The sequence below is a fragment of the Panthera tigris genome, chromosome D2 (genome assembly GCF_018350195.1).
Source record: "Panthera tigris isolate Pti1 chromosome D2, P.tigris_Pti1_mat1.1, whole genome shotgun sequence".
Classification (NCBI taxonomy): Eukaryota; Metazoa; Chordata; class Mammalia; order Carnivora; family Felidae; genus Panthera; species Panthera tigris.
The window spans coordinates 20950703-21022791 of NC_056670.1; the positions used below are offsets into that span (position 1 = coordinate 20950703).

Consider the following 72089-nt stretch of genomic DNA (forward strand, 5'->3'; position numbering starts at 1 on the left):
TGCCTACCCCATTGGTAGAAAAAAAAGAAGGTTCTTGCTAATAATAAAGTTCTGGTTACATATGAAATGAATGTTCTAAAGGGACAGGAGTGGTGTCATGAATTTCTGGGTATAAATAGTGATGCAGAAGAGCTCTGTTCTGGACCCTGGCCCACAGTGTTTTCTTCTGTGAGGTCATGGGGTTGGATCGGATAATTTCCATATGCACAGTCACTTCCCCATCTCCATAAATAGACAGGATCTGGGCCTGGGCCTGAGACACTGGCTGGGTCACCTTGAGCATATTGCTTAGTGTGTTTGATTCCTTGGTTTCCTCATCTGTCTCATGGTGATGGTGACTCCCTCAGCAAAAACCTGCCCATGTAGACTGCCTTCTGAGCAATGTCATTTGCAGCAAGCCTCTGAGCAGACGTTTGCCAGTGGCTCTGACCAGTAGCATGTAGCTGTAGCCTGATTAAATTTAGTAACATATTGGGGAGAGAACAGGGTCACTGTGGTCAGCCACAGTGCATTTGTATGAGGATTGCCATGGGGGCAAATATTGTCTGTGCCCAACTATGCACTGTCTAGAGGCAGTTCCTTAGAGTGGCAAAGTTTGAATGAACCTGTCTTCTCATGATGCTGTTAAAAGCTCATACCACTGAGTGAGCCACCACAGCCTCATCCCAGGAACCTCAAACACCTTCCAATTAGTGGTATTTGGCTTCCTGTGACCTTACCTACAGGGAAAGGGATATGACCAGGTGAACTGGAAAGTCAGGTCCTCCTGGCTATTGTATTGCTCATATAAATCAAAATAATTGGCATTTTGGCTTCTATATTCATTCTTTTGGGAATTTTAGCATGAGTCAGAGGTAACAACTCAATTGTGACAACACTGAAGGGCCATCCCAGCTCCAGAGCTTCCCATAGGAGCTGAGGCTTCTGTTGCAACTAGCTTCGGGCCCCAACAAGCTCCAGAAGGACAGGAACCTTGTCTATCTTATACACAGTTACATATTTGGTGCCTGAGAGAGTGCCCAACACATACTAGGTGCTTGGTTAATGTATGATGGATGAATAAGAAATGAAGTACCTGGACTTCCCACAGGAGAGCCATACCTGAAATGTCCCAAGATAAAATACAGCTTTGTGCCATTTTTGATAGTCAAGCAGCCAGCCTCACCTGATGACATCCAATCTTTGACAGAGTCTGGAAGTTAAATAGGACAATATACAGTTGCGAAGTACCTGAAAGAATACCAGGTATATACAAGCCCTCAAGAATCATGTCTCTGAGGCCCCCATGTGCAGGGCATTATCCCACTGTATTGAAATTACAGGTGTTTTCAGTCAAGTTTCCTGATTAAAAAAAAAACAAAACTATGCAATGGAGTTTGCATGCAGCAAGTTTACTGGGGAGTATTTTCCAGAAAAACACCTGTAAGGAAGTAGGGGAAGTAGCATGGGACAGAGGGAAAAATTGAGATCCTACAGGAAGTTCTAGAGCTGGGATGGCGCTCTGGAGTTGTCCCCATTGAGTCAAAGAAGCCATTCATCAGCCAATGAGGCCAGAGTCACTGAAGTCTAGCTTTCCTAGAGGGGGTAGAATAATACCTTCACCTGAAGGCAGTTCCCAGAGCAGGACTCAGCTGTGAGCCCTCAGCAGCCAATCCCAGCCCATGGAGGACAGAGTACCCAGGTCCTGAAGGGCATCTGGGTGGCACACTACAGTATCTACTATAACAGCAAGCATACATGTATACCTTTTCCTCCCCTAGGACAATCTCATAGAGAGAACTGACCTTAAAGCACAAATACTAGAGTACCATGGGATCTATTTTTTGCTTTAAGAAATCATTGTGGGAACACCTGAGTAGCTCACTTGGTTGATCATCTGACTCTTGATTTCAGCTAAGGTCATGATCCCAGGGTTATGGGATCAAGCCCCACACTGGGCTCTGTGTTGAGTATGGAGCCTGCTTGAGATTCTCTTTCTCTCTCTCTCTCTCTCTCTCTCTCTCTCTCTCTCCCTCTGCTCATACCCTCTCTGTAAAATAAAAAAAGAAATTAAAAAAAAAGAAATCATTGTGAACAAAAGGACCACATTTGTCTTGCTTATCACCATTACCTCAATACCTGTGTATCTGCCACATGGTGTGTGCTAAATGAAAATTTGTTGAATGAATACATAAACTAACAAGCAAATATTTAAAAGTGAGTTCTGCATTTATACTTACTTCAATATCAGTTGGTCCTACTGAACTGTGAGCTTCTCAGGGTAAGAGACTTTCTTATTTATTCTTGTATTTCTGGAATTTAGGACAGCTCCTAGGAGTGATACACTGTTGCCTACCACACCACCACTATGCACACAAATTATTTGCAGAATAGTTTGACAACATGCCCACAACATATACCAGTGAGATTAGAATCCAATCTACCATATATGTTGTGTATCTACTATTTTACCATATGGGATTCACTTTAAGGGAGCAGAGGTTAAAAATAATTTCCATTTTTTTTAGAAACACTGGACATTTTGCATCTATTATTTCTAAACCTTCCAGCAATATAGTTCACCAATAACAAAATTGAAGCTCAGAGAATTTAACAAATAAAACTAAGTTTACTCACCTAGTAAGACAGTAGCTAGAGAATCTAGGAAGCCAAGCCTGCTCTGTTGGACTCCAGATACCATGCTTTCTCCTCTGTGCTGGGCTATTTTCTTGTTAACATCCATCCCTGATGTTCAGCTTACCAGGCCCCAGGTAGTTACAACAACCCTTGGTTCTCCACAGATTTCCTGGGGGTATGCTCCTTCTCCCAGAACTGTTCTAGCTGACTAAGCACTGAACTGCTGTCTCCTCCATCACTGAGTCCCAACCCTTCCTGAAGATTTCTCAAGGAGGGTGGAGTTGGGCAAGTTCCCCTAAGGCAAAGTCAAGAACCCACAAAGGAAGTTTACCTCTAGCTTCCTGATGAAGCCCAGCTGAAAGGAGGCTTCCTCTTGCCTAAAAGCAACCTGAAGCTTTTCAATTTTCTGGAAAGACTCGGATGCTTCACATCCTGAAACAGGTCTTCCTGAGATGTTTCATAGCTGTTGCGTCAATGGGTTGTAGGTTGAGGTAATAGGAGAATCTCTCTCTCTGTCTCTCTGTCTCTCTCTCTCTCTCTCTGGAACACCCACAGTTTTAGAACTCTCTCTCTCTCTGTGTGTCTCTCTCTGTCTCTGTCTCTGTCTCTCTCTCTCTCTCTCTCTCACACACGCACACACACACACACAAATGCACACAGTTTCTCTCAGGTTTCTCTGGGGCATCCGTTCCCAGTTCCATCAGAGCTGCCTCCTGGGGTTCCTTGATGCTTCTGCTGTCACCTTTCCTTGGTTCACACCACTTCCCAGGGCTTTGAGAACAAAGCCCAGGCCCAGCTCTTGTCCCTGCTTATGCCTCTCAGCTAGTGACTGCTAAAATGCCCCTTGGAAATTAGAACTGTTTCCAGTCTTGAGCAGAGGAAAGTCCCATATATTATCCCATTTTATCTGACAGTCTATAGTTCCGTCCAGGGACCTGAGCTCATCCTGACTCTGTTTCTCACTGGCAGTCTCAACTGTGCAGCTCAGTCTCAGTGCAGCCCTTGTTCATACTTGACCTTCAGGGAAAATTTCCTTCAGGAGGGGATCCTGCCCAGGAGTTCTCAAAATGGCACCCTCCCAGCAGCCATAGAGACTATATGAAAATGGACTTTTGAGCCTGGCCTGTCATCTTTTAGAGGTTGATATAGCCAGTCGCATCTGTTCTTTGTTGTTATGGTCCTAGAGTCATTTGAGCTACTAAAGCTGTAGGTGGTGAGGGGTTTTCAGATCTAAGCTGGAGGAAAAACAACTTGCCTTAGCACATTAGGCATTTTCCAGGAAGGAAAAACAGTCATGTCCCTGTGACTTTGTAGTTTTAATGTGACCTACAGCAGGACAGCACCTTGACCACAGTTAATTATTCTTTATTGAGAATATGCCATTTACCAATGTTTGTAGACTATCACTTAGAAAAAAACTATAAAAATTATATATTTTTTTTATTTTTGCAAGGAGAGAGAATAAAAGTAAATGACTCCTTAAAACAAGGAATCCATACAGTAAGAAGCAACTAATGTGACAGACCTACTAGGAACAGAATCCCAGAAGAACTGGAATCACACTCTCCCAAGAGTAAGTCTGAAGGATGTCCCGGGAAGGCAGAGGGATGTAAGGGCCCTGGGCCAAGGCCAATTAGCGCTCAGTAAACAAATGAGAGCACTTTGCTTTCTGCCTAATTTTAGGCCCGCCTTCCAAACAGCTCGGGTGATGAGTTCTTAAGGAAATAAATAAAAGTCCAAATTCCCATAGCAATTCAATTTACAAAGTGAGTTCTATTTGATTTGTGGAGGAACAGCTTGTGTTTTGTTTTGTGTCAGAGCCTCTGAATGGCAATTCCAGAAAAAATGTGCTGAGTCATGAATCCCTAAGGATAAAAGATTTTGACAAGAACATGCCTGGGGGAGGGTAATAGCCGTGACAGCTGTACAAGTTAGGGATAACAGAAAGCTCATTCTTCTTCTAAATAAGGCCCTTCAACACAAACATTTACCCCACACCTGTGCCCAGGAACACTTGACACGCCCTTCGGATACTGAGAGGGAGGTGTCACACACTAAGGAACAATGATAACAACAAAAATCATAAGAGTTAATATTTACTGAACAGGTGCCAGTAACGTGTATGGGGTTATCTTATTTAATTCCCATAACAGCCCTATGACATGTTTGACAAATGAGGAAACTAAGGCTTTGAGAGGCTAAATGACATGTTCACAATCACCTAGCCACAGGAACTGAGCTAGGATTTGAACCCAGAAACCATAACCTTAACAAGTGTATATACTGCATCTCTGAATATTATCCATGTATTCGTACATCTCCGATCACCTTTACTGATTGTGCAAAGGGGCATTTTATTTACCAGCATCCTTCAGCCACAACTGACAGCAGAGCAAAAGGTCCCAGGATTGTTATTAATGAAGGAGAAATTGTGTGGCACTGCTAATGTAAACTGTGTATTTTATGTGTTTAAAATAATACTCCTAAGTAAAAGAAAAAATGAGACATTCTTTCCTTCAAAACAGAGCTCTCCTTTATTTTCCAGAACGTCCTGAGTTAAGATAATCTTAGACTGATTGCTAGAAGTTGAGGCTATCTGAGACCAGAGGACTTTCCAGCCAGCACAACACAACTGACCTACCATGTGGTCATGACCTCCCAGTGCTGCAGCTGCAGGTTCTTGGAAATTGTTCCTCATGGGGCCTTTAAAAGTTGGTGGCTGAAACTTCTCTCTTGATGACATAGTCACCCTCGAGAAAATGAGTTCACCAACTGGCTCCTAGGAGGCTCATCAGAGAGAGAGAGAGAGAGAGAGTGAGGCATGAGGGCTGAAAGGAAGAAAGAGGGTCCCTAACAAAGTTTCTTTCCCCAACTCAGCTCCAGCTGCTTGGAGGGTCAAGAAATGTCTTTTGAGTCACAAAAGAAAGATTATGTCCTAATCAGTATAATTTCATTATTAAGGATGCTTTTAAAATGCTAATTCTTGGGGCACCTGACAGGCTCAGTGGGAAGAACCTGTGTCTCTTGATACTGGGATCATGAGTTCGGCCCCTTATGTAAATAAATAAATAAATAAATAAATAAATAAATAAATAAAGTTTAAAAAATGCTAATTCTTAGGAAATGGGCAAGCCTTGAATAATTATTCACATACACATGACTTCTCTATTCACTAAAGGATTGGCTCTATAGCAACACATCCTCCTGAGCCCCATTTCCCAGCCATGTTAGAAACCAAAGCATTCACTAGACACTTTCATTTTGCTTTTGGAAGTTGCTTATATATTTTGTCCATATCATGACAATTATGTTTTGTACCATACAATGAAGATTAGCATCCTCACCTCACAGAGCTATTATGAAGGATAAATAATATAATGTGCCTAAGAGCATAGTAAGAATTCCACCAATGATTGACAAGATCATCATTAAGATTTGCAGAGGAATCTGTCCCCTTTTTCCTCAAAAGGATTCTGTAGGATTGACATGTTAGCTTTTTGGGAGCCAATGGTCAAAATAGTTTAGCAAATTTGACTTTTGAATATGCTGAGGTCCAATCACCAATTCGGGGGTCTGAAGTGAACATGTGATCATTTTTTTTACATTCAAGTGAAATTCACTGTAATTCAGAGAAGGAGGACTCGTTAAGAGAAAAAGCAGCCAAACCAATGCAAAACAAACAAAAAAATATTTTATTGCAACTTAAAATTCATTCCCTAGACAATTGAAAATGCACACGCTGGATGGTATTAGTAGACATGGTGAAGATGCATTTGGACAATTATCAACGTTGATGAACATGGGGATGTCAGGAAAGTTACTCTTTCAGGTTATTGGACTTCCTGAATATAATGTTGGCAAAAAGGAACTTTCAACATAAAAACACTTAGTTTAGCTTTTTAAAATGTCACTTCTTATATTTATTAACCTTGACAGTGACTGAAGAATGAGGTACAGAAAACTTTCCAGAAGTCTGAGTATGGAGAAGTCCAAGGCACTTTGAAGCCCCATTATTGCATTATTAAGTAGGATTAACACAGTTATGAAATTCCCCCACACTCCAGGTTTATTGCATACAAAAGATCTATTTACGGACCTCACTGAGGTGTTGTGGGGCTTCATGCTTATAAAGTGCTTCAGGCGCCTTTGAAGAAAGGCAACATACAAGTATAAAATCATATATTTCAAAAGAAATGAAGAGACAATTTTGGCACAATAGGAAGAGTGCGTCCTATTTAAAGAACCACAGTTGGCTATTTATAAAAAACCCTCACCTCAATGGTTTATTGTTTTTTTGTTTTTTACTTAAGAGAATGAATGTTTTCTGTTGCCAGTCTTGTAACCCTCATTTTCGACCTGGCTGTGTCGTCAGAATTCCTTGAAGAGTTCGCTAAAAATACAGATGCTTGGCCCATAGCCAAACCTACAGAATTAAAATCTCTAAGAGTAGTACTCAGGCAACCATATTTTTAAAAGGATCTAGAGGATTCTGACACACAGCAAAATTCAAAAAATATTTCTTCAGAAAGATGCCCATTTATTAAACAGTGATTTTCTTTCAAAACATTTTTCTTAAGATTGAATACAGTTGGATCAGAGTATCAATTTCTTATTGCTTTTTTGTCTTCCCATGTCCCACACAGACTCGGAGTTCATCACACACACACGCACGCATGCGCGCGCACACACACACACATTTTAGTTCTGCCCTTGAATTAAAATCTGATAGTGGTAAAATCTCATAGTAGCAAATAAATGCTTCATCAAGAAGACACACAGGGACTTGCAATTCATCCCCACTGTGCCCAATGCAAATGGATGTTTCCCATTTGCCAGAACGGAATGGTTTACGCATTTCCAATTTGGAAACAGGTAAAATCAGCACTTCCTGGGAAACATCAGCTAAGTGGATGCTGACAGAGAAGAGTGAGTGTGCTTTTGGCAGCCAACCGTGAAGCAAGTCTGTGGTGAGTGCTCCAGTTTGGAGACTGCCTGCCTCTAGGCAAACACCTTAGGAATTGAAACGATTTAAGCGCAGTGGATACCAAACATGGGGTGCTGCCTTAAGGTAAATAAAATCAAATAGTGAAAACCAGTGACTGTAATTTAAAATATCTTTGAGGAAAAAAAAAAAAAGATCAGCTTGCTCCACTGCAATTCTTAACGCCATTTTAGTAACCACTTTCATCTCCTGACTGGCCTGAAGTCTTCAACATACTAGCTAGTCTAACATAGAGAAGAGAGTGATTTCGCCCCTGGTGGCCTTCACATATATCTCATCATGCTGCCTACATCAGGTTTAAAATAGAAGAGCTCCCTCTGGGTGCCTTTCAGTGGAACTAATGGATCCTACAGAGAAATTATATTTCTTTACACAGAGAAAGCCTTTCAGGGCTGGCCAAAATGTTTACAATGTCAGGAACTCACGAATAAGGGTAAAACAGAATAGTCCCACTTCTTGGAAAAAGAAAAAAAGGGGGGGGTTGGTAAATACAGGCGATAGAAGCTACATATACAGTACAAAGAGGATAGGATTTGTAACAAACAAAAAATTCATTCAGAGTCAGCCACAGTGAAATTTCGCTATGAGAAAACAGTCTGTAGTTCCTTCCAGTATCCTCTAAACATTAGAGGTAACTTTGTACAGAAAGGTTGTTGGAGCTGGCTTGGGCAGCAGCCTGCTGCATGTATGCCAGGAGGGTAAGGCGGCCAGAAGCAAGATAAAACCTCCCAGCAGGACACAGAAGCCACTGAAATAAAACGCAATGTCATAGGTCTGGGTCCAGTCATAAAACCAACCTGAAAAGAGAGAAAGAAAAAAGTGAATTTGATAGAAATAGTAAGACTTGGAAGCCATCCTCTAATTTTACCAATTTTATATACAGTAAGGATTAGGATAGATAAAACCCCATGTACTCTATAGCAGACTCTTAGGAGTTAGCAGAGGAGACTCTCCCAAATAATCTGGACAAGAATAAGCAGGCATTTTGAGTTTCTCCTGAACATAAAATGAACATAAATCCCTGAGCAAGTATACTGGCCTTTTTATCAAACTGATTATGAGTAAATCATTACCATCAGACATCTATGCAGATTTACTTTGTGCTAATCTGTGCTACTATTGTAATCTGGATTTCTATACCTGGAGATGTTACAAAGAAGAACAGTAAAAATGGGTTGCTTTAAGAAATATCTTACCAACAATTGGTGGTCCAAGGCTATTCCCAAGTCCAGCAAAGAACATTAATATCCCATAGGCATGGGCTAATTTTTCAATTCCCACAGTCTTTGTGGTCACATATGGGAAGATGGACCAGTTACCAGTAAGAAACCCTAGAATCCCAGAAAGTATCGCCAATGTGACATAACTTTTGGCAAATGGAATTGCACACAAGGCCAGGCCCATGATTATTAAGGTAGCTACGTAAAGATATAAGGTATTAATCCACTTGAAGTCAGCCAGTATCCCTAGAAGAAGTTTACCAACTGCTGTCATAATGCCAATAATGGAAATAAGAGGCATAATGAGTTCTTCTTCTTTCACATTTGAACTTCTTGCCACATCTTCCATAAGTAATGAAGGTGGAAATCCTCCAATGTCAAAAAGAAAGATAGCAATGAAAAGTGCTAAAAATACTTTGTTTTTAAAAAGAGCCACAGTCTCTCCACAGTAGTTTTTATATAATTGCCACTTCCTCTTGGCAAGCTGTTTGCAAAAATATGTCTGTTCTGCAACTTTCTTTTTGTACGTTTCAGTCTCTTTTGAATGTGCTATTGTTGTTGGGCTTTTATGAAGTAGGCTCTCCTGTTTCCGGCCACCACTGCCAGAGGTGCTCTTGCATGTTTCCTCAGCACTGTAGCTCTTTCCAAGAATGTTTGTGTTTTCTTCCAGGTCCTTCTCTTTTTCACTGTAAATGGAGTATCTATCTGGTGCACTTTCCAGAGCTGTTTTTTCAGGCAAAGGGCAATCAGAGGGCTGGAGGGGTCTCATCAGGCTGCCACAGGCTAATATATTTAAAGCTAAGGCACCCACAATCAGCAGGCATCCATCCAGCCCATAGAACTCAATCAGCAACCTCTGCAGAGCAGCATATATAAAAAGTCCAACACTTGAACCTAAAAAGAAATGGGAGATGTTCAATCTTAATCTCTTATAATTCAGGGTTCTCAGAACAACCATTATTGATATCAGCCAAAGAAGAATTGCAAAGGAAGGAGCATGGTTATATTCCAATTAACTTTTATTTATGGACATAGAAATTTTTATTTCACATAATTTTCAGATGCCCTGAAATATCCTTTTGATTTTTTTAACTGTACAAAAATGTAAAAATCATCCTTAGCTCATGAGCTCTCTAAAAACAGGCAGTAGACCAGATCTGACCCATGGACATTAGTTCACCAACCCCTGTTAACCATGGAACAAAATTGCTTCCCCAAAAACCTTTGTTTCATGCTCACGTTCCTTTTTTTTTTCCAGCAATGTCAGAATATTTCATGTGGGTTTTTTGTTATTTCTTTTCAATTTTTAAAAAATTCTACTGTGAGGTTTTTTTTTTTTTTTTTGCTTGTCATCTTTTTCACTGAAGGTGGATGCTATAGGCTGAATGTTCATGTCCTCCCAAATTCACAGGTTGAAATTCTAACCCCCAATATGATGGCATGAGGAAGTGGGGCCTTTGAGAGGCAATTAGGTCATGAGCCCACTGAGCACTCGTGAATGGGATTAGCACCCATATCAAATAGACCCCTGAGAGCTTCCTTTCCCCTTCCACCATGCACACATGCCACACAGCAAGAAAATGGCAGTCTGCAGCTTGGAAGAAGTCTGTCACCAGAACCGAAGCATGCTGGCATCCTGATATCAGACTTCCAGCCTCCAGAACTGAGAAATACATTTATGTTTTGTGGAAGTCACCTAGTCTATGGTATCTTGTTACAGCAACCCAGAAGGACTAAGTAGATCCACAATTGTCCTTAATTTTGCTTCACCTAGCTCCCTGTGAGTTGAAACTGAAAATTCCTTAATTCTGCCAGATCTTAACTGTCCAGAGTCGATCCATTTTTATTTCAGTGTGCCATGATCCAGTCTCTTATGCCCTCCTTTCTAGGCAGAGTGAAAGCATGTAGCATACAACTTCTGGCATCTTTGGCACACATACAAATTTGGACATTAAGGGAAACCCTAGTTCATAATGATAATATCTCATGCTTTTAGTACCCTGCTATGTGCCTTACATGTATGCTTCTTTAAGATTCCCAATAACTTGATGTGATGAGTACTATTATTATCCCCATTTTACAGTTCAGAAAACTGAGGCTTAACTCAATAGTTAACAGGACTGTTAGAAAGTCTGTCTATTTCCAGACAGCAAGTGAGTGACACAGGCAGGATTCAGACCTAGGTGGTCTGGCTCTGGCGTCTGTGCTTGTTGCTACATTACAATGCCTCTACAAAAATGTAGTGTAGGCAAGACCTATTGTCCTTCAAGCTCATGCCTACCTTCACACTAATGCCTACCTTCGCACTCCATCACACTCACACACCTGTGGGAGATCCTGTAAGGTTCTTTGAACTGCATTCCAACTGCTTTGGATTCTCTATCTCCTGTTTTTGCTATTTCTTCTTCAGTTCTGCCTTAGCCCAGCTGTGTCCTCAAGACTCTGGCCCCATCTCCTCTTAGATCATGATTCCTATTTCCCCCCTGCCAATACTTCCTTAAACCACCTTTGGGGGGCGCCTGGGTGGCGCAGTCGGTTAAGCGTCCGACTTCAGCCAGGTCACGATCTTGCGGTCCGTGAGTTCGAGCCCCGCGTCAGGCTCTGGGCTGATGGCTCGGAGCCTGGAGCCTGTTTCCGATTCTGTGTCTCCCTCTCTCTCTGCCCCTCCCCCGTTCATGCTCTGTCTCTCTCTGTCCCAAAAATAAATAAAAAACGTTGAAAAAAAAATTAAAAAAAAAAAAAAAACCACCTTTGGGAAATATCCAGCTCAACTTAATTCAATCTGGAATCACTTTGTTGCCACTAGATTGATCTCAGGAATAAACATTAGTTTGGCTCCTGCTGCCAGACAAATCATTGTATTTACTCCATTTACCTCAAAGTCTGACCTCCCAGGAACACCGGCTCATTAACAAGTAGCATATGTAAATGTGCCACTTTCACTAAACTTGGCAGCTCTATTTCCTAAGCAAACTGGTAAAATACTAGCCACAGAAAATTTTGATAAGTTCTCTAAGGAAAAGTTTGATAAGTTTGATAAGTTCTCTTAGGAAACAAATCCATCTGAAAAGTGAAATGACACTTTAAAACATTAGAGGAAGTCCAGAAGGCTTTTATATTTACATTTCCCTCAGTGATCATCTCTTGATTATTAAAGGAAGAACAAGAGTGAAGAGTCTGTAGTTTAGATATGCACATGGCCAGGGGAATGCATTCATAAATAAGTACTTTAGAAAAATTGTACATTCCACAGTAAATGGAGATGGCAAGATGCCAACAGCAGGCTTTTCAACAGAGCCCTGGAGTCTCCATTTTCCTGGCATTTCTCCTACCTTTCTCAGGGAGAAGGTGCCTTACATAAGTACAGGCTGCTTCTTTTACTGAAGCTCTCACCAACTTGTGACTCTCAATGTACGGGTCCCATAAGCTTTTCTTTCCTTTAGTATATTGGCCATTGAATGCCCCAGATTTTTTATGTATGCATCCTAGGGTTTTCTGGAAGCACTACTCTTATTTACTGTGGAAAATAAAATTTCCTTCTCAGGCTAGAGTAAAAAAATATGCTACCTAAGTGGTAGCTGGGAAGTGGTTGGTTAAACATATCTGTGTTCAGTAACTTTTAACTTTAATTAGAAAACTGAATAGTGACAATGCTGTACTTATTTTGAAAATGTACCTGTTGAAATTAGGCCAAGAGCAAGGCCTCGGTGGCTGTCAAAATACTGGCACGTAATGGTCACTGTTGCAGTATATAATAAACCACATCCGAGTCCTAAACATAAGAAGACATTACATAAATCAAGACAGATTATACTACTTCAATGCAAAAAAAAAAAAAAAAGAAAGAAAGAAAAAGAAAAAATAACATCTCCAGTAGGTTGTTCTGTTACTGATTGGCTATAACTCTTCAGAGTATGGACTCGTAGGTTCTTTGATGTCACTCGTACAGCTCCAATGGACATATCTGTGCAGGCTCAGTTTTCACTCCACACCCATAGGGTTGGAATCAAGTGAAAAAAAAGTCCAATTTCTGAAGCATGAATGAATAATGCAAATTTAAATCGCGACATTACAGGGAGATAGAGATAATGGTTAAGTCACCAAATAACACCAAATAGTAAAATTTAATCAAACTTTCCCATTCAGTCTCACTTCCAAGTTCTTGCCCTCAGTTCAGTGTCCTTCCTCCTCAAAGTGCTCTAAATAATTTTAGAAAGTTCCCTTCATTATTCCATGCTATTTTGTGAGAGCTTATAGCTTGCACACCCCCAGTCTGCAAAACAAAGGCCTCTGGGGTTCTCAGGTCATCGCATCACAGTAAAATATATATTTGTAAGTTTCCTCCTTCAGAGATGCAAACTACCTTATTTACAGTAAAATGTATTTGATTTAGTTTGAAATATGTTTGCAAAAAAAAGGAAGCAAATACACTAAAATATTAACAACTGTTAAATTTAAGTGGTGAGCATACAGTTGTTTGCTATACTATCCTCTACTTTTCTGTAGATTTGAAATTCTTTTATAACCCAAAAGAATACCTTACTAAATTTCCTTTTTTTTTTTTAATTTTTTAACATTTATTTATTTTTGAGAGACACAGAGAGATAGACCATGAGTAGGGGCGGAGCAGAGAGAGAGAGACAAAGAATCTGAAGCAGGCTCCATGATTTGAGCGGTCAGCACAGAGCCCGACGTGGGGCTAGAACTCAAGGACTGAGAGATCATGACCTGAGCCGAAGTTGGACGCTTAACCGACCGAGCCACCCAGGCGCCCCTAAATTTACCTTTCTTGAGACCCAAGGACTATATTCATCTCCAGATCTTCTCCAAGGCTTTTGTTTGTTAGCTTAATCTTTTCTTCCCTATTTAGCACCTATTAAAGCCAGTTGGTTTTTCATAAAATTTTCCTCTAGCTTCTAACTCATGACTTTTTGCCTTTCTTCTGCAATATCATCTGTTCTTGAGGATCATTCTATAAACAACACATAAACCATAGTCTAAAAACTGGATTTGAAACCACAGCCCATTAAATGAGTTAAGATCATTGTCATTGCCTTTCATTGGCACCTAAACTATGATTAGAAAGAATACATGGGCTTAACAAATATATTACATAAGTGTTTTAGTAAATTAATAATTTAAACAACCTAAGACTCTGAGGATTATGTGTGATTCCATAAAAAGTCTTCTTAAAGAAATGAGATAGACTAAAACAATTATATTTTAAGTAAAAAGATTTTTTTCTCCTTTAAAAAAAATTTTTTTTTAATTTTTTTTTCAACGTTTTTTATTTATTTTTGGGACAGAGAGAGACAGAGCATGAACGGGGGAGGGGCAGAGAGAGAGAGGGAGACACAGAATCGGAAACAGGCTCCAGGCTCTGAGCCATCAGCCCAGAACCTGACACGGGGCTCGAACTCACGGACCGCGAGATCGTGACCTGGCTGAAGTCGGACGCTTAACCGACTGCGCCACCCAGGCGCCCCTAAAAATTTTTTTTTTAATTTTAGAGAGAGAGAGAGCATGAACAGGGGAGAGGGGCAGAGTAAGAGAAAGAGAGAGAATTCTAAGCAAGCTCCATGCTCAGCATGGAACTCAACCCAGGGCTCAATCCCACAACTCTGGGATCATGACCTGAACCAAAATCAAGACTTGGATATTCAACTTACTGAGCCACTCAGGCACCCCTAAATAAAATGCCCTTCATGTTTGATTTAAGGGAAAAAATATTATCTCATGAACTAAAACATGAGTTGCACTGATTTATACAGTTGTCATTACTATTCATATATAGGACTCTTCAAGATATGAAACAAAACTGTTTCTGGGGCACCTGGGTGGCTCAGTTGGTTAAGTGTCCAATTTCAGCTCAGGTCACGATCTCATGGGTTCAAGCCCGGCATGGGGGACTGTGCTGACGACGCAGAGCCTGGAGCCTGCTTCAGATTCTGTGTCTCCCCCTCTCTCTGTTCCTCTTCATGCTCTTTCTCTCTCTCAAAAATAAATGAACATTAAAAAAATTTTTTTAAATGTTTCTTTATAATCAATTTTGAAACCAAAAAATGTCACCCTTGACTAAGACTGTATACCTCAGAAAGCCTTTGGAGGCAGAATGAATTTACTTTTCTGTGATTTGGTTGTCAGGACTCTGTAAAATGTTAGGAATGAGAGACAAAGGGGAAAAAGACATTTCTGATTACTAAATGTCAATGTCAGAAAAGTTGAAACAGCAACTTTTAAATTTTTAGCCTGAAACCAAAAAAAAAAAAAAAAAAGACATTTTAAAAAATTATTTCAAGGCCCTTCGTTTAATAGTTAATATTATTTCACTTGTTTTTTTTTTTAATGTAGCAGAAATTTGAAATGCTTTCTCCTTAAACTTTTCAAAAAGGTACTACATCTGCATCAGGACAACCTTAAACTGGAAGCTATTAGAGAGGGGTCCCTTGAATCCCCATGATCTCTCACAGAGTCTGTAAATTCAAAACTATTTTCATAATACACTAGTCCCCCACTTTTCTGCAGTTTTGCTTTCCATGGTTTCAGTTACCTGCAATCAACCACGGTCCAGAATGCTCAGATGATCCTCCTCCTGACATATCATCAGAAGGTCAGTAGTGGCCTAATGCTACGTCACATGCCTATGTCATCCATTTTGCTTCATCTTATCACTCAGGCATTCTACCATCTCACATCATCACAGAAGAAGGGTGAGTACAGCACAATAAGATATTTTGAAAGAGAGAGACTACTTTCACATAACTTTTATTGTAGTATGTTATTACTGTTCTATTTGATTATTTGTTATTGTTGCTGATTTATTATTGTGCCTAATTTATAAATTAAACTTTATAACAAGTGTGTACATATACATAGGGGGTGTACATATACATAGGGTTCACTATTATGAATGCTTTCAGACATTCATTGGTGGTCTTGAATGGTATCTCCTGTGGATAAGTATCCCATGGATACTAATATGTTCTCTGCTTTTTTCACTGTGTTTACAATTATGCTGATGGAGCAAAAGAGATGGTGATAAAACCAGAAGTGCCTTAGCACAAATCAAGGTATTGGTACCAAATTTTGGTATCAAATTATGCTACATAATCATACACTCATAATAAAAACAAACAAAAATATTTTAAAAATTCTTCATTTGGATTACAACAATTGCTGCAAGGAAAACCCTTTACACAATTATTTTAGTAGCCAGCTAAAAGAGCCCCCTTTTTATCTTGTGACCTTATTTTTATTTGAAAGAATATCTGACAGACAAACTAGGGTTACCCAGACTTGGGTATTTGGTAGACACTTTTTTGAAAACAAACTAAGAAGGGAGAAAACTGGCAGTAATTGTTAACAATAATAAAATCCAAAGTTTCCAGAAAAAGAATTTTTGAAAACTGATATCCATTACTATGATTTTGAAAGCTTTCCAATAAATAAAGATTTTCTGATGAGTCTGCTGGTGAAAGTAACAAAAGTGATTTTTTGATGTTGTATAATGAAATTTGCCAACATTTAGAATTCTTTCATAACTTAGTGAATCAGTATTTTTCAAATAACCAATTCATGATATTACAAAATTAGGTTTGAATGAAGATCCATTCAAAGTGCAGAATAAACAAATATAAGAGTATGAAAAGTATATTGATGTAGTACCAAGTTCCATATTACAATTAACTTTGGAAAATCATCACTCATCAAGTTTTTGTAAAGTATCGAAGAAGAATATCTACAATTACCTGAAAAGGCTATTAAAACTCCTTTCTTTTCCAACTACATCTTTATGTGTGACAAGATTTACTTCATACATTTCAATTAAAAAAAAAACAGATTGCAACAGATTGTGTACAGAGCAGATACGAGAATCCAGATGTCTTCTATGAAGCCAAACATTAAAGAGATTAGCAAAACTGTAAAATAATGCAACTCTTCTCACAAAAGTTTGTTTTCCTTTTGGAAAGTAGAGCTATTTTTCATAATAAGTACATTATTTATGTTAACATATATTAGGTTTGTTATTATCTTTAAATGAATTACTCAAATATTTTCAAATTTCTTAGCTTTTAATAGTTAAACTTAACAGAACAAATATCAGTAAGTATAATCCATATATTCAAAAGCTCCTCGGGGTCCTAAACAAAAGAGTGTAAAGGGTCCCAAGGCTGTAAAGTTGGAAACCACTATCTTAAAGCATCCCTTGACCAAGGGATTTGACCAATCATTTTTGACCATTTTTTTGACCAATCACTTTTTATCAAACACCTATCAGTGGAAAAAATTCTGACCATCAGCCTGCAGTATAAGCATAATGATTATTAAACTAAATACCTATATTACTAACAATTCAAAGCATAAACATTAGTATAATATTATTGTTTCCCTTTACTTAAATAAGTAAAAACTAAATATTTTTACATGTTCTAACATTTCCTTTCCACATCTTATGTTCCATTTCACACATCTCTGGGCAAGATCACAACTTCAGAGGCCACTATTCCCTCATCTCTGCCCATCAAACCAGGCAGAAGCTCTTTATCATACCAACTGCCTAAATTATCAACCTCCCTCCGTCTTTGCACCACCACTGCCTCAGTTCATCTCATGTTTTCTGAGCTGAACTCTGGCTTCCTGATCACTGTCTCAGCTTCCAGTACTTTTTCCAAAAATCTATCTTCTAAGCTGCTGCCATACAATTCTCATCACATCATGCTCCTACAGTAAAGTCCATATAAAAACATTTTGTCATCTGGCCTCTGTTGCATGCCAATCTTTGATGTATTTGCACCTATTCACATGACTTCCTCAGTCCTTAAACAAATACCTATAAAAATACTGTTATCAGGGCATCTGCGTGTTCAGTGAGTTAGTGTCCAACTCTTGGTTTTGGCTCAGGTCATGATCTCATGGTTCATGAGTTTGAGCCCTGCATCAGGCTCCGTGCTGACAGCACTGTTATCCATGGCACCTCACACCTCAGAGCATTTGAGCTCCCACAATGTCCCCCTCCCACCCACTCAACTCCCCTTCAAAACCCATTCCCATCTGACCACATCCTACCTGTCCTTCCAGACTCAGCTCAAGCATGAATTCCTGCATGAAGCCTGCTTCAGCACCCCTCTTCCCACAGGTATGTGGTATATCAGCACAGGATGTTGGTTTCATTTTATCAATGCATTTATTTTGCTGTGTTACGTGTTATAAATTTACACGTTTATTCCTCCAACTAAACAGCGAGCTCTGAGGGCAGGTGGCGTCTTATTCATCCAAGTATCCTGGTTCCAGGTCTGAGCCTGGCACAGAGTGAGTGTTCTTAAAAGTCTGTTGAATGAACCTCCCCACAGAAGTTATCCTACTGCCATTCCCCATAAATCTCATTTGAGTTCTTGCATTTTTCTCTTCCTGTCTATGTCTCTATTCATATAACAAACACAAACACACTTATATGTATGTATGCGTGTGTGTATATATATTTTTAATAATATCTTTATACCTACTCCCCACTTAAATGATGCTAATTTTTTTACTTTTTACTTTAGCCAGAAACTAAATCTTAGCTTTAAAAATATTAAAGATTTTTTAATTTCGTAATAATTTACGAAGATAACATCATTAGAAAGACAGAATTAGAATTATATGGTTTGAAAAAAGATACAACTAATTTACAAATTCTATGCATTATAGGAGGATGCTTTGGGTAAATCACACTAAACTTCCTCATTTTCTCATTTTTTCTCAATCTTTACCGATAAATCAAAAATGCGTAGATCAATTAAACTGGTAAGACAGTTATAAGGAGAAAATGTAACTGAAGTAAAACACTCTGCTATTAAAAAATGCTTCTAATTTAGAATACATAAAGCAAGCATCTCTAAAGAACTAGCATGTGAATAAAAGCATGCAAAGTGGAACTTTGATTTATTTTAGGAAGACAAGCATTAAAACATTTGAAATCGTATACATATTTTTAGATGTCTATGAATTCTTTTAAAATACCCTTTATTATATACATATATTTGTGTGTAAGTGAATAGATATCTATCAAGCTCCTACATCTGTATATGAAACTTCTCCCTGAATATTATTTTTAGGAAAAGGAAACATTTAGTAACAGTGCATCTTAGCATGGCAATCTTAAAAAGCAATATGTGTGAAGCTATAGAATCCAGATTCTGTGTGGGGTGGGGATAGGGTACTGCCCAGGACATTCCCGGTTTGGCCACTAAAAGTATCAGATCCTGGGAAACCTGTTAGCCCTGGGAAAACGAAGACAGTGGTCACTGTAGTGTGGGGACCTGTCTGTCAGTCATTTGGGAGAATTCCCCTTATGTATGTTTTAAAGCAAGTATTTGAATCACCTCTTAGAATAGTTGAGTCAATATGGTTTTTTAACCTAAACTTGGGTTAGGATAAGCAATTACATATAGTATTCCAGAAATATCTACTTCTAGAAATGAAATTGTGGGAAGGTAACTTAGGATGCCAAAAAAAGATAAGTAACTTTAGCATATCCAAATGCAGTTACTTTTATGTTTCTAGCTTCAAACATCTGCGTGGAGAGTTAAGAAGTGCAAGCAATTGGCTAGCTTTTTTAATAAACTGGCTCTGACTTTTGCATGCTTAGCATGAGTACTCATGAGTACTCTGAACATGACACTGACTAGTTAAGAGCACAGGCTTGGAAATCAGGCTTGGATTCAAATCCCAGCTCTATCAGTTACTGGCTAGATGACTTTGGGGATTAGAGAGTTTACTGAAAGTCTCTAATTCTTAGTTTCTTTATCTTTAAAACAATCTCACAAGACAATTGTAAAGATTAAGAGACATAAGTGTGCCTGGGTGGCTCAGTCGGCTAAACGTCCAAGTCTTGATTTTGGCTCAGGTCATGATCCCAAAGTCATTGGATCAAGCCCTGGGTCAGGCTCCATGCTGAGTGTGGAGTCTGCTTGGAATTCTCTCCCTCTCCCTCTCCCCCACTCACTCTCCCTCCCTCTCTCTCTCAGAAAAAAAAAAAAAAAAAAAAGATTAAGAGACATAAAAAATGTAAAAGATTTAGTATCTGTGCCTGGAATATAATAAGTACTAAAAAAAAATAACGATTATATTGATATATGTTTTCACTTTTCACCTGAGTATTATGACATTATGTCGATAATAGCTTCAGACTAATTAGAAAATCATAGTTCCTTATTACAATTGAACATCTATGAGAGAAAAAAGACTTTCTTTAATGATATAACCATTAAAAACAAAACAAAACAAAAAGGCTTATAAAACTCTAACTGCTAAAATGAATGCCAGGAAATGACCTTTATCTCATTTGCCATAATTGCAGTAGGAGAATCAGACTCTGCAAATGTGTTTTTTTTCCTCCCAGTCTCAATACACTGTGCAGATTCAGTCCATAGGCAGATATTACCATGAAAACAAAGTTAGAGAAAATTGAACTTTTCCAAAATCCAAAAGGGAATAGCAAGCAAACACTAACCAGGTAGCTAAAGAATAAAGTCTGAAGAAAAGAGAATGTAAGACATTGATCTTGAGTTGTGCTTTCCAGAAAAGCAAAAGGAAATTATTGGGGAGAAGCCTGAGCTCATTAAGCACTGATTTCCTGCTGGCCCCCCTGCACTCCAGCCTCCCACATCATACTTTCTTTTTCCTGATTTGGTAAAGTAGTTGAGAAAATAGAAGCCTGAATTACCAGGATTGGCAGTGTGGCTTACAGTCCCTTGAAAAAGGGGAAACTTCCATTTTATGTTAGCTACAAAAACTGAACAAGATAACATCGTATTTTCAAGATGATACTTTTTAAAATATCAATTAAGGGGTAAACAGAATTATGCCAATTAATAAACTTTAGTATTCTTTTTGATATTGTGTATTATAACTAAACATACTAAAAAGCTTTAATTTCTCTTTCTATCTTCCCAATCTGTTATACAAATATTGCTGATTCAATAAAGCTTCCTCATTAGCAAAAAACTGCTGCTGTGGTCTTGAACTAAGTGGTCAGCAAGGAATTTAAGGGAAGGGAAAAACATGTATGAAACACCTCTTTGTGCCTCTGTAGATACATTTGCTCATGAATGGGCATGATAGCTCTGTGAAGTCATATTAGTCCCATTTGATAAAAAATAAAAACAGAAGCTCAGAGAGAATAAATAATTTTCCAAGGTCACAAAACTAATAATAATGGTAATGCTAGCTAATATTATTGCATTACTTCATCAATGCACAAAATCCCAAGGTGGATGTCATTATTATATGTAGTTTTAAAAATGAGAAAACAGAGGGGCACCTGGGCGGCTCAGTGAGGTAAGCTATGGGCTCTTGATTTCAGCTCAGGTGATGATCTCACGGTTTGTGAGTTTGAGCCCAGCATCAGGCTCCACAATGAGAGCGCAGAGCCTGCTTGGGATTCTCTCTCTCTCCCTCTCTCCCCCTCCCCCACTCGCACTTTTTCTCTCTCTCTCAAAATAAATAAATAAACTTAAAAAAAAAGGGAAACAGAAGTTAAATAACTTGTCCCTCTGCATATTGTCTATCTTAAGACACCATCTAGTTCATTCTAGACAAATGAAAATGCTTAGTATACAATTCAGCACAGAAGTGGTGCTCAGTGAATGTTATCATCAGACTGAATCTTTCTTGCTATTTCTAAGAAATTCAATACTAAAGAGGAAAATGAGTTTAGACAGTAATAATTTCCTGTCACTTCCTTTTCAACTGGATACTCTAAAATGGTGACAGAATGGAAATATCATTGTTCACTATTATCTCACTTATTTATCCCACAGATATTGTGAGCCCTGTATTATAAGCCGAAAGGAAGATGAGAGAAGAAAGAAAGAAAGAAAGAAAGAAAGAAAGAAAGAAAGAAAGAAAGAAAGAAAAAGAAAGAAAGATGACGTCAACCATGTTAATAAGTATTAATTGTCTGCTGGCTAGGAGTAGCTCATGGGGCCCCAATAGATACCAGAGAGAGTGATTTTTTTATTAACTGAAATCCAACTCAACTCTTTTTACTTATTTTTTTTTTATTTTGCTTGACTTCATTTTGTCCTCACAAAACCTGTGTGAGGTAGGTTTCCCAGCCTGCTTTCATAGATGAAGGAACACCATTTGTGATCAAGTGTACTCAGGCTCATAGAATCTATGTCTTCTGACCGTAAGCCCAGCACTCTCTCTTTGAGCTCACAATTTCTTCTCAGCTGCAGGGATTCAGAACCTATGACCAAATCAGAGTCTTCAAGAGCTGAGTCTGTTTTCTGACCTACAATCCACTAAGTGAAGGAGAGGCTGGGATTCCAGGAGGAAGGACAAACACTATGACAAGTATATGGATAACAGTACCCTAAACATTTCCCCAAAGACAACTATGGCCACTTATTTAGGGAAAGTGGGATACCTTTAGAGCACTATTGGACACAGAACATGAGCTGGCATTATTAACTAAGGGCCTGAAGCATTTACATGCCCTTCCCTTAGAGTGGTCATATGGGGGCCAGGTAATATATAGGATCATGCCTCAGGTCTGGCTTACAATGGATCCACTGAGTCCATGGATGCATCCAAGTTCCTGATATTTCATTGGCTCACATATACATGGTGGTTGGTATAACTCCCTACATTGTTCCTTGGCCAGGGTGAGAGTTATCATAGTGGGGAAAGCCAAGTGGAAGGCCTGTAACACCACCACCATCACCACCACCACCACGAGCCAAAAGGGTAAGTCAGACCAATCTCAAATCCTATCTGATTAATTAAAGATCATGGATTCAGGAGGTCAGGAGTCATGGTTAGTTATCAAAAGGTTCCAACAACATAAATCAAATCAAAATTAACTTCACAAGTTGATAAAGCTCCCTCCATTGACACAGAAATTTTGAAACTTAGTTTTGGGAGTTAGTTAATATTGTCTTTTTTGTCTATACATCCTTATTCTTCCAACACAGTCAATTGTATATAAATCCTAGACATTGCAAGCCAAATTTTTCTTCCTAAAAATTCATTTTTATATATAGGTAATGCAAATGCTATATATCACTCACTGCTCATCAATTTTTAAGTCGGTAAAAATTTTGTATGTCTAGATTAACCTTGAAACCAGGTGAAGCAGTAAAATCTTATGCAATTTTAAACATGTAGTCCAGAGTTTGAACTAGATCATATCAATGGCATAATGATTCAATTTTCTATGTAAAAAGGGATTTGTCCTAAAGGGAATAATCCAATATTCATGCATAAACACAGATACCTACATTTTTATTTTTATGATTTTAGACAAGAATGCAAAATGATTATCAAATGAAAACTCTCAAGTTTACACCAGAGATTAATGTGTTTGTACCCACAGGTCCAAAACTGTATTAAGCACCACAGGGAATATAAAATATCAAACATACACTACATGCTCTCAAGGAACTAACATGGGGCTTGCTTATTTAGATTCAGGTCTCAGCAGTATTAGGGTATGTTGTTGCATTTAACAAGACACTTTAAGGGTTCTAAAAGCACCAAAAATAACTACAAAAATGCGAAAGAGGTTGGGATCTGACTCAGGTCAGGTCAGACTGCTCTGACTCAGGATCTGGTGTCAGACTAAGTGCATTCAACCCCAAATCTCCTTTGTAGCTTCAATCCTCTGAGCTTCACTTTCCCCCTCTGTAATATGGGTTCTTGTGAAGATTAAATAAGGTCAGATAAAGCATTTAGCATAGAACCAAGCACATGGTTAAGTATTCAGTGCATATTAGCCACTATTATTTCCATTAGGTATTATTCTGGAAATAGTCCCAAGCGAAAAAGAGGAATATTAATAGCCAACAAAATTAGGTTCTTCCAGACGCTAAGAAAAACTTGGAAAGCTGGAATCATCTGTTTCAAATTCCCCACCAACCGCCCCTAAGAATAGTCTGATCATGTCGAACACCAAACACAATTAGTACAACACATCACAAAGGCCACAAAGGCATCTACCCAGAGCCGTCGGTGCTGTCAGTCACCCTCTACTTTTCCTCTCGTGTAACCAGGATCACCATCAATTATCCCCACCACTCAGTTTTCTTCACCTGTGCCTTATCTTAAAAAAAAAAAATAATGATTGTGTGTTTTAAAATCTACTTTTTAATTCTGCTGTAATTTTGTGATGTGGGCCCTAGAAGCACAGGATGTTTAGAACACAAACAACCCAACAGAGCCCTGCTTAGCCAGCCAGAATGAAAAGGACCACTTCTTAAGTCAGAGAGAAGTGACATCAGCCTCAGACTCCCTCCTCTTTCTTTTCCTTTGTGTGCATTAGAGACCAGCACTGAAATGAAAACCCTTCTTATGCCTTGTCGGAGAACTCAGTGTGTGTTGATAAAACATGTTTATCCTTTCAAATATGTTGATTCGCTGGGCAGACATGTTACTAAGGCAATAATTTTTGGTGAAGTGGTCATTGAAAGCAAATTATTTTTTATCATTTTCACACCTTATATTAACTGAATAATAAACCTGACATTGATAAAATGATGTTTAACTCTTGAAGCTTAGAAGAATTATAGTGACCAGATTTCTTACCTACAACAATGCCATAGGAAAAAAACAGAAAGTAGATATTGGGGGCAAAACTGCTCAACATCAGGCCTCCAGCTACCATGAAGCCACTGAAGATTGTCACAGGTCTTGCTCCAAAAGAGGAGACACAGAGGCTGCAGACAGGACCTAAAATAATAAATGAAACCTTCACTTATTTAACAGTAACCTCCTTCCCACAGTCCTAGGATCCATCCCATCATAAATTTAAAATGATTCTTTCCATCATACAATAACAACACTAACAGTAAACATCTACTGTGTATTTACTATGTGCCAGACACTCTATGAGATACTTCATAGAAACAATCTCATTTCATTTTAATCTCCCTGCAGCCCTGAAAGGGCTATTAACCTCACTTTTTGATAAGGAAATCAAGGTTTCAGGATGGTAAGGCCATGTAGGTAAGAAACAGGCATTCTGGAGTCAGGCTTTATTCAAATTCAAGTTCTACCACTTGCTGGCAGTTCGATCTTAGGCAGCTTATCTGATGTCTCTGGGCTTCAGTTTCCTCATCTGCAGATTGGAATAATAATCATACCACCTTGTGGTGCTACAGGCAGGACAAATGAGAGCACAGGTGTCAAGCTGATCACAAGGCCTGGGACAAGGAAGTCTCTGATCGGGTCCAGCACCTCAGTGACAAGAGCAGCAACAGCAGCCACCAGAGTGGTAACAGAGAGAGAAGTAACAACCCAGGCAGTCTGACTCCTGAGCCCAGCGTCTTAACCACCATACTATTCTGAGGACTTTTCCTCCTGCATGTTCCATGCATATTTCCTCCCCAGCGCTCCTTCTCAGCACGGAGCCGGTCAGGTAATTGATGAGGAAAATAAACTTGATGACTGACTGACCACAACCAGTCGCCACCCTGTAGAGTGATGATGTGGGGGTGGGGTGGGACCAATGGAGGTGGGACCAATGGAGAAGCACCCTACCCATTCCAGCACGGGTCTGTCAGTACCACTGTCCTACATCCTACATGTAATCTGGAATTTGGGGGGTGAAGTGCACTGTTGAGTGGCAGGCTACAGTGACCACTACCTGGATCTGTTCTATGCATACGTGGGCAACTGCCCATGTAACGGGATTTAAGTCATAGTGAAATTCTCTTCCACTAGCAGTGTACCTACAAAGCATGTAACTACAAAGCATGCATATCAGAAACAAAAGGACATTGGGGATTATTCAGCACATTAGTCTCATTTACACGAAGGAAACTGAAGCTCACAGAGGTTGTCCATGCCCACGGTAGAAGGAAGAGCCCAGGTTTCAAAAGCAAAGAGAAACCCTAGTTAAGTTGACAACCTTAAGTTGACAACAACCTTTCAAGGTACAGATTATTATTCCCAATTTTTAAAAAGTATAATCACCAAGATGGCTAAAGGCAGACAACAGTGAGTGTTAGCAAGGATATGGAGCAATCAGAAGTCTCCTAAACTGCTGGTGTTTTCTCCTAAAGCTGAACACAGCACATGGTTCAGAAATTCTGCTTCCATGTATACACTCAATAGAAATACCTGTACCAAAAGTACATAAATGTTCGCAGCAGAACTACTCATGGTAGCCTAGAACCCCAGACGTTCATCAGCAATACAATGTGTAAGTGAATTCTGGTGTAGTCACACAGTGGACTATTGAGAATGAAGGATCTATTGCTACACATATAGAAGTGTCTCATAAACCTACGTGGAGTGAAAGACAACATGAGAAAGTATACATTACATAATTGCAATTATAAAAAGTAAAAAAACAGGCAAAATTAATCTATGATTAGAAGTCAGAATAATGGTTATCTTTAGTAATGGGTAGGGAGTTGTAACCAGAGGGAGCCCAGCCCAACTTCCTAGGTAGTGCCAATGTTCTGTTTCTTGATGTAAGTGTGCTTAGTACATGGGTATAATCTGGTTTGTGAAAAATTCATCAAGTAATACTCATGATATGTACACTTTTATGTATATATCTTTTTTAATGTTTCTTTTTGAGAGTGAGGGAATGAGCACACACATGCGTGAGTGGGGGTGGACAGGGGCGGGGTGGGGGGGAAGAGGATCCCAAAGTAGGGCTCAAACTCACGAACCATGAGATCATGTCCTGGAGCTGAAACCAGAAGCTCAACTGACTGAGCCACCCAGGCACTACTGTATATATCTTTTATTTAGATTTTAAAACATTTTAAGTAACCTCAAACTGAGAAATTAGTTAGTAAGTGATAGAACCAGGATCTAACCACCCAAGTCCAACATTCCTGCCAGGACCAGAGAAACTCTCAAGTGCATTCTTAAGACCAGGTTATGACCACTAAGATACTACATAGCTCTCAACATGCACAACTCTCCCACATTTCTCCCTGGTCATGAACTGGCCCCTGACATTTCAGGCCTTCTATGTGAGCCAATACAGAAGAGCAGGCTGATATATTTACACGATAAACAGAGGGGAATATTCTGTGCCAGTGTTTTAAAAGGAAAATAAATTTGAAAGACCAAACTTATCATCCAAATGTTGAGCTGCCTATATACCCAATTAGAAATACTTAGATACTTCAAAAATATAAGTGATTTTAAGGGCCAAATTTCATAAATGGATATCTGACATCATAAAGGCATGACCCTTCTGTGTTGTTTACCAAACTGCACTGACAGAGAATCAGCGTCAACAAATTTAACAGGCACAATAGAATTAAAACAGAGATTATTGCTGGCATACCTGAAAAGTTTCAAGTTTCACCCTCAAAGTAGGACTTTAAATTTATGCTCCTTAATGTATAATTATTCCACAAGGAGACGCAGAGTTTGGGAAGCTAGGGGTAGGGATGGAGGGTCATAATTTTCATAGCATGTACAATAACACTGTAACTATTACATGCTAAAAAGTACATAATTATTATCAATTACATGATAAGTTCATAAATTATTTTGTGTAATACACAATTCACAGAAAACAATCAAGCTTAAAGAAGAAATGAGCAGAAATTCTTTGACCAATAAAAACAGTAAATTGAAAACTCTTTTTAAAAAATTCTCTACTTTCATACTGCCATCTGCTGCTTACTTAGAGAAAAATATCTTGATGTCAGAGATTGAAAACAAAGAATTTTAGAGGAAAGAGGCCTTGGAGAGGGTCCAAACACCTCATTTTAAAAAGATAAAACTGGAAGTCAGAAAGATCCTACTATTTAACCAAACATTCATAGCCAATCAATGACAGGGCTAAGGCCAAAGTCAGCTTAGCATTCTTCCGAATAAGAACTATTTCAATTGATGCCTTAATTTTTTCCTAAAAATCAAAATATTAGTAAAGAACACCAATGTACTTTTGTTAATATGTTACAACTTAAGCAGTTTTATGAATTGATAGCAAATGAAAGTATAACATTCAAGCTCATCTTCATGTTTAAAAGTTTAGGGCAAATAATTTTTTTCCCATCCTCGGAACCAGAGTATTTCCAGATTGTATTTACATAGATTCAAACCACATTAGCCCCATATTTCATCAATAACAATTACGGCAAAGTATAACTGGAATTGACCATTAAGTCACATTCGTAAAACGTGACACATTCACATGTTTAGCTCTTTGTAATAACAGGCAAGTTTTCCAAGATGATAAACCATGGAGTACTGGACTAGTTTCAAGAGATAAATTCAATAAAAAGACTGCTCTCAGAGGAGATTTCATATAATGCTTCAGGTCTTATGCTTTGCAGAAGGGGCTTTTGGAACAAACATTAGTTAACTCATAATAAGCCAGTGATTCCACTTCTTGAAAGCTGTAAAATTTTAGAAAAAAAAAAAGCAGAGAGAAAGCTTCACCATCTGGTTGCCAGGTTTTTGTTTTAACAAGTAAGGTCATTCTTTGAATGTAACAACTCTACAATATCGCTGCCGTTTCATTAAAGAGCAAGAAGGAATATTTTAATAAGGAAGTAATGAGCAAGATATAATTTCAGAATAAAATGTAAGATAGTAAGAAGATAGTGGGAACTTTATACACACACACACACACACACACACACACACACACACACACACACAGTATCATTGCCTTTATATTAATTTCGCCTTCAGTGAAAACTTTTCTTGAAATTACAGTTGTAAGTATATTGGTGTTTGGGAGCCATTATTACTATTACTACATTCTGTTGAGAGATTAATATTGACTGGTTGGTTGAACTGAAAGTCCTCAGCTGAGTGTTAAGTAGCAAAGCTTGCAATAAGCACAGAAGAAAGCTCTAAGGATGGTTAGATGGCAATGTGGGGCACTAATTGCTGAACAGCTCTACCCTTTCCAGGTTATGGTATGCAGACCTCTTAAGAGATATTCTGTTCTCTTGCACGGGGGCCCTGGCAACATTTTTGGCACAATGGGGACACATTCACTCAAAAAATGTAAGAACCTGTGTGTTAGGGAATAACTCTACAAACCAAAAGAAGGAGCAAAGAAAGAAAGGAAGAATACGATTTTGAGAACTGCAACCTCTTAAATACAAAATGAAACAAAAATATGAAATAGTTTCTTAATAATCATCTGCACATCAGACTGATTGGGGTAATTTTCATCCAATGAAGGGAATAAAAAGGGAAATGAAAATGAACATTCTAACTGAAAAAGTGTTTTGTTATGATCATGGGTAAATTTAAAAAATGAGAAGAATGAGTTGTTACAAGGAAGTCAGAATGATCCACAAGTAAGTGATGAAATTGTTTCCTTGAGCCCTCAGGGTACTGTAGGAAGAAACAAGAGAACTAAATTGTTGCTGGCTCTTAAAATTAGCATGGAGGAAGAATATACTTCTTAAAATTTAGAAGTATGTTAGTAACGTTCTCTTTAGGTCTGCATTAATCAAACAAAAAACAAAATATTTGATCACTGTCATTCCTTCACTATTGACCAAGTGTCCAGTAAAGCAACACTCCACAATAGAAATACAAGGAGTTACACATGTGATCCACATATGGAATTCTAAACTCTCTAGTAGGCACATTAGAAGAATAAAACAGGTAAAATTAATTTCAGTGATACATTTTATCTGACTCAATAAGCCCAAACATTATCATTTCAATATCATTAATGAGATATTTTACATTCTTTTGTGAATGAATCCAGTATGAATTTGTTGCACTTCTAGCATGCCTGAACTTGAACTAGCCACACTTCAAGTGCTCAATAACCACATGTGACTGGTGGCTGTTGGTGGGACAGCATAGCACTAGAGTCTCACTCATATCATGGTAGAAGACAGAGGGCACACAATCCAATACCTAAATCGCAAGGCAAAATAAACACACAAGAGTTAAATTAAAACCCAAGGTCACGGGCAAGAGGCACCAAAAGAAAGGTTCAAATCATATGTTTTGAGATTTCAGAAAAGGGAGAGCACCATGGGTCAAGAAACTGCACCTTGACCTGATGGACCATAAAGGGTGGTTATATCAGTGAAAGGAATGGAAATACATTCTAAATGGAAACAGAAACATAATGTGGTTTTCCCCAATTTATAATTATTATAAGATAGCTTTGGGTAATTATTATAAGATAGCTTTGGGTAAGAAATGATGGAAGGGGCATGCCCCTTCATGCACTTATTTCCCCTAAAAAGTTTCAGAATCCCAAGAGTGGTAGGATGGCCAGGCCTACTGCACTGAAACCATAAATAGGCTGACAGTACAGTGAGAAATAAAATATAGCAGTAACCAGGTTGTATGCCTGCAGCACAGCAAGAATTTCCTAATAGAGCAGATGATGGGGCCCATGAGAGTCTTAACTCTCTACCCACAATGCATGGAGCCCAGCGAACCCTTGTAGATTCCTCACTCCTTGCTCTTGCTGAGACCAGAATTTTAAGTTCATCTCCCTACGGGAAGAGAAAGGCCACACCCACTCAGTCCTTGATCTCATGAATATTGACTAGCTTGCTTGTTGGTTGGTTTGGTGAGATATAGAGAGTAGGGAAAGCTTAACCAAAACCCAGAGTTATTCTCACCAATCCTGGAAAAGCCTACCACACTGGGAACTGGCCAATATGCAACAGAATCCTTGTAGGAGGCAGAAATTCAGTCCTACTTGCAGGAGTTAACAGGACTTGAGAGTAAAATTGTACAGATATCCTCAAATACAATTCTGCCAGCACTCACAACTCACCCAGCAAGCCCAACTGGCTATAGTGACCTACTCCATCAGCCTGGGGATAGATTTATTGACTCATTATCAATTTGAAGAACTTTGGAGGAATTAAGGAGAAGGGGGGCACTGTTAAGTCTGCTTATAGTACAAAAATATAGAACAAAAGGTCTGCTTGTTTCAGCAACTCTGTTATCTGAAAAAACAGCCCCACCTTTCTTGAATTTGAAGAATGACATCTAACTGTGCTTTAGCTCAGCTGAAAACAATGCAAGGCCACGACAGCCCGTGAGTTCACTTAAGTTCCATCCCTCCTGTATCAGTCACATTTCAACCAGAGAAACAGACCCAGAAGTTTTGTGTTAAAAGATTTATTGCAAGGAATTGGCTTCTGCGATTATGAGACCTGGCTAGGCAAGTATAAAACCCACAATGCAGCCTATCAGGAAGGGCAGGTTGAAACTCTCTGGCACAGGCTGACCATACAGCCAAAACATGGAATTTCTTCTGGGAAAGCTCAGTTCCGCTCTTACGGCATTTTAAAGGATTGAATCAAGTTCACCCAAATTGTCTAGGATAATCTCCCTTATTTAAAGTCAGTTGATTATGGACCTTGAGCACATCTATAAAATATCTTTACAGCAACACCTACACTAGTGTTTGACTAACTGGGGAACATAGCCTAGCCAGGTTGACACTGACCATCACATCTCCCAAAGCAATGCCTCCTTCTCCAGCCAGATATACTCTTCCAGAATGCAACCCTGTGGTGCAGGCGCCAGGCCTTTGCATGGTGCCTGTTCCCTGATGGTCTACCTTGCACAGCCCATCCTCCCATCTAGCCCACCTCACAACCTATCTCTATAAAACTCCAGACATTGCTTTCCCCTTGCCTTTGTGAAGTCTCAAATTATCAGTAAGTCTTCTTTCTGTCTCTTCCCTGAAACTAAAATCCCTTGTAAGCACAGATGATGTCTTCTGTGTTGGAATCCCAAGCACAAAGGACACTCTATGGATGTATGTAATGTTAACTTATATAATGATAGTGAGCTTGTATAACCCAAATTCCCAGCTTTATTCATCCCAAAGATCAGCTGTATAAGCAAATAATTCAGACAGAGGAAGAAGTATTTTCTCTTCAATTATTCCAGTTTCAAAGAGAAGGAATGAAGAATTAAGATTATGAAGACTATAAAGTGAACATATGCATGTCTTGCATTGTTTGCACGTTACTGTGAGCTACCATTCAAATCTCAGTTTGCCAGAGACCAGGGGTGTGCCTTTAAATTCGAGATGCTTAGGCACAATCTCAGTAAAGTTCTAGTTTTCCCTCCAGCCCATCCCCCTAGAAGTATCTTTGTCTTTCATTCTGAAAGGTCTCATTTTTTTGTGGATTCCACAGTTTGGTTGCAACTGCTTGGGAAAGTAATTTTATTTGTGGGTGACTCTTGTTCTTTAATAGCTAAGGTTTGTTGAGCACCTACCATATAGCAAACACCATCTCAATTACTTTATACAACAATCATATAAGGTAGTACTTTTATTGTCTCCAATTTAAAGATGAAGAAACAGGCTTCTCAGGTTAGAGAAACTGGAGCTTGGGTGCCACTTCTCCTCTTAGAGAATGTGCTTTATCTTGGGCTGCGTCTTCATGTGGGCATCCTGGGCACTAAACTTGAGGACAGTAATGCCTACCTCAGTGCACTGTTGTAAGGACCATACAATCTGTATGCTGCTTGGCAAATAGACTTACTCTTCCATGCCTTGCTCAGTTATAAAGCTCCAGAGTTTGGATCACAGAACTGAGACTCCTACTACGTCTTCTGTGAACAAAACTGGGTAAAGACAATAACTCATGTTTCTCAGATATAATACAGCCTACCTGCATCATAGTCATCTGGGCAGCCAGTTAAAATGAAGACCCCCCCCCATCCCCACCCCACTGCACTGATAGGTAGGAAATTGTCTTTTTAGACAACCTTGAGTAATTCGTATATAGTCCTGAATGTAAGAGCAAATACACACATGCACACACACATGCACATATACATCTATATGTGTATATACGTATGTATAGGGTATATACATATGTATATATTTATATATGTATGTATGTATACATAAAAGCTCATCTTTATCAAAAAGATGTATGAATATAGATATATATACACATATGTATAAACTATATTTTATCAAAAAGATGCAAAGATGTCCACTTATGTGGTTTTTTTCCACCAGAATCAGAGTCACTGGACACTATTTTTCATGTTTTACATGGCACGAGCAGTGCTACAACCAAGCCAAAAAAACCTACAGCAGTCCCTTTTACAAGTGAGTCAAAGCAAATCACACATTGGAGAATTATCGACAAGTGCAAGATTAAAATCTAAGTCAAGAGGTAAGCCAGTGGTGGTTCCCAACTGAAAATCACTTTTTGGGCTTTAAAAAAATTTACATATGTGGGCCTCTTCATAGACCAACTGAATTAGAATGTCTGGGGTCAAATAGAGGCCTTTAGATGCTGAACTGTTTCTATAGATGATTCTAACTATCTTCCCAGTTAAGAATTGCTGATAACCATTTGGGTCACCAACATGAGACCTACTTTTCCCATTTCCAAGGTAATATTAATCTGTTTATTTCTCTGCAGAACAAAGTTGTCAACAAAGGGCTGATGTGGCTCACACATGCTAGACACATCTTGCGAATACTTCATTACCATTGTTTTCAGGATCTGTCTTTTAATTTATGCTATGAAGAGCATAGCATATGGGAGGCCAACATCACACGTGTTCAGCACACACATGCGCGCGCACACACACACACACAAACACCTATAAGTGGTAGCTGTTCAGCCATCATTTCTTTCCTATCACTTTCTCCTTGTTTAGCCCTCTGTCTCTTTATTCTATGGTCATCTTCACAAAGGGTTTCATTAGCTGGGTGCAAGTGCCTCCTCGTCTAGCAGATGAAACTGAAGTTAAGTGACTTATACAAGGTAACTCAGCTAACTAATCTTGATGCCAGGACTTAAATTAGCCTCTAACTTCAACCCAATGCTCCCCCCTCCCCCAGTACTTGTTCTCCCCCCTGAACTTTGGTGAGATGCTCTATTTTCCCAGCCCCTGCAAGCAGAGCTGGTTTCAGGGCTTGAGTGCCACACACTTGATTTACTGCTCTGCTGTCTCTGTCTTAAAATTCTTAAGTTTTAACAAGGGTCCTTGCATTTTTATTTTGCATTGGGACCTGCAAATTATGTAGCTGGTCCTGCTACAAGTTAAGGGGGAAGCTCCTGGTCCTTGAAGCAGTGGGAACTTGGAGAAAGTGCAAGCTGCTGTTCAGACCACCAATGTCCCATCCATCCCGAAGGAGCTCTCAGCTTCTCTGAACCCTCAATGCCCACCTGGACGGACTTAGTGATAAAATTTGTTCTCTGAATATGTGCTATCATTTCAAATGTCCTTTGACTCTTGCTGGAAGACAGGGTAATTACCTTTCTGTTTAAGTATTTGCTAATAGAAATGGTGACTAATTGGAGGACATTTAAAAAGATTCTGTCTTCTTTGTACCACATCATTTTGTAGAAATCAATGCTTGCAAACTCCTATATTAACATATCAATTATCCATTTGTACTTTGACAGCTTTGGAAACAATCCACATTTTGAAACACTCTTTGAAATAAGCCTTGAGCAAACTTTTCCTGTTTCTCCTGAGTTCCTAATGACAGTATTATTTTCATTTGTTTAGTTATGTTACTTATCTTATCTGACATGGCCACAGTATCCACTATTGTGTTTTCAAGTCTTGCTTTTAATTCAGCAAGATAATACATCAATTGCACATGAAAAGATGCTCAACATCGCTCCTCATCAGGGAAATACAAATCAAAACCACACTCAGATATCACCTCACGCCAGTCAGAGTGGCCAAAATGAACAAATCAGGAGACTATAGATGCTGGCGAGGATGTGGAGAAACGGGAACCCTCTTGCACTGTTGGTGGGAATGCAAATTGGTGCAGCCACTCTGGAAAGCAGTGTGGAGGTTCCTCAGAAAATTAAAAATAGACCTACCCTATGACCCAGAAATAGCACTGCTAGGAATTTACCCAAGGGATACAGGAGTACTGATGCATAGGGGCACTTGTATCCCAATGTTTATAGCAGCACTCTCAACAATAGCCAAATTATGGAAAGAGCCTAAATGTCCATCAACTGATGAATGGATAAAGAAATTGTGGTTTATATACACAATGGAGTACTACATGGCAATGAGAAAGAACGAAATATGGCCCTTTGTAGCAACATGGATGGAACTGGAGAGTGTGATGCTAAGTGAAATAAGCCATACAGAGAAAGACAGATACCATATGTTTTCACTCTTATGTGGATCCTGAGAAACTTAACAGAAACCCATGGAGGAGGGGAAGGAAAAAAAAAAAAAGAGGTTAGAGTGGGAGAGAGCCAAAGCATAAGAGACTGTTAAAAACTGAGAACAAACTGAGGGTTGATGCGGGGTGGGAGGGAGGGGAGGGTGCGTGATGGGTATTGAGGAGGGCACCTTTTGGGATGAGCACTGGGTGTTGTATGGAAACCAATTTGACAACAAATTTCATATATTGAAAAAAAAAAAGATAATACATCAATTGGAAACCAATGATTTTGTTTTGTCTTAAGAAGTCCCCTTTAGATATCAAGAAAAGACAGCATACTTAAAAGAAGGAACAGCTAATGTATTTGTGTTCATGAAATCATTTCAGAGCTGAAAATTACCTTTCAAATCATCACATTCAATGTCCTTATTTTCTCCTTATGTTCCTACGATGTCTGTATATCCCCACAGAATAGAGATTGTGATTTTCTCAATGAAGCAAGCCAACCTCATAGCATACAGGAAAAGACCCCAGGGATACTGACCCTAAGAAGTCACCATCTTAGCACACCTGTGCTTAAATAGTTTCAAGTAAATCAGATTGATGGTCACTAAACATTACTGCAGATTTCAAACTATTACTCCAGAAACTGAAGTGCCATAATGATTTTCATCCTTTAAAGGTAAATGAAAACCCCTCTACTCTTCTTTCTAAAGATGAATCTAAGATTTCATTCTAGATTCATTCTAAAGATTCTTTCTAAAGAATGAATCCCTACTCCATCATATGTAAACATTTATCAAGAATATTACTTATGGAGATATTATACAAAGGCCACACAAAATTCATCACATCTATACTATACATAACACTGCATTAAAATTCTAAATAGTGTCATCATTGTGAGATGGGACTACCTTTGCCATGTCAAATTTTCCTCATGAAGGTGACACAAATGTAGTTCATGCAATTTGATCACAGTGGACCTGAATCAAAGAGGAGTAATTTCGAATCGAATAGGAACTGCTTACAGGACAGTGAACATCGTGTGGTCCTTTGCTCACCAGCATACACTGGACATGCCTGGTTGGATGCCTTCATCTCCCTGTATCAATCTTACTCATGGAAGCATGGGTGTCTCTCACTAGACTGAGTCTCTTAAGGCAGGTACAGCGTGTTTACTGCTCATCTTTTTATATCTAGCATCTAGCACACTGCCTGGCACACAATGGCAAATAAATGCATCAAGAAATGAATGCGTATCTTATGGAACCCTGTATTTTCACATAGATTTATTATAATCTCAAGGAAGGCAGGAAAATATGTGCTAGTTAAAAAAAAAAACAAAAAAACCAATAGCCTCCTATGCCTTGCACAGTGTTGGCAATGCAACAAATCTAATTTAATGATAAAGGAATTAGGAGAAGCATAGATTTATCCACTTACTTGCAAGCAAGCCAACTCCACTTGCAAGGGACCCGACCCAGGCTGTTTTTCCTTTTCCTTCACCAAAGGCATCCAGCCATTCTATGTACAAGACTCCAACAGCCAACGGTGATCCGTAACACAAAAACTGAGTGAAAAAGGAGACAAGCACGATCACCCAGCCCCATCCACCATCAGGTGACTTTTTAAATTCCATCGTAAGGTGAGATCAAGGAGGTGTTCCTCTGTCGGGCCTAAGCAAAAACAAAAGGAAAAGAAAAGCATATTTAGAGTGTGGTGGGGCACATTATTTTGGATTAAAAATATCTTCTAAATTAAATCAAAAAGCTTCTCTAAAAATATACATGGAGAAGCATAAAAATCACTGACATATCAAGTTAACTTTAAATTTTGTGCTGATGATTTGAGTAAGTAATATTTCCACATGGATCAAAAAAAATTTTTTTAATTATAAAAAGGCACAGAGTGAAAACCTTGTCCCCATTCACTAGGTCTGGTTTCTTGTCACATGTTGGGTTCCCCGGGAGGCAGACTATTAGCAAGAAGGAGGTTTATTAGGACTGTTCTCTTCCTATGGAAGGTAATAGGGGAGAGAAAAAGTAAGCTGCCACGTGGTATTAAGGAAGGGGACTTCTAAAGCTGGGATGGCCCTTCAGAGTTGCCCTGAGTTGGGCATGAAGAGTTGCCCTGTCTTCCCCCAAGTTGCTCTTTCACTGGATTTGGACCATCCAAGAAGAGTGCATGACCTTAGGTGAGGCTGTCATTCCTGTAGGACAGTCAGCTGAAGCCCCAGCACCCCCCACCCCACCACCTGCCTTGGCCAGCACTCTCAACAGCTGGGGCAAGGAATCTCTCATTCCCAAAGGGGTCTGGGGGGGAATTGGCAGCACATCACCATGTCCACCAACTTAAGTATCCTCCCAGACTTTGTTCATGAAGGTACAAGCAAAACCAAGCAAATAGTCTTAGATTTCCCTCTTTCTTAAAAAAAAAATTTTTTTTTTGACATTTATTTATTTTTGACAGAGTGAGACAGAGCACAAGTGGGGGAGGGGCAGAGAGAGGAGACACAGAATCTGAAGTAGGCTCCAGGCTCCGAGCAAGCATTCAACACAGAGCCCAACATGGGGCTCGAACCCACGAACCATGAGATCATGACCTGAGCTGAAGTCGGTCACTTAACCGACTGAGCCACCCAGGCTCCCCTAGATTTCCCTCTTTTTAGACAGAAAGTAGCATATTGTACAATCTATTCCAAACCTTGTCTCATGCATTTAATACCCCCAAGATTTTTCCCTGTCAATACACAGCTTCCTTAGTCTTTTTTTTCTCAATAAGCACAAAGTAGCTCACCATATGGCTGCACACATGTTCGTTTATTCATTTATTAAATAGGCAAAATATTTACATGGTTCAAAACTGAAAAAGAAGGACCAAAGGTATACAGTCCATACCTATTTCCCACCTAACTCCCATATCCTCCACAGAAAACCAATACTTCTTGTTTCTTTTATATCTTTCTAGAGTTGGTTTATGTATACATTGTTCACTCAAATATAGATTTCCTCTATTTTTTACACAGAAAAATATTCTGAATGCATAGCGATCTTCCTCATTCTCTTGTTTGTGCTGCATTGTGTTTCATTATAGGGCTTTCTCTTAATTCAACCAGTTCCCTGTGACTTACAGTGAAAAACAATGCTACGATGAATAATCTTACATATCCATAGACCTTTTTGCACATATGCATATCTGTTAGATAAAACCCAAATGAGGAATTGCTGAGTCAAAAGGTAAGAACATTGTATCTGTAACTAGTATTATGAAATTGGCATCAAAGGATTAAACCAATTCATATTACCCCCAGCAATTTGGGGTGTGTCATAAAGCTTTTGCATTTTTGCCAATTTGGTAACGGTAAAACAGTATTTCATTATAGATTTAACTTGCATTTCTCAGCTTTCCCTGAAAGTTGTGTGTCATTACATAGATAAAAAGCCATTTGTAATTCCTATCTAATTCTTGGGCATATATGTGTGTATTTCTGTAATTTCCATTCTGTTCCATTGATCTGCCTTTCACTCAACATTACAATAGCTTAATTACTAAGTCTGAATTACATTTGTAAGTTGACTTAAGGAAAATTGATCCTTTTGTGATGCTGAGTCTTGCCATTGAAGAACATGGTGTGCTTCTCCGTTTGTTCAAGTCTACTATTCTTAATAGAAGATATTAAGTGTTCTTTATGTTTAAAGTTTTCCCTAACATTTCTTTTTATTTTAAGTATTCTATCCTTTTTGTTAATATTAAAATCAGGGTTATTTCTTTGTTTTGTTTGTATGTGTAAAAGTTATTGATGTCTATAAGTTAATTTTGTATCCAATTACCCTACTACATTCTCTTGTTTGCAGTAGATTTTTGGATGATTCTCTTGAGTATATAAAATATATAATACAATAAAGTTACACAATCATCTACAAACAGGGATAATTTTACGTTCTTATTTTGAATTTTTATACTTCAAAATGCTTTCTTTTGTATTTGCATCTAACAGGGCATACAGAATAATGTCAAATAATAAGAGTATATGTCTTTGGTTCCTAACTTAGAATACCTTCAAATGCCAACGTGCTGCCTCTGGAGCTTAGATAGATTTCTTTCACAAAGAAAACATTCACATTACTCTATCTTGAGTGTTACCATAAAAAAAAATGCTTACTACATTTTAAAAGAATTTGAAAATATTACTTTTTTTGAAGATCTGAAACAGTTTACATGGCAATAGATTTAGAGGCCCAAGCCTTGACCTTCCTGCCCCCAACAGGGCCATCCACTTAATGTATGCTTTTTATATCACTACATCATGTCAGGTTTACAATCAGTTTTAACTGAGTCTTCTTTGACCTCAGATTTTTCCAAGCCATTCCCTTGGCTGTGGTTTTATCAAATAATAGGTAAAGACAGTAGAAAATGTCATTCATCTGTTCATGCACATCTCTAATTAGATGACGGAGCACTTGGCTACCTTAAGAGAGTCGTAGTTACACCCATCAATTTATATGGGCTTCACTGAATTTCTTCACTTTGACATTCAGAACGCTAAGGCAAAATCATGTCATGACCTGCCACGGGCCTTTAAAGTGTATAAATTAGCTTTCAGTATTTCATAACTGACAATTGAAAGAGGTTACAATTTGTACACAGAACTGTAGAGTCTAAAAGCCAGTCTTTCAGACCAAATGATTGTGTTAGCAGACAGAATACTCCAAATTTCCAAATATCTAAGTCCTTTGAAATAATCAGCTATGTCTCTTCTTTAGAAGTCAACTCTCTCCAGTACCTACCCTAATGTAAAAGTAAACAATATCATTTTGGTCCTTCGAATGACAATTTAGTCCTTTGCAAATTTCTTGTTCAAAATCCCTTTTAAAGAAAATATAGTCTTAATTCCCTAAACTAGATTACTATACGATAGCAACAGCCAAACATCTAAAGAGACTAAAAGGCTGTATAAGAACAAATGCATATAAGATTGTCCTTCAACTAAATCTTCAAATTATCGCACTTCAGGAAAAGTACACATTTATATAGGCAAAGCACCAGAATCATGAAGAAAGCCAGTATTTTCTGAAGGGTCAGGGGAGGAAAAGGGTGAGGAGTATCTCCCTTGCCAGTTTGCAGACCTAAGTAGACAGAAGTGCTTTTATACACAAAATACCTTGGCCTTGTTTCACTTTGCCTTGCCTTGGGTGACATTTCAACACACAGGACAGGAGCCAGAGAAATTCTTCTCACAGTAAATATTTGGGAGAACAAACCTTTGAAATACAAAGTTCCCATATATATCAACTCTGACTAGAAAGACAAGTTTTTATAAAGAGTTGGCTAATAGCTTCTAACTTTTAATTGTCTCACAGTTTGATGTACATGTAGTATACATAGAACATGGTGGAAAATACCATTTAGTGATGTCTTGTTTTCTGTCAGGGTAACTAATACCTTTCCCCTATAGTTTCTTCTATTCCTTGTTTCTCACCTGCTATTTCTCTGACATTATATATTCTCCAAGGTGATTTCACAAATAGACTAATCTTCATTTTCCCCCTTTTGTAATGGTACCCAATTTCCTTTGGGGGACTTGGGTCTTCCCTATGAGTGGATAGGTGGTAGGACTGTTGATCAAGGTTCTTTAATCTTGACCCATAGAGTAGTATGTGATCCAAGCAAAGCCAGTAGGACCTCTTTCCCAGGACTCTGAATTTTGACTGAAATGCTATAAGGAAATATATATTTGAAGTTTACTGATTTCAATGGTAGTACATTGAAGAGACCACCTTGACTACCTTGGGGTATACCCAAGATGGGTTTCTCCAGCCTTTCATTTCACAAACCTGTTTGTTCCTGTGAACAAACCCAGGAAATTATTTTGTTAATTTGTTTTTGTTTCTTGTACTTGGAACAGAATAAAATTTGAGTGTGAAGTAATTTCAAGTTGATTATTTTACCTTTCTATACCCCACTTGGTCCCATTTGGGCCAAAAGGGTAGGTTTAGGAGCACAGTCTATGACTGCACAATATGGGAAATATAGAATATGCCATATCTCTTTTTCTTGAAATTTCTTATTATCCCTCCTTCTTCACATCTTATGATTCAATATGATAAAATCTCTTCTCTGGCATTCTTTTAACTAAAAACTTCAAATTAACTGAAATTTCCACTAAGTCCACTTATACTAATATTTAGAGAAATATAGCATTATAAAAGTGATCTTTATTCAAGTTTTATGATCACTTACAAATTAAAATATATTGACTAGATACCAAGAAGAAGAAGAAATAGCAGAAGAAATAGAAAGCATGGCTTTTGCTCCCTAGGAACTTATAACCCAGTTAAGATGTAAGATAGCATGCGAATGAGTGCCAAAGAGGTGGCTGGATGTGAAACATTTGAGAGTCAGAGGGAAAGGAAAGCAGGAGTGGAAGGCCCTGTGAAGTAGGTTGGTCCTAATGAACAATGGAGAGATTCAGGAAAGCATGGCTCTAGTAAGAGAAACAACATGAACATGGGTGTGGAATCAGGATAGGCCTGCTAAATTTGGTGAAAGTAAAGAAGGCAAGTCTTAGAGGGATCACAGAGGAAAACAAGATTGGAAAGATGGTACTCTCAGTTGAAATTTAAGAAGAAAATGTCTCAAGAATCCTATACTTACAACGCCAAGATATATTATCTAAGTGATGGATTTTTCTTGTCCTAAAAAATAACAAAATCTGTAAGTATCAGAAAGTGTTGTTTTGTTTGGACTAGTGTTCCATGAGTATACTCAAAATTGGGGGCTCTTAATCATATAACTGTATAAAAATATGCTTTTAGGAAACATACACATTCTGGTATATTCTGGTACATTCTTTGAAATTTTGGAAACTTAAAAAAAAATTTTAACATTTATTTATTTTTGAGAGAGAAAGAGAGACAGAGCATGAGCAGGGAAGGGGCAGAGAGAGAGTCACAGAACCTGAAGCAGGTCAGGCTTTAAGCTGTCATCACAGAGCCTGATGCAGGGCTTGAACTCATGAACTGTGAGATCGTGACCTGAGCTGAAGCTAGCTGCTCAACCGACTGAGCCACCCAGGCACCCTGGAATCTTTTTTAATCAGAGTGTTCACAAACCCAGACTTTGCATAATGAGACATCTTATCAAACTCAAAATTGCAAGCCATTTTGAGAGACCATTTGAAGAGCCCTATAATTTAAGGGCAGTTCTGTCACAGCACAGGATCTAATGGAACATTACAAAATTAACTTTAACTTAAAATTTAAGTGCATATCTTATTTTTAACCTAAACATTAAATATGTTCTACATATTATAAACCTCCCTTGGAGTGGGGAGAGATATCATTACTCAAGCAAATGAGATTATCACAGTATGAAGGATAGCAGATCTCTTAAAGCTAGCATTTGTTTTGTGAAAGGACATATTACAAGACACTTTCTTTGGAAATGTTGATAGAAGTCTACATTTTACTGTTGATTTACAAAGTGATTAGACTCCAATAGTCTATGCATTTACTTCTGCTCAAATAATGCCAATCCTCTGTTATTTTCTCAAATCTACACTGGCTAAAAATGTCTATTCTCCACACATAGAATGCTAGAATTACATATTTGACGTTTATGAACATTCAGTGTTGACACAGAAGTTTTCTGTCTCTGAGGTGTATACATACATATTACACTATTTTTTGCCAAATTGGGAGTGATTTACAGTTTACCTTCCTTTCAGTTGATGGTTCCTCTTGCCTTTTCCCCCCAATGACAATCATTCTCTAATAACCCTTTTTGACTGTTACCTATATCTCACTAAAGATTCCTAGGTGCATTTTTCACTTGAATCATAGGAGGTAAAAACAGAACTCTTTTTTTTTTTTTTTTGAATCTCAGTCACTGCCAAATTATCTGGTGCTTAAGCACTTTATTTTTATGTCTTCTCTTTTTTGTGTGTTTTTATTGAAACTCTAATTAGTTAACATACAGTGTAATATTAGTTTCCGGTGTATAATATAGTGATTCAACACTTCCATACACCACCCCGTGCTCATTACAAGTGCCCTCCTTCATCCCCATCACCTATTTAAATCCTCCCCCCACCCACTGCCCCTCCGGTGACCATCAGTTTGTTCTTTATAGTGGAGAGTCAGCTTCTAAGTTTGTCTCTTTTTTTTTTAACCTTTGCTCACTTGTTTCTTAAATTTCACATATAAGTGAAATCATCTGGTATTTGTCTTTCTCTGATTGACTTATTTCACTTAGCATAATACTCTCTAGTTCCATCCATGTCATTGTAAATGGCAAGATTCCATGCTTTTTTCTTAATTTTTTTTAAAGTTTATTTATTTTTGAGAGATAGAGACAGAGTATGAGCAGGGAAGGGGCAGAGAGAGAGGGAGACACAGAACTCAAAGCAGCTTCCAGGCTCTAAGCTGTCAGCACAGAGCCCGATGTGGGGCTGGAACCCACAAACTGTGAGATCATGACCTGAGGTGAAGTTGGATGCTCAGCCAACTGAACCACCCAGGTGCCCCAAGATTCCATTCTTTTTTTTCTTCTGAGCAATATCCCATCAAAGCACTTTATTTTAACTAAGGGCCTAGGATCATGTGATTACATCCTGGGGAGGTGGGGGCAGGAAATGGTTGATTCCATGTTGATTTTGTCTTGACCTGGTCATCCACCAGGTGTGTCAAAAGTCAAAATCATCCTGGGCTTTGTGAACTTCCTTCAGTTACATTTATGTATCCTGTTAAATGGAAGGTTCCAAACCAGAGGCCAAGCTGAAGAAAGCTGGAACGCTTGTGTGCTGCTGGTGGGGATGAAAACGTGGCAGCCACTCTGGAAAACAGTTTGATAGGTGGGCATGAATACGCACAAGGTTTTTGTTGAGGTAACAAAAAGGTTTTTAAGTTATTTTTTATGGTACAGTTTGCACAACTCATGAAAAAAAAATCCACTAAACCGTTCAGATTAAATAGGTGAGCTCCAGGGGCACCTGGGTGGTTCAGTCGATCAAGCGTTGGACTTCAGCTCAGGTCATGATCTCGTAGTTCGTGGTTTCAAGGCCCGCGTCAGGCTCTGTGCTGACAACCCAGAGCCTGGATCCTGGTTTGGATTCTGTGTCTCCCTCTCTCTCTGCCCTCCCCCTGCTTGTGTTCTGTCTCTCTCTCTCAAAAATAAATAGACTTAAAAAAAAAAGTTTTTTAATAAAAATAAATAGGTGAACTTCACCACATCTGATTTATATCTCCAAAAAGTTGTTAAAGTAAAATGCATTCAAAAGCTACTGGAAATTATGTTTTGGTTCTGACTCTAACATGGGTAACAAGTTTTATAAACTACAGAGCAGACCCATTCTGCCAGAAGCAGTTCTAGCACTGATACTGCTCTTTCCCTCCTGTGACACTTGCCCTTCCAAACATGTATCATGCATCCTCCACCGCTGACTGCGGTTTGGGTCAAGGGATGCTAGGAATTGAGAAAAAACTGGGAGGAATTCTCATTTAAAAATGTAGGTAAACAAATCATTCTTTGTGAAAATAAAAAATAAGCAAATAATTCTTTGGGAATTCTAATAAAATACAGGTAAAAAAATACCCTTTAATACACACAGAGACTCATGATTCAAATATAAGTTAATTAGATTGAATTTAATGGGAGACAAGCAGCATAGAGGCCGTTCTGATGTACAAGCAGCCACAGCTGTTGCGGGGGCTGGAGTCCGCCTCTACCACTCTACCACTCAGCTGGTACTTTCACTTTCCTATGTCTGGAGGAGCTGCGTTCCACAGCGCGCGCCAAGTAAAAAGTGCAACACGTGCGGTCACTTGCCAAAGAGTCAGCATGGCTGTTTGTTGACCATTTACGGGTAGCTTAAAGCTTTATAACAGTGTCAGTTCTCTCTGGGTCAAAGATACAAACTTCCAAGTGAATCTGCTCCATTTGTTGTTTCGGATATTGGAAAACACACTCACATGAACACCAGTGTTACTCCTTTAAAAGTTATAGACACTGGATTAATTTTGTCCTTTTCCAGTGATATTATTTCATAATGAGTAGAGTTTATGATTTCTCTTCTGAAGCAAAATAAATTTTGGTATAGATCAATGTCATTTTTAAAGGAAAAGAAGAAGAACCCAGCCCCTGTCCTTCTTATAAACTATTAAAACTCTTCACAAAATCACACAAAGAAATCCTTGTTTTATATGTATATACACACACACACACACACACATATATACGTATACACATATACGTGTGTGTATATATATATATATATTTTTTTTTTTTAAACCAGTTTTTGTTTTAGAGAGAGAGTGTGTGCACACAGCATGGGAGGGACAGAGGGAAAGAGAGTCTTAAGCAGGCTTCACACCCAGCGTGGAGCCAATCTCACAACTGTGAGATTATGATGATCAATAATCATCATAATTCTAAAACATTTTCATCATCCCCAAAAGAAACCGAATACCTATTAGTAGTCACTTTCCATTTCCTCCCAAACCTCCTAGCCCTAGGCAACCACTGATCTACTTCCTGTCTCTATAGATGATCTATTCTGGAAGTTTCATATAAATGAGAATCATATAATATGTAGTCTTTTGTGTTTGACCACTTTAATTTAGCATAATGTTTTTAAGGTTCATCATGTTGTAACATGTATTTGTATTTCATTCCTTTCTTTTAATGCTTATTTATTTTGAGAGAGGTTGAGGTCACCATGTGATCACCATGTGATTTTGAGCCAATTACTTAATGTCTCTAAACCACACTTTTCTTGTCTTAATATGGGATAACAGTGAATTTCAAGTGCAAAGCTCAGTGCCTTGCACACAGTAAAAAGCTTTAATAAATGTTAGTGGGGCACCTGGGTGGCTCAGCTGGTTAAGCATTGGACTGTTGATTTCAGCTGAGGTCATGATCTCACAGTTGTGAGATTGGCTCCACGCTGGGCGTGAAGCCTGCTTAAGACTCTCTTTCCCTCTGTCCCTCCCATGCTGTGTGCACACACTCTCTCTCTAAAACAAAAACTGGTTTAAAAAAAATAAATGTTAGTTATTACTTTAAAAACCATAAAGGATTTCTGGTAACTTGATAGCCTCTTTAAGAAGTAGTTACTACTCACACCAGAGTTCTACAGCAACTAGTTACTGAATTATATATAAACCTAGGGTTTCTAAAACCTTTTAATCTTTAGTTATTTCTTAATATTTAGAAAATGTAAACCAAGATCTGGATATTTCCAGATTCTAGTTTGGAATAACTCAAAACTCATGTTTACTGCTAGATTTGGTTTCCTTTTATTTTGGGTTCAAGGCTTATGTATTTTTAGTGTGTTAGGAATCACAGAAATTGGATTTTTTAAGAATCACCCTGTGATTCTGACCAAGGTCATCCACAGATACACTCAAAATGGTTGCCCAACCACAATGGTTCTCCAGCCTGAATGCACTCTGGGGAGCTTAAAACATCTCTGATTGAGGTCCCACCCCAGACTGCTCTGGGGTACAGCCTGACCCTTCCTGTCACTCGAATATGCAGCCAAGGCTGAGAATCACTGTCCTACAGGAGAGAAGGACCACCTCTGACTAACTGTCACATCCTCTTTCCCAGTGGAGAAGGGACACAGGTGAGGAAAGGAAGAGGCTAAGAGTTGGGGATAAAGTGGGGACTGGAGCATGTGGGAACTCATCGCCCTGAGCCCACCCACCCCAGTGCAGCTGCCAGCACTGTGCCGTCCTTTTAACTCAACCCTGTCATCTATAATATGGTCAAGGACAAAGCTTATTACCCCTAAATCTCCACTGATCAAAGCAAAAATTCCTATAGGAGTGATAACCATGACAAAAGCTATTTTCTTGATCTTCTATAAAATGAGAAAATGCAAAGGGGATCATTGCCTGTGATACAAAATTTAAAAGATGATTATTACATCAATTTATCTGAAGATTTGCAAAAGTTGTTTTTAATGCAAATAGGAGAAAATGGTGTCAGAAAGTGTATTAACTCAAAAAACAACTTGCAACATGGTAATGTGCCCTAGTGAATTGGAAGCCTATAGAAAAGTAAGCATCTCTCTCCAAAGAATCCTAACTTTACAAAACAAGAGGGCAGAATAAATGGACCTTCTCAGAAGAGCATGACTTTTATTTTCTAAGCACCCTGGAGCGCAGACAGAAAACAAAGGAATGGACGGTTGCCTGCTCCCTCTTCATTTGTGACATTTGGCTATATCCCCACTGGTGGTGGCAATGCTATTAACCCCACACTTTGATGTGGCAACCCCCCAGAATCTGTTGGCTGGTGTCCAGCTGGAGGAGCCCAGTTCCACCCCTGTGGCTCCAGAGAGAGCAAGTACACACCATTGCCAGCCAGAGGAGAGAAAAATCTTTCCCTGTCTCTTTTCCATTGTCCCTAATGGCCAAGCCTAGGCGCTCTACTTCTAGAGAATCATCCAATCGCCCATAATGTCATCCTTCTGCTGTACAGCAGCCCAGGAAAAACCTGGGGAGAAGCAGCTCCAAAAATCTCCAGATAGTCAATGCTAAAATGGTCACTTCACCTCTCCAGATCTAGGTCACATGCCCCAGCCAGCCTCCATAGTCCCCAGTGGAGCAGGCATGCAGCTGGCAGGTAAAACTCTAAGAAGATTTTCATGATCATGATAATGCTGCTGCTGATGGTGATAATTATAATTATAATAAAGCTGTCAATATAATGATGGAGCCACCTATTAATTTGTTCAAACTAGCCAAACAATCTCTGAGTTTGGGAAAGGTAGTGAAAGAGAAGTCAGGATCTTCTAGTAATGGTATTATGTGGTCCCAAAGAATGGTTGATAGGGTTTCCACTTTTTTGTTATGTCAAAAGCTATAGTTTCATACAAGTACATACACAGATATTTATATCTATAAATATGTGAAGATATCTGTTCTAAAAAACTGAACATAAGGAATAAGAGTATAAGCTTGGGTCCTAGATAACCTGAGTACACGTCCCACTTCTGATACTAGCCAAGCATGTGACCTTCAGCAAATTACTGCAATATCTCTGGGCCTCACTTTCTTCATCCAAAAAGTGAGGGAAATGATATTACTTACCTCATCAGACTATTGTGCTATTAGTACAGTGCCTGGCACACAGTAATTTCAGTGTAAATTATTTCTTATCCTTTTAAACATAATTGTCATAAAAATATTCTTTTTATCTTGGCAGAGATCCTCTCAAAATCTCAAACTACACTCCCTACAAATACAGCTGGCCAGAACATCCACGACCCCCCTCCCTCCCTGCCACAACAGTGTGCACACGCACACACACCTACACACACACATACTCTGCTATGAAATTCCTCCCTCCAAAAAAAAGGGGTGATATGGAAGTGACATTTTTCAAATCTCAGATAATTTCCTGATAGTAAGAAAAAGTAAATGGGAAGAGGGAAGTCTCAGTGAGGAAAGAACATAAGGACAAGGACAGTCTACTCTTAGGTCACCAACAGTCAAGAGAAGACAAATCCAAACGAGGGTTGCTTTCATCTTGCTTTGAGGGTTGCTTTGTTCTCTTTCTCCCTTTCATTGCCATCCTTCCTTTTCTTCCCAACTCAGGAAACCACACAGCTTTCCAGCACCTTCCTAGCCACCGGATGGTTCATAGGGTGCCCGTGGGTAGAACGGTGGTGAGCATTGATCATCAGAGTTAACAAGGGCTACAAGTGTCCTTAAAAATCAACTACTTTGTCTCTTAAAGTGCTACATGAACTCAAGCTTCTTTCTCTTTGTATTTTTCACACCCCAGTTTTCTAATCTTCCCAGTTCAAAGAACCCCTTTCTTATTCCAAAATCCCCGAAGATCTTCCTTTCTAAACCAGTTCTCAAGAAAAGGTGGTAACTCAATGTGCATCAGAAGGGCAAATGAAAAACCCCGTTTTAAGGTTGTATCTCCACATGAGCTTGTTTCTAATCATCAGAGCATATTAAGCACGCTTCCTAAGCACATACTTCTATACTAAGCACTTAGCACACTAAGACTTGCAGGGGATTGCAAAGTGGATTACACGGTAGAATCAATCACTTTGGGAGGTTAAAAATCCCTGATGTCTGGGTCTACCCTACAGCAATGAAAGCAGGATGTTTGGAGGGGAGGCCAGGCTATTAGAGCACTCCAGATGATTTTAACATGTGGTTACTGAGCAGAAGGGGACAACAGCACTACAGGTCATGTTAAACAACTTCACGTCCTAATATACAGTCATAAATTGAAAGACTTGGCTGCCCTTAGTTATTTAAATTAATTCTCTTTTTTTTTACCCACTCCAATCATGGCTATAGAAAAATATTTCAAGTGTCCTTAAACCCCAATAATGATGTCATGTTTTCTTAGGAATTCCCTAAACAATAGAATTAAGAAAATTTTCTAAGGTTTAAATGTACTGTTATTTAGCCATATCATGAATAACTTCTAATTACCATTTTTTATGAACACTTTCTGTATATCAGACACAATGCCAAGGACTTTGAAATGTTATCTTTTTAATCTATGTACAACTCTACATAAAACCTAGGTAGGTATTGATAATTCTCATTCTATCCCTGTGTCCCTAGGCTTTTTGTTAGATTCTACTTCAAACTCTCTCCATGTAACCCAAGGAGTGACCACCTAATGCAGGTTCTTTCTTAAGTGGTCTGTATAGTTGCATTGCTTTACTTTGGGAAGTTGATGGTAAATTTTTTTAATGGATACCCTTTCATTTTAAAACTTTTTTTTAAATGTTTTAAATGTTTTTATTTACTTTTGAGACAGAGAGAGACAGAGCATGAGCAGGGGAGGGGCAGAGAGAGGGGGAGACACAGAATCCAAACCAAGCTCCAGGCTCCAGGCTCCAAGCTGTCAGCACAGAGCCCAACACGGGGCTCGAACTCACGGACTGTGAGATCATGACCTGAGCCGAAGTCAGACACTCAACCGACTGAGCCACCCAGGCACCCCCATTTTAAAACTTTTTAATGGATATACTTTAAAATGACTGAACTTGCTGACGTCACCCAAGGGCTTATACTAGACAAACTGATATCTAAGTAATAATATTTTGACCACCTCAGGACCTTTGAGAAAAATACACAGAATATCATGGTCTTAAATCTCCTTTGACCTTTATTCTTTTTTTAATTTATTTAAATTTTAGTTAATTAACATTCAGTGAAATATTGGTTTCAGCAGTAAAATTCAGTGATTCATCACTTAAATACAACACCCAATGCTCATCACAAGTGCCCTCCTTAATATCCATCACCCATCCAGCCCATCTTCCACCCACCTCCCTTCATCAACCTTTGGTTTGTTCTCTATCATTAAGAGTGTCTTGTGGTGTGTTTCCCTCTCTCCTCTTCCCCTCTTCCCATACGTTCATCTCTTTGTTTCTTAAATGCCATATATGAGTGAAATTATATGGTGTTTGTCCTTCCTTGATTGACTTATTTCACTTAGCATAATACATTCTAGCTTCATCCACACAGTTGCAAATGTCAAGATTTCATTCTTTTTTATGGCTGAGTAATACTCCATTGTGTGTGTCTGTGTGACACAACACACATAAACACACACCACATTGTATATATATATATCCATTCATTAGTTGATGGACATTTGCACTCTCTCTATAGTTTGGGGCCTTTATTCTTAAAAGTCTTTGCCAAATACATTTCTATTAATTTCATAAAAGTTTTTTAATGTTGTCAAAGCACAAAAACACTAAACACTACTAGTCAAATCAATATACATTTAGAGCCAGCATTAATCACTCTATGCACCCATGATATATTGCTTATACCTCTCTTTTCTTATTTCATTCTAGTATGCATTATAATTAGGCATTTACTTGCTTTCTTCCCATCCTCTTCACTAGCAGAAAATTCCTGGGATCAAGGCACATCTTATATTCTTTATGTTCTTTCCACATCTATGCATATAGTGGGCACTCAAAAAATGTTTTGTTGAATGTAATAGAAAAGAGTATTAAGCTCTAGTTTGGGAAGCAATGCAAAGCAGTGGGCTAGAGCAGTGTTGTTCAAACTCCAATGTATCATGGGTCATGAAATCAACTGTGGATTATGAGTAACATTTTTTAAAATTGGAATTTAGAATAGAATAAATTAGATAAGCACCAAAAATATAAGAATATTTCCTGCATGGTCATAAGGCTTCAGTACCATTGTGTGAATCTGTGCTTCAGTGTTTGTATGTGTGCCTGTGTGTGTGTGCACGGCCAGGTTCACAAACACATATTACTGCACGTCATATTCTAAAACACTGAAAGTCCCTGGTCTACAACATGAACCCTGGAGTCATTTCTCCTGGGTTCATGATCGAACTCTGCCATCAGCCGTGTGACTTTCAGTGAGTTAACAACCTTCTCAGTTTCTTCATCTATAGAATGGAAATAGTAAGAACTCCTTCCTCTTAGGATTTTTAGGAGGAATATAGGAAATCATCTCTATGAAACACTGGGCATGGTGCTCAGCCTAGAGTAAATGCTTGCAGCTGCTGTTACTGTTGTTGCATCTTTCAAAGGTCTTAGAAAAACTTGCAAGAACACTCTCCCTGCCTCTGTTTTCTCACATCCTGACGATTCCTCAACTGTTCTCTGGTTTCCATGCATCCAACAAGAGAAATGTTCTTATTGTGGAGCCCCCACTGCCTTATCACTGAGTCAGTTCAGGCCTGCATTCAACCGCCATCTTGACACTGTTCACCTCTCTCTTCTCTGCAAACCAATGGCCCCCCGTGACATTCCTGAGCCCACTCCCACAGGACCCCACCAGCTGTCTCTAGCCTCACCAAGTGATTGCATGCATGCAAAGGAACGAGTCCCAAGTCTCCATCCGCAGGCCTGACCTCCCCTCAGAACTCCAGACCCATATGTCCAACCAATTTCTTACTAATTTTTATGTCAAGATCCCACCTGGCTGTGCTCAAGACCCTCACAATTAACACATCCATAATTCCTCCTCCTAAATTTCATCTGGAGAACAAACACAACCAGACCTGCAATTGCCCAAGCAGAAAGCCCCTCTCTCCATCCCCTCCCTGTTCCTTCTTCCCAACATCCATGTCAGCCAGGACCAGGGTCCTGACAATGAGCTCTGCAGTCTGACTCTTCCTCTACCTCTTCTTTGCAAATCTTTGCACTATCACAGCCACCTACTCATGGACCCCTCTGCTTATGCTCTCTTCCTGCTGCCATTCATCTGGCAGGCTGCTGCCAAACCATGCTTCTCATCTTCTCCAATTCCACCTCCACTTTTCAAATCTCTCAGTGGTTCCTCACCACCCACAGTGTATCCACTAGCAGAGGGGAAGTTTAATTCATTATTATAAGCGTATAAGAAAACCAAAGATAATTTTTCCTGCCTCATGGAGCTTATAGTTCCCCATCAATAATGTTATTCAAAAATTATAAATGAAAATGAAAAATTGGTTTTACACAACCATGTTTTGTCTATATATTCAATATTTAGATCTTTAAATACCCAGCAAGTTATTGAATTCTGTTTTTTTCTCTAAAGATCTGCAACAATCCAGCCCGCAACTACACCTCTGTAGGATGTCCCAGCAAACCTGTGGTCCCCAAGCCACTGCTGCAAGTCAACACGTGAGCCTAGGGAGAGGTTGTAATGCCTGTCTCCAACTTGCCTACCGACAAACTCCTGCTTTTCCTTTAAGACTTAGCCTAAAATGTCTCCTCTTACTTGATGCCATCTTGACTCTCCAATGGTCAGTCATTCCTCCTCTAAGATCTTACATCAGTTTGGGCAATCTTGCTATTATAACATTCATCACAATATATTGCTACTCCTTGTTAAGGTGTCTAACCTCCAAGCCCATCTCACATCCCTAACACTAAGAATTGTGTTTGGTGCATAATAAGAGCTCAATAAATCTTTATGAAATTAATGAATATTGGAAAAGCTACTTACCTAACTCTCCTGTATATTAAAATGATTAATCAAACATCTCTCATTCAACCAAATGAATTAAGTGCATTTAGAAGGCATCGTGCATTTTTTTTAGAAGAAAATGAATGGAATGCATTTAGAAGACAATGCGGTCCCTACATTCGCGGAGCTTGGAGCCTGTTTTCATCATTGAATCGGAAGGACTAGCCAAATACATGGGTAAAAATACAGAAGTAGAGTTTTTTTATTCAAATTTTTTACCAGTATAACATCAAATGGTATGTCTTTAATGGTCAGACAGTAACCTGGCTCTCTCAGATTTGGTTCTAAATGTTAAACATCCAGAGATGCTTCACACACTCTCTGAAGTGCGGGGAGGTGGGGGGAGGCAGGAGGTTGACTCACTACTGGAGCCAGAACAAGGACAAACTGTGGCTGAGAATTGTCATCCAGAGCCTTCTGTTCATTCTCTTGAAATCAGCTCAGTCTCAAGAAGATATGTGGTTTCTCTAAACATGACATTCTTGTTTTATTTATTCAGACACTTCCTTCTCATTGTCAACATCTGCTCTGAACTTTTCAGTTAGAGTCAGACTCACCTGTTTGTAAAACAGCTCATTGACGTAAAGTGAGGAACACATCTTAGCAAATCAAATTCAATAAATGGAGCTTTTAAAAAAATTATACTAAAGAATTTCACTGCGAAAGAACCAGTGTTATTAAAAATAATCTGGGGTTGGGATCATATGCAAATCTGTTACTTTGGGGCCCATATAAGTATGCTTTCTTAAAAAGAAACCTAAAGTCCTGTATTAACACAACTCAAAAGCCAAACCCTTAATTCAGTTTGCAGTTCAAGAATGTTTTTCCCAGACACTTCCAAGTTTAAAAAGAGAGAGAGACTCCATGGTGAAATCTTGGCAGGGTAAAGACGATGAAGATTTCTTTGAGCACCATAAGTCAGGCTACAAATATACCTTGTCCAATTGGGAACCAGGATCGATTTCCCAACTGGTTATTATCTCCTACTGGGGTGAGAAGGAAGAGCAGAAAGGAAAGTGTTTAGAGAAATAATTCTGGGCTCTGGAATTGAATCACATTAATTGTCCCTGAAAGGGATAATTAACACAAGTACTTAATTGCTACAGCCTATGAATTATGAAACCAGCATGGCCATCAAAAAAGGACATCCTTTGACCAATTAAGGCCTTACAGATCTATCATAGTTCAGCACTTGCCAAAGAACTCCTCCAAAGCTAAGTTATCCCCAAAGCATAACTTAGATATGGTGAGTACCAGGCTATGGTTTAGCAAAGTAGAAGAAATAGGTTAGAGATAAAATGGATTCAGTGTAGGATCATAGAAGCCTGAAGCCAGAAGGAGGCTTGGAAATCATTCAGCAAATTGACAGCTCTCAGGCCAGATCTGATCTTTAGATCAGTAGTATTCTGTTTGGCCTGCACAATTTTTATTTTATTTTATTTTACTTTTGGCAATTTTGAATGAATTGCCACTGATTTAACACTGAAAGATTTCACATAAAAATCTGAATTTTTTGATTCTTTTAAAAAAATCAGAATCTGGTGACACTGGGCTCTTGTTCTTACACAACAATTGGCTGGAACTGAGTAACATTCACCCTCATCGAATGGACATGTTCTCTCCAGTTCCTTCCACTCCCTAAAATCTCCCTGACACAGGACCAAGGTTGACCTGCATTTAGAGTTTCACCTGTGCTCTCCCTTCCCACCACCCCTTATTACTTATTTATGATGCCTGTCTCCCCCGGGTGAACCCTGTGAACTTGCACCACCGATCTCATCAATGACTCAGTTGTTTCGTCTATATGAAGACACTGAGGTTTAGAGATGTCACTCTAGAGGAAAGACCAGTACCAAGGTCCCTCACTGACCAATCCAGTGAAAGGTCATTTATTTCTAGTCCTGTTCTCAGGCTCAGAAGAGAAAAATAGCAGAATTTGTAAACCACTCAGAGCCTGAAAAAAGATGAAAACATCTAGGTTTAACAATTAAATATAGGCAAAATGAGGGCCAGACACTTCAATACAAGTTGGTATAATCATTTCCCTGCATCCATCCCATACTCTTGCCATGTTCCCTATGCTGCTGGGCTCTTGCTTCAGCTATTCTCTCTTCCACACAAACCATATCACTCACAGCCTGGCCCAAGTAGTAGTGTTCTGAAAGAAATCTATGATGATGCCATCTACACTGGTGTGTTCTTTTGCTTAGTATATGTTTTGCATAATTTGTACATGATTATGTGGAGTCTAGTTTGTTGTCTGAACACACACGAGTATATTGTGTCCAAGCTAGCATATTGCTATATTACTTTCAGAATAAAAAGACACAAGGCAACATTTCCAGGATGCTGGAATACAAAAAGATCTAGTGCATTTGGGGGTGGGGGTTACTGGGAATAATGACAAGAATATTTGAAATTGACACCCTTCCAGAGAATCTGGAAGATCTAGCCTTTGTATTTGATGCTGTCACTCTCGCTAGAGTTTTTCTCATCCATATCCCATCTCTTCTCAAAAAGCTGAAGAGTTTCTTTTGAGTGGATACTAAAAGCACAAGATCATATAATAGTTTAAAGATGTGTTAAAACACTTACACGTCTCATTGTTGATTTGTAGTGTGAAATTAATCAGAATGATGGGTAATGTACAATATGAGGACTATAGTTAACATATTATATCTTATATTTGAAAGTTGCTGAGAAAGTAGACCTTAAAAGTTCTCAATACCAAAAAACAAACAAACAAACAAACAAAAACCTGTGTAGTGATGGATATTAACTAAACTTATTGTGGTAATCACTGCACAATATATACATATATCAAATCATTACATTGTACATGTAAAGGTAATACAAAGCTATATGTCAATATTAACTCAATAAAAAAAAAAAAATAAAACTGGGGCACCTGGGTGGCTCACTGAGTTAAACATCAGACTCTTGATTTCAGCTCAGGTCATGATCTCATGGTCTTAAGATCTAGCCCCATGTCAGCCTCCTAGCTGGGCATGGAGCCTATTTAGGATTCTCTCTCTCCCTCTCTCTCTGCCCCTCCCCTGCTTGCACCCTCTCTAAATAAAGAAACAAACAAAATCAAAATAATGGGAATGAAGGTGAAAATTTAAAAACAGAGAAACACTTCTACAGTTAGCAGGCTCAATTTCTAACTTCTTTTACTTTTTTAAAGTTTATTTATTTTGAGAGAGAGAGAAAGCAGGAGTGGGAGAGGGGCAGAGAGAGACGGAGAGAGAGAGAATCCCAAGCCCAATGTAAGGCTCAAACTCACAAACTGTAAGATCATGACCTGAGTCGAAGTCAGATGCTTAACCAACTGAGCCAGGTGCCCCTATAACTTCTTTTAATTTTTTTTAATGTTTATTTATTTTTGAGAGAGAGAGAGAGCACAAGCAGGGCAGGGGCAGAGACAGAGGGAGACACAGAATCCTAAGCAGGCTCCAGGCTGCAAGCTTCAGCACAGAGCCTGATGCAGGGCTGGAACTCAGGAGCCATGAGATCATGACCTGAGCCAAGGTTGGACACTCAACAAACTGAGCCACCCAGGCACCCAGCCCCTCTAAGTTCTTTTAATAAGTTGTCATGTATTATGCCCTTGTTACATGATAGCACAATAGTTCAAAGAATAAGCTTTTGAGAGACACTTCTTGGCTTCACATCCTGGTTCCATCATTTACTCAGCTGAGTGACCTCATTAAAATCATCAGCCTAAGATCAAAATGATGCCTCCCTAGATGAAATAAGGCATGTGGCTTATATGACATATCACATTTAATAAACAATAATAATAGTCATTATTATTATTGGCAATTGAAACAGAAGACAGTGGCTCTACTCTGCATATTGCCCAGGAATGTGGAGGTGTTTTCCTATACAAAGTTTTCATCAAACTAAGAGTTGGTATACCATAAGACTAGTATACCTTAAGTCCATAACACTGCAGACTTGGGGGGAAAAAAACTGTTGGACTTAAAGCATTAAAGGCTATTTGAAATACATTACTCTTTTACAGTAATGTTTACAGGAAGCAAATACCATTGAGATTTTATCCATTTATTTATTCTAGGATATAAACAGGGGCATCTGGGTGGCTCAGTTGGTTAAGCATCTGACTTCGGCTCAGGTCATAATCTCACTGTCCGTGAGTTTGAGCCCCGTGTCAGGCTCTGTGCTGACAGTTCAGAGCCTGGAGCCTGCTTTGGTTTCTGTGTCTCCCTCTCTCCCTGCCCCTCCCCCACTCACACTCTGTCTCTCTTTCTCTCTCAAAAAAAATATTATTTTTTTTATTTTAGTGTATAAACAAAATTGAACTTTAAGGTATAAACTACAGTTAAAGATGCTGTAACATTGGTAGTATAAATACAATAATAACGTTCAAGCACATTTTTAATTTCTTCACGTGGCTTGTTATATTCTCCACAATCTAGCCCCATCCTACCTCCCAGCCTTATCTATCTTAAATTCCAGGCTCTAGCCACTCCAAACTATTTTGCTTCCTTTGGACACATCAGACTTCCAGGACTCTGTGCTATTTGCTTCTTCCAGTGAGGATCCTTTCCACGGAGGAAATCTCTTCCTTCTTCAGATCCCAGGTCAAATGCTCCACCTGCCACATAACTTTTTTTAGTTCTTAACCTTGAATGAACCTCTCCTTTTCTCTGCCATTCAATAGCACGCTATTGATGTTACTGCCATATGACTCCATCTATATATACTATCTTGTACTGTAGATATTTGTAAACATACCTATCTTTCCCACCAGACTAAACTCTTTAAAAAAATTTTTAAGGTTTATTCATTTTTCAGAGACAGAGAGAGACAGAGCATGAGCAGGGGAGGGGCAGGGAGACAGAGGGAGATACAGAATCTGTAACAGGCTCTGTTACACTGAGCTGTCCACAAGAGCCTGACGCGGGGCCCAAACTCATGGACTGGAAGATCATGACCTGAGCCGAAGTCAGATGCTTAACCAACTGAGCTACTCAGGTGCCCCTAACTAGACTAAACTCTTTAAAGGTGGGGACCATGTGTTCTTTGCTTGAACTCACTTGTAAATTCTAGTTCAATCTCATTATCTACAAGGAATACTTCGGTATCTGCAAAGAACCCCCCAAAGAAAAAGCCAACTAGCTCAAAATATATGCATTCTTTCAATCTTTAATTAAAAGTGAAGTCACTAGGCAAACTTTCTTGAAAAACTATAGTTATACAAGCAAGTCATTGTGGCCTTTTGCACTTCCCACGGTTTTTTATACTCAATTTCTTTCTATAAATTAAATTGAAGAGATATCTCACTTGAGAAAAAGACCACAAGAATTAGGGGTCAAAATATTGGAGTGAGGAAATAAAACTTGAAAATCTGGGAGCACCCGGGGAAGGTTCAGTCTGTTAAGCCTCCAACTCTGGATTTGGGCTCAGGTCATGATTCAGGAGATCAGGCTCCTCCTGGGGCTCTGCCCTGACATCACCACACCTGCTTATGATTCTCTCTCTCTCTCTCTCTCTCTCTGCCACTCCCATGCTCTCTCTTCCTCTCTCTCTCAAAATAAACAAACATTAAAAAAAAAAAACAAGAAAATCAGACTACATGTTTCTAACTGTCATCCTCTAGCTCCAGTTTCATGACCAGATCCAACCCAAAAGCACTGTATCAGTCTGCTCTGACACAGATTCAGGCACCACCCAACACACACCATCACCTCCATCTCTTTAGAGTCACAGCCAGGAGCTGGAAGAGGTTTTCTAGTGTCCTGATGCACTTCCCCATGTCACCTGTCCTTCCCTGTATTCATCCTATACATAGGAAAGGTCCTGGTTCCCCTTAAACACAAACGGGAAGCAACAGAGAAGGATGTTCTCAGTCAGTGGTGCTAAAATTATGAGTTGTTGCAAAATGGCAGGTTAAACTATTTTATTATGTAATTTCCATTTTCTAGGGTCTTGAAACAAAAAACTTTTTTTAGCGATGGTATGGATACTAACCCTGTTATCTGCATTCACATGTTAATTAAAAGAAGGTGTGATCGGTCAATGAATATGGGTACTCTCACCTCAGAATCTTCTCTGGCCAGAACAATTTCCCAGAGCTAAAGCCAACCAGAATCAAAGAAACTGTTAGGACTACCACCTGAACACAATGTGATGGAACAACTAAATATCCTACTCCGGGAGTAAAAATCCATCTATAGTCTGAACTACTATCCAGATAATCCAAGATTTAAACAAAATAAACTACTATCCGGATAATCTATCTGATAACAGAAAAAAGAAAAAAATACACTACTATCCAGATAATCCAAGATGTTAAAAAATACACCCAAATTGTAAGCCAGGAAATTGGCCCAAAAAACTGTTATATCAAATAACTTACTGTGTAAGTAACATATTTAGTGTAAAGCCTGCCTAAACCTGCAGGATGGATTGACCTGTGCTGAATTAGACATGGGACCCCGAGAAGCATTGCTTTGTTTTTTTGATGGCCGAGCTTTTAAATAGTTGTCAGCTCTTTCCAAAGCCTCTGGGTGCTGCTGAAGCCAGAGTCGGCTACCTGGGACGAGCCACAGCTGCAGCGTTAAGCACCAAGTTCTCCCGAGGTCCCGCTCGGCGTCCAGGCGGCCCAGGTGCCCGTGCCTCCAGAAGCGGTCGCCCGGACTGACCCGGTGGTGCTGAACCTGGCGCCGCGGCTCAGAGGCCTCTAGCTCCGCGCGCCGCCTTCCTCCCAGCCCTGCAGCAGCGGGGCGCCCCAGCCGCGACTCTCCCAGGGCAGCTGCGCGCACCGGCTCCCCACCCGAGCACCTGGAGGCCTCGCCGCCCTCTGAGGAACAGGGGCCCACCTGGTCGCACTCCCCACAGCCCCGCTCTGCCACCAGCAGCCCCAGAAGCTGTCTTGGGAGTTCCAGGACAGACCACTGCCCCGAGCCCAGCCCGTGGGTACCGTCCTCCCTCTAGGACCTCCTTTCTCTCTCTGTATCTCTGTCTCTCTTTGCGCTCCGTGCAAAATGCCTCCCTCGGATTCCTGGGGAAACTTGCCCACCGCGGAGAGGCACCCCATCAAAAGGGGAGGGGGGTGTCCAGGGATGGGAGCACCGAGGACGCTCTCGGCTCCCGGTACACAGCCCAAACCAGAAACCCGTTCCAAAGTGCTGGCCGCCAGTGACAGCGTCGTCGCCGCCGCCGTCTCCCGCTGCTCCGAGCCCAAGGAGTCACTTCTCGCCTCCGGGAGGCGAGGCAGCGCGGGTGGCCGCCCAGCGTCGGCGCCCTCCCGCGAGCTCCAGCCCTTTACCTGGGTAGCGGCCTCGGCTGGGGGCTCCGGGGCGCAGCACCGGGCGCAGTGCCCCGGGCAAAGCCGGGCGGGTGGTGCGGGGAGGACCGCGGCCGCAGCTCTCCCCTGCTCCTCGGGGCCCGCCGGGCTGTATTTATCCGGGGCCCGGACCTGGCCCCGGCCCCTGCCGGAGTATTGGGCAATCGGTCCCGCTACGCGCGACCCCGGGAGCCGCCGCCCTCTGCCCCCGCCGAGCCCCGCGGCGGCGGCGGCGGCGGCGGCGGCGGCGGCGGCCGCGTGCAGGGAGAGGGGGATCCGGCCCCCTCCTCTGGGCTCCACCTTCTCTCCCTCCTCCTCCTTCACGGGAAGTTCTTCCCCGCGGTCTGGCCCCTCTCTCTAACTCCTTTGCGGGGCACCCTGGCCAGTCTGAACCGGTTGTGACTGCGCGGGTGGCTGGGGGGAAGGAGGAGGAGGCGGAGGAGATGGAGGCGGAAAAGCGAGCGGTAGGGGCGCTGCTCCCGCTCTCGAGGCTCCGGCCGGGCTCCGGCCGGCGGGGCGGAGGGAGGGCACTGCCGGGGCCGCGGTCCCCGCCCGGCCCGGGGCCACCGAGACCTCAGGAGAGCTGGGCACCGCCGGCCAGGCGCCCTGTTGGTGCGCACACGCGCGCGTCCCCCGGCGCCACCGCGCCCCTGCCGCCCACCGCGTGCCCGCACCAGCTCGCCAAAGACCCAGCGCACTTGGTTGGGAGCCGGGGTGTAGAGATGAGTGCAAGTCGCCCCCGGTCTCCCAGGCTCCTGGGGCCGCCGGGCGCCCTCCTGGCCGGAGCTGTATACCCAGCTGGCAATGATCCCAGAGAAACAGGCACCAGAACTTTGTGTAGCCGGTGCTCCTGGGCTACAGGAGTGAGGATGCCAAGTGCTGTCCTTTGTGACAGCTCCATGGGAAAGGAGGGCGCTCCGCAGTGCAACACAGCGGGCCGAGAGGGAGGGCGCATCTAAACACAAGTTCACACTGTCGGGCATGGGAGCTGAACTGGACGTGTGCTGTAACCCCACAGAGGGTCACCGCGGCAGACTGGGGACAGTTTGTAGGTACCAGAGGCTCACTGGGTGAGGGGACGCTTAAAGTGATATGCACTTTTGGTGTTCCCATGTCTGTACATGTTTCTGGGAAGGGGCACCGTAGCTGGTACTAACTTTTCAAACAGGCATAAGGCCATCCAACACTGGAATGAGAATTCCGTTTATAAACCGAGGCCTCTGGTGCTGACCTAGACAAAGACTCTACACCTTGCATAAAGTTGCTTTCTGAAGTCCAAATTAAGCTGTCTAACCTTCCTGAACCTCTGTTTTCTCATCTTGCCTGCATGGTAGAGTCGATGTGAAATGAGAGTTCCAAAAATCTTAAGGAGCCTGATCACGCATGTCAAGTTTTCTTACAGATATGAAAACTGTGGTTCATCCCCTTCTACCCAATTTACTGACTTTCAGGTTATGGGAAAGGGAATGGCCAGAGCTAGTTGATATTACATATTTTGTTTTGTGTTAAGAGGAAGAAAGATTTCGGGGTGGGGGGTTGGTGGGGATGAAGGTACAGTAAGAATGAGAGGGAGGTGTTCCCAGGAAAGGTTTCTGGAAGGAAAAATGGAGGGGTGATGCTGTCCACACCATCAAAAATTTACTTCTGAGAAGGACAGAAGATAAAAAAGGAGGTTCTCATTATGTTCTATTTTTGAGCTAGTTTGTGGTTACTCGAGTGTATTCGCTTTATAATGATTCATTGACCTGTACACTGATAACTTGTGTTTGATAAGAGATATTTTAGAAAGTTTTTTCTTTGATTCAAATACTCTCTAACCACCAAAGCAAGTGTCATCTTGTCAGTTAGTTTGGTCAAACCAATCCATGCATGTAAAATTATATTTTGAGGACAAGGAATCCCTGCTTGAAAACTACTTGTGTTCACGAACTGGTTTCTGAAGGTGCCTTGTTCCTGTTCTCGTCTCCACCAAGTTTCCCCAGATTTCCTTTACAGATGGTATATGACCAACACTCCCGTGTCTGCTCAGGCCAGTTCACACCTATCAGTTAAGAACAAAATGAGTTCATTCTTAAACACTAGGGTATGGTCCCAATTTTAGTGTAGGACTAGAGCCCAGGGGTCAAAAACTCAAATGGCTAGGGGTCCAGACTCATAGTGTAATGAATGAAGTGGGCAGAAGGCAGCCTGGAGAACTTAAGGAGTGTGTAAGGTGACTCTGGGAGCAGTGGCCACCTGGCTTAGGGAATTGCTTCCTTGCTAGAATGTGAGAATTGCCCCTACCCCCTTGTGAAGTTTCATTTATCAGTCACACCTCAACAGAGAAATTAGACATGTGAGAGAACTCAGAAATCTAATCCAGCTCTGACACTTTACCTATGAATGGAATTTGACCTAGAGAAGCTAGGGATGTTCTGATCACCTGGCTCCCACACCACCCAGCCCACAGCACAGAATGGGGTAGAGAGCAGGTTGACAGAGACAGTATTAAAACCACCTTGCTACCATCCAGAGTTTTCATCCCCAATGACAGGAAGAAGCAAGATTTGCTAGCAAAGTGAGGATCAGATAGTTTAATATTGCTGGCCTTATAGCTCTGTGCAACCCGTGCCCTTTGGGTCTCTCTTGGGCCCAAAAGTATATGTACTTTCAAGAGAGAAAGAAAAAAGTCATTAAATAAGCTGGATTTAGGGGTGCCTGGGTGGCTCGGTCAGTTGAACATCTGACTTCAGCTCAGGTCATGATCTTGTGTCCATGGGTACAAACCCCACATAGGGGGTCAGAGCCTGGAGCCTGCTTAGGATTCTGTGTCTCCCTCACTCTCTGCTCTTTCCCTGCTTGTGCTCTGTCTCTCTCTGTCTCTCTAAATAAACAAACAACTGTTAAATTTTTTTTTTTTAAAAATTAAGCTGGATTTAATGAGACTCCCTTGGGAAGAAAGAAAACTGAATGTGCATTTAAAGGAAAATTGATACAGAAGTGATGCCTTGGCCGAAGAACTTCATTCCTTGCCTTGTATTATTATTATTGTTATGGAGCATTTATTAAGAACTTTGTGATTTGTGAAATAGCTTAAGGTCCACCCCTTCTTAGGCCATTTGCTGACTCAATCCTTTAGAGAAAAGACAGAGAAGTTAACCTAAAATTGCTCTGAGGACCTCATCCTAGCCAGGAGGCCAGAAATGAGGAGGGCAGGTGAAGGCATCAGTTGGTCAGGGGAGGGTAAGACATTTCCACAGCACCTGAGTCACCACTCCAGTGCCTGCCCAGCTGAGCAGACTTTCCTCCCTTACTACACCAGGACAGATTTCTTTCCTTTCCACATGCTGTTCTTCCCCTCTTTATGAGTGACAGCATAGCTACGTGGACACTACATTTTAAAATAAAAATAAAGAAAATAGACATTAGAGTTTTATAGCAGTTGGCTCAAATCTAAAGCCATTAATTCCATTTCATTCATTTATACTCTAACAGATAAAAGACCAAAAAAATACTAGAAGTGGATAAATCGTTCTCTCTTATACTTACAGAGATATGTTTAAAGAGACAAATTTTCAAATGTTAGACATGAACTTAAAGACATACTATATCATATTTTTGCTTGTAATTCTCCAGAATGTTGTTTCATCTTTTTCTTCCCTTTACTTTTGTCATGTTATTGGGCTGAGATGTTTTTAACCTTAGGAGATTATTTAACCCTCTTAGGGTTAAGAGGGATAAATGCTGTTCTCTGAGTGTCTGGTAATTGCCAAGAACTATGCTATCTCCTGGCGTTTGGTATTATCTTCATTTCACAGATCAGAAAACTGGAATTCGGTTACTTGCTTAGTGGGTAAGTGATGGAGTAGGGCTCAGGCTCTGGTCTGACTGATTGCTAAGTCTGTGCCCTTCCCACTCTACCTTAGAAAAAGGATTCAAGGCTGGTAAGAGCTAACACTACCAGCTCACTAAGCTCACTATGACCCATAATAAACCTAAGAAGCAGGTGCTATGATTATCATCCACATTGGCTGCTGATGAAAATGAACTAGAGAGAAATTAAATAACTTGCCCCCAGTCACACAGTTCACAACAGGTAGGCTAGAGTTCAAATCCAGACATCCAGGGTACAGAGAACCATGCTCTGCACTAACATTTTATATTCTTAAGAAAGTGGAAATAAGAAACATAAAACTACATGGAATGTGTGTGTCCTTCTGTGGTGTGTGTGTGTGTGTGTGTGTGTGTGTACACATATATATATATACTTTCCACCTTGTATCCTTCTGGCTAGCATTGCACAGTTCCAAGGCCATAACCAAAAATAACTTGCATTTTTATATGTACCAATTTCCAAAGCACCCAGCATATATCCACGTGTAGGACTCCCAACGTCTATAATGTACTCATTATTTGTTTGCACAGAGAAACTATAAAATCTTGGTAGCAGGTACTTGGTTGGCCTATCCTGTTCATCACTACTCCCTAGAGTACAGTGGCAACAATAGAGTAGAAGTTTGTTTAATGAACTTTTGTTGAATGAATAAGTCACCAAAGGAGCAATGAATGCATGAATGCATGCTCAAACATTTTTTTGTGAAAAGTAAGTGACTTGCTGCATCAGACCATTAATACTCTTCAATTGCCTTACTCTGCCAAGCTTTATTTTATTCTATTTTTTTAACTGGAGACAATTGACGTATAATATTGTATTAGTTTCAGGTGTACAACATAGTGATTCAATATTTATGTACATTATGTAATTGCCACACAATAAGTCTAGTTACCCTCTGTCACTATACAAAGTTGTTACAATATTGTAATAACTGTGCTGTATACAACATCCCTCGTGTCTTATTTATTTTATAACTGGAAGATTGTACTTCTTAATCCCCTTCACCTATGTCATCTATCTCCCACCCTCTTCCCCTCTGCCAACCACTGGTTTGTTCTCTGAATCTATGAGTCTGTTGCTATTTTGGCTTTTCTGTTGTTTTTTTAGATTCCACATATAAATGAAATCATTTAGTATTTGTATTTTTCCGTCTGACCTATTTCCGTTAGCATAATACCCTCTAGGTTCATCCATGTTGTCACAAATGACAAGATCTCATTCTTTTTTATGGCTCGGTAATATTCCATTATGTATAAATGCCACATCTTTACCCATTCATCTATCGATAGACATTTAGTTTACTTCTATACGTTGTAAATAATGCTGTGATGAACACAGGGGTGCGTATATATCTACCTTTTCAAATTAGAGTTTCCATTTTATAGATGGTAAACTAAGGCCCCATGAGGTTCAGTGAGCTGCCCAAAGTCGGAGGGCAACAAAGCAGCAAAGATGGAAGTAAACAGGCAGCATGAGTGCAGGGGCCATGCTTAGGAGACTAGGCCATACGTCTGCCTATAGTGTATTGAAGGAGGGAAGAGAAAATCCCCTCCTGTGTCCAGGACAGTTTCAGACCATTTCTTACATTTTAATCCACTCATGGAATTGTTTATGTTGCAAATTCAGCTCATATCATCTAGGATGTAATCAAATTGGATAATAGATCACCAGAGAAGGGTTTAATCCCAAAGGCAGGCTATCAAGTTCAAAGGTACCAGTGAATTCAATTTCTTTTTTTTTAATACAGGTGGAATTGATTATTATTTTAAAATAAACATAAGACCATTGAATTGAATATTTTTTGTGAGACAGCGCCAATTTTTTTAATGTGCCTCTGCCTGAGTGTCTGACTTATGTGCAGTATATAACAACATTTCAGACAACCCCAAACAATATTTCAATTCCAAATGTTAAGTTTTAGCCTTCTTCTCTTCTGTTACATGATGTAAGTGAAAAAAGCCTGACTTCTACATTGTGCACAGGATCTATACAGTCCAAAATCTGTGGACAGTCCAAATAGTTTGTCCCATGGTTTCAGCGAGTAAACATTTTTGTTTTTCTTTCTTTTTTTTAAAAAAACATGGTCACCTTAGAACTAATCAGCATGCTGCAACCTTGGCTTATTGAGCACAATTTTGAAGATGATACCTAACCCATGAAACTAGAAGTTATAAAGAAAAAAATCCAGTTTGGACATGGACTGGGGCCACTGCAGACAGAATAAGCCCAACAGTGCTAGTATATTTTCCCCCATCGACCAACCCCAGGCTGTGCTCACATAAAAAGGTGCTCAGCTCTCTCCCTCCCCCCTGCACACTGTACAGCTTCTTTAATTTTCCATCCAAGTACTCAACAGTAATTCCAAACCACAAGCAAAACAACCAGCTATAGAATTGAAATGTGTTGGAGGTCCTCTGCTTTCCTTTAAAGATGTATGTGAACCCTGCTTTGACTCAATAGCCATAAGTGTTTTCATATCATAACAATATTCAGTAGCAATAATTATCTATTTTATTTAATTTAAATATTTCCATTAATAAAATTTAATATTAATTTTTTAATTTAATAATTAAACAGTTAACAGAGCCAGGAGCCTGCTTCAGATTCTGTGTCTCCCTCTCTTTCTGCACCTGCCCCCCATCTCTCTCTCTCTCTCTCAAAAATAAATAAACATTAAAAAGTTAAAAAATAATACTAATTAAACATTTAATATTTATAATTTACTATAATAATGGCTCACATTTCTTTGGATTGTTTTAAGTTTATTTATTTATTTTGAGAGAGAGTGCACAAGTAGGGAAGGGGCAGAGAGAGAATCCCAAACAGGGTCTGCACTGTCAGCACAGAGCCCAATACAGGGCTCAAACTCATGAACCGTGAGATCATGACCTGAGCCGAAGTCAAGAGTCAGATGCTTAACTGACTGAGCCACTCAGGCACCCCAATAGCTCACATTTTTAAGCAATTTATATATATAGTGTATTAGTCAAGGTCCAGGCAGGAAACAGAATAGGCCCAACCAAGATAGTCTTAAGGGAAAAAATAATTATAGCAATGTGGGCAGGATTAAAGGAATAAACAAGAAGCAACCAGAGACTAGACAGTGGGAAGTGATTACTACCTCTGGGCTTTAATAAGGGAAGACGTAGTATTACCAGCACCTAGGACAGCAGAACGTGCAAAGGAGGGACCCCCTGAGGGGAGATGGGATTGGGAAGAGATACAGTTTAATTGCCAGACACAAAGTGCCAAAATGAGTGTGGAGAGAAGTCCCCTGCCTCTCTTTCTGCTCTCCAGTCTTTTGATGGTGCTTACCATTGGCCAAGGCCAAGCAGAATCCAGGCACTGAGGGAGCCCAAGAGGTGTTGCCCACAAGTGGTCAGCCTCCCAGGCACAGAGCAGGACAAAGATGGGCAGAAATTGAATTGGGTTGGAGAGAGTGGCAAACGGAGATGACCAGAACCTCTAGGCACTGTGCTAAGCACTTAAGGAGTAGATACCATTTTACAGATGAAAAAAACAAAGATATGGAATTCAAATCCAGCCTGATTCTGGAGTCTGTGCTCTTAAGTACACACTATTTAACCAAGCTGTATTTAAAATGATGTTTTAAAATTACTTACTTAGTTAAAAAAAAAAAAAAAACTTCACTAGTTAAACAAATGTCCTGTGTTTGTCACAAAACTTAGTGATCACCACAACCCTTAGTCTCATAAATTTGCCTTAATCTCATCAGCAATTTATCTTATGGTTAGTCTCACGCAATTTATGTTGATTTTATGATCTACAATTTGCAACCCATTTCTTGAAGTCTGTTGTCTATAACATAAATCCCCATGCATGAACTACAAAATATACTGTCAATTGTTATTTATTCTTATTTACTAATTCATCTAATATTTCTTAGTCATTTATTTTGAGCCAGACATTATATGAAAACAAAGGGTCTCACCATCTATGAAGGAATACTGACAGGTAAATAGTTACTGGAATGTGCCAAGTACCTTAGTCAAGGTACTCATGCCACTTTAACAGAACACAGAAATAGAAACAGCTTGGGTTGAGAAGGAGGCATCCCAAGACAGAGTAAAGAGCATTTGCAAAGCTTTAATGTCATGAAAGCTTCTTATGTTAGGCTAGAGAACTACAATGGATAACTACACAGGATTAAAGATAAGGGTATTTGTGAGAAATAGAAAGTAAAAAAGAATAGGGCCTTTGATTGCAAGCAATGGTTCCCATCTCTGGACAGGATTGCATAAATGGACAACCCAAGAGGACATGGGTCCACTTAGAGATCAAGTTGGCAGGGACTCATAGTCTTATCAGCAAATGAATGGGCTCTATTTTCTCCATTCTTACAGGCTTTTGTTCAAGATTCAGAGTCCCAAAGGAAAGAGTTAGTGATCTGGCTTGGGCACTATAACCATTTCCCAAGGGAACATGGGGCACTTTGAGAGCACTCATGAAGGAGAGGTAATTCTCCAAAAGCAAATTGGGATGCTAACTAGCCAAAACACACACACACAAAATGTCTTCTCCAGTGGGTTAGACCATGTGAGTTCTTATCTCTGTATGAAGGCTTTAGCAATGAAGCATTGAAAGGTTGAAGGAAGCATTGAAGGATTCCAAACAGCAGGATGACATGGTAGGATTTGTCACAATGATCACTCTTCAAAACCACATTGGAGGGTACACTGGGAGGAAAACTAGTTAGAAGGCTGATCAAATAGCCAAGGAAAAAACTTATAAAAAATGTAAAACCTCTAAAATTATTTAAAAATTAGGGGGACCAATTTGAGAGATTACAAAGTACCATACAAGGAAAAGAAAGGTTGGTAAAAAGAAAGGTTTGTGATGGCGTCCAGGTTTCCCATAACGGCTTTATAGGGAATGGTGGGAAAATTAGGGAAGTGTGCCTCTACACTGCAGGATCCTCCACAATAGTCCAAATTTCAAATACTTTATTCATTGTTCCAATAAGACCCCCAAAATTCAAAAAAAAATCCAAATCTAAAGTAGATCTCCAAGATTTATTTCACAATTTGAAACGGTACAAAATTCTTTTGTCAGATTCAAATTTTCAGATTTGTGGTCTGGATAACATGGCGACAAATGAGTGAGCACATGCAACAGAAACAGAAACTGAGGAGTCTATTCAGTACCAGTACCGTGAGTAGTGGTGTCTGCAAAGTAAATACTAAAGTTTCACTAGAAATAGAACTGACTTGAGCAAGAAGAATCAGGGTTGATTATTAGGCTAAAGAGACCATAGTGGCAAGCCAGATCCTTTGTCAGTAACAGGCAAACATCAAGCAAACACCAGGTGTACAGCTGGCTCAGACAGAGGCATGCCAACAGCCCCATTACCCACAAATCCAGCATTCTGTACTTAGAGAAAAGTCATTACATCTCTAACCTGAGAGTGGTATGACCCACAGTACAAATACTTGGATTCATCACATAGACTCTGGCACCCACCAAGGAAAAGCTGAATTAATTAACTCTCAACACTATGTACAATGATAATGATGGGCATTTCCTTCCCCTGAACCTGGTCCTTCAAACATCCTTGGAGGCTTGAAGTGGCTGCTTTTGAGTATTTTAGCATTCCCAGGCTACTTCACGGCTTGATAATTTCTCTTAGCCACCCATGGTCGTGAATGCTCCTTTTGGGACTGCTGGATCTGAACAAGAGTCTTAGAACTGGAATGGACCTTGGAGATTAGCAGGTACAACCTCACACTCAATGTAACACTTACTCTACTAATTTTTCAGATGAAGAAACAGGGGGGTTGAATGATAAAAGGCAGAGGGAATAGAGGGTAAGAGCACGAGCCAAGACTCCCTGTTACTTTGTAACCTTGATGACACTCTTTATCCTTTCGTGCTTGTTTCCTCATCTACAAAATGAAGAGAATAATTTCATATGGTAGTTGTGAAGGTTCAGTGAATGAAACCAAATTAAATGCTTAGAATAAGCCTAGTACATAGTAAGTGCTATTTGAGTACTTGTTCTCATGTGTACACCAAAGAAACCCAACAAGAGTTCAGATCCCACGTCTCCTGCACAGAGTTAGAAGAGGAAACTTCTATCCATTAACAAATTTACAATGGTTATGAATGGTTGTCATATATAATATCTTTTAAGGTGCCTCATCAAAAAACCTGCATCTCAGCTCTTGAAATTCATTTAAGAAGAGTTTCTCTAGTGGCAGTCAGGTATGATAACCACTCCAGGGAATCAACAAAGTCCAGCGACTAAGTCTGAAAATTAGCCTTTTAACCAAGAAGACTTGAGTCATTCCTCAGGTGTCAAGATGGGTCCATTCTCTGTCAACTGTGGTCTTGAACTCAAGGGCTGGATTCTGGCTTAGATGTAATTCTTGGAAAGGCTGTTAGCTCAACTTTTCTTTGGAAGGTCAAGATTGTTTTTCAACAGATTCTTTAGCCAATAGTGTTACAATATACCACCAAAAGAAATGAAGATTGCCATGGGGTGGATAAAGAAACACCTATTAGAACTCTTGTCACGCTGGAAACTATAATCTGCAGTCAGTTTGACTCACTAAGTGCAGCCCAAATAGTATATTTTATAAAAAGCATGCAGCCAATGAATACTGAAAGCCAAGAATTCAGTCTGCAAAGGGTCTGCTTATGGAAAATGAACGATAAGAATCATTTGTACTACACAGTATTCCTCCAACCACACAACTAATAAAGTGAGGCTTCTGAAATAGAAAACATCAAGGAAAATATCCAGCACCGTGAACGTGACTGGCTTGAAGTAAGTGTCCAAGGAATAGTAGTCAAATAAATCTAATCTCCATCAGTGAAAAAGTGTCTCATGTTAACTTGGATATTTTTTATCAGACCTAACGTACTCAAAGGAAATGTGAGGAATTTTTTACATAATTAATTTCTTGAGATGAAATGAGTAATAAAGAACCCAAACAATAAGCTGTAATTGCCAGAGGGATAAAATAGAGATTTAAAGAAAATACTTGAGGGTTTTGAAACTCAAATTAAGAGGAAGGGGAAAATAGTTTCATCTTTAGCCTTTATTTTGTAATCTACCTAGTTCATATTTGAAATCCTGAGGATTATTAAGGTGACAAAAATGTTCTTTTTCCCCCTACATATCAAGACAAAACTTTTTCAAAAATGGTAGATGTGGGGCAGCTGCTTTGTTAAATAGTCTGGCAGTTCCTCAAAAGTTTAAAAAAAGTAAGTAAGTAAGAAAAGTAAAGAAAATTAAAAGAAATGAGAAAAATTTAAAGTAAGAAAAAATTAAAAGTAGAGTTATCATATAACCCAATAATTCCACTAACTGATATATACCCAAGATAACTAAAAACATATGCCCTCACAATAAATGTATACAATTATAATTGCCAAAAAGTGGAAACAATCCAAACAACCATCAACTGATGAATAAACTGTGATGTATCCATATTATGGAGTATTATCTGGCCAATAAAGAAGCCAAATACAAAAATACTATATATTTTATGATTCTATTTATATTAAATGCCCAGAATAAGAGATCTACAGAAATAGAAAGTCTATTAGAGGGGCACCTGGGTGGCTCAGTCGGTTAAGCCCCCGACTTTGGCTCAGGTCATGATCTCAGGGTTCATGGGTTCCAGCCCCGAATCGGGCTCTGTGCTGACAGCTCAGAGCCTGGAGCCTGCTTCAGATTCTGTGTCTCCTTCTCTCTCTGCCCCTCCCTCCCTCTCTCTCTCTCTCTAGCTCTCAAAAATAAACGTCAAACAAAATTTAAAAAGAAAGTCGATTAGAATTAAGCTGTTATTAAAAAAAACTACAGTAGATGCAATTTTTGCTCTGCTTATGTTTTTTTTAATGTTTATTTTATTTTTGAGAGAGAGAGACAGAGTATGAGTGGGGGAGGGTCTGGGAGAGGGGGACAAAGCATCTGAAGCAGGCTCTGCACTGTCAGCACAGAGCCTAATTCCGGGCTTGAAC

The 72089-nt window shown here is 39.7% G+C and overlaps 1 protein-coding gene across 2 annotated transcripts; it reads right to left on the reverse strand.

The window, feature by feature from the left end:
- Nucleotides 1–6319: 6319 nt before the first annotated feature.
- Nucleotides 6320–60259, reverse strand: SLC16A9 (solute carrier family 16 member 9). Of its 2 annotated transcripts, XM_042960336.1 has the most exons (6): nucleotides 60212–60259; nucleotides 36368–36600; nucleotides 24409–24552; nucleotides 12515–12610; nucleotides 8815–9732; nucleotides 6320–8415 (listed from the first exon to the last, which is right to left on the reverse strand). In XM_042960336.1, the coding sequence occupies exons 2-6, from the start codon at nucleotides 36561–36563 to the stop codon at nucleotides 8237–8239; spliced, it is 1533 nt and encodes a 510-aa protein (XP_042816270.1). In that variant the 5' UTR covers nucleotides 36564–36600; nucleotides 60212–60259; the 3' UTR covers nucleotides 6320–8236. The 2 variants fall into 2 exon arrangements, with proteins under 2 accessions (XP_042816270.1, XP_042816271.1); XM_042960337.1 differs by lacking the exon at nucleotides 24409–24552.
- Nucleotides 60260–72089: the final 11830 nt, after the last annotated feature.

Coding starts and splice junctions, on each gene's coding strand:
- SLC16A9 (XM_042960336.1), bottom strand. CDS start 36,563: ATGGAATTTAAAAAGTCACCTGATGGTGGATGGGGCTGGGTGATCGTG. Junction 9,733..12,514: donor TCTTGGCCTAATTTCAACAG/GTACATTTTCAA, acceptor ATTTCTTTTTAG/GTTCAAGTGTTGGACTTTTT. Junction 8,416..8,814: donor CCTTGGACCACCAATTGTTG/GTAAGATATTTC, acceptor CTCTCTTTTCAG/GTTGGTTTTATGACTGGACC.